At 43.8% G+C, this 56,872-nt stretch overlaps 2 protein-coding genes and 1 long non-coding RNA gene across 4 annotated transcripts in view; 1 reads left to right on the forward strand and 2 right to left on the reverse strand.

Annotated features, from left to right (window-relative positions):
* The window catches only part of LOC105840599, a 10,343-nt gene extending 7,341 nt beyond the window's left edge, over window positions 1-3,002 (reverse strand). Inside the window, exons 1-4 of the mRNA XM_036289632.1 lie at window positions 2,564-3,002; window positions 1,656-2,078; window positions 383-614; window positions 1-123 (exon numbers count right to left, since the gene is read on the reverse strand). The exon at window positions 1-123 is cut by the window's left edge and continues 103 nt beyond it. Coding sequence (XP_036145525.1) covers window positions 1-123; window positions 383-614; window positions 1,656-2,078; window positions 2,564-2,962 — 1,177 coding nt within the window. The 5' untranslated portion in view covers window positions 2,963-3,002. The remainder of the gene's footprint in view (window positions 124-382; window positions 615-1,655; window positions 2,079-2,563) is intronic.
* Window positions 3,003-9,386: 6,384 nt separating this feature from the next.
* Window positions 9,387-51,140, forward strand: LOC105830942 (eukaryotic translation initiation factor 5B). 2 transcript variants are annotated; one of them, XM_036289360.1, is made up of 16 exons: window positions 9,387-9,802; window positions 10,490-10,845; window positions 10,961-11,141; window positions 11,219-11,551; window positions 11,632-11,835; window positions 12,568-13,007; window positions 13,093-13,310; window positions 13,425-13,627; window positions 13,920-14,185; window positions 14,783-14,864; window positions 14,981-15,162; window positions 25,588-25,664; window positions 25,939-26,146; window positions 26,298-26,393; window positions 41,558-41,719; window positions 45,346-51,140. In XM_036289360.1, the coding sequence occupies exons 1-16, from the start codon at window positions 9,769-9,771 to the stop codon at window positions 45,451-45,453; spliced, it is 3,150 nt and encodes a 1,049-aa protein (XP_036145253.1). In that variant the 5' UTR covers window positions 9,387-9,768; the 3' UTR covers window positions 45,454-51,140. The 2 variants fall into 2 exon arrangements, with proteins under 2 accessions (XP_036145253.1, XP_036145254.1); XM_036289361.1 differs by lacking the exons at window positions 25,588-25,664; window positions 25,939-26,146; window positions 26,298-26,393; window positions 41,558-41,719; window positions 45,346-51,140 and adding an exon at window positions 15,279-15,709 and having other exon boundaries at window positions 9,393-9,802.
* Window positions 43,456-45,337, reverse strand: LOC118646444. The gene is made up of 2 exons (XR_004964023.1): window positions 45,185-45,337; window positions 43,456-45,106 (listed from the first exon to the last, which is right to left on the reverse strand). It is a non-coding gene; the product is annotated as an uncharacterized LOC118646444 (long non-coding RNA).
* Window positions 51,141-56,872: the final 5,732 nt, after the last annotated feature.

Below are 56,872 nucleotides of genomic sequence, written 5' to 3' on the forward strand. Positions count from 1 at the left end.
TATCAATGTTGATAAACTGATCGGCGAAGAGCGGTATACCGATCATGGGAACACCATACGTTATTGCTTCCTGCGCGCCCATGAGTCCACCATGTGTGATAAAGGCTTTTATATTAGGATGTTCTACACACAACATTCATATTAGATTTTATAATTTCTGTAAATTTATTTTAGATGATTTGCAATAATTCGCATATACATATAAAGAACATTTACAATATGTGTGTGTGTGTGTGTACATATATACATATATAACATAGAGCAATGTTCAGACATGCTTAGTAAAAAAAGCGTATTTTAATATTTCCGATATTTGCTGATAAAATCTCCATAAAGAGTAAATTGTAACGTACCAAAGTGAAACGAACAAAATGACACTCACTCAATATCTTTATCTGTGGCATCCAAGGAGACATATGAATATTTTCAGGCAAACCGGGTGGTAGATTCTCTGGTGTTGGTATCTTCATTAAAACTCGTACAGGTGCTATTTTGCCCAAGGAGGCGTAAAGAATCCTCAGAAACTCGCGTGGAAATGTCTCGATTATGACCATTGACCCAAAAGAGAAATATATAAAGCCGTTTTTGCTATCGTTCAACCACTTTTCTAATTCCTGTAGAGAGAAAGTTAAGAAGTTTCTTCAATTTAAAAAAGTAAAAGAAAATCACGTAAAAAAAAAAAATTTCACAATAAAGATGATTATTCACAATAAAGTTTATTAATTAAAAATACATTGTATAACATTGATAAAAAATATTAATGTAAAAACAAATAAAAAAATAAATTACTTATAATAATTAAATAATGTAACAATAAGTAACTTTGTCATATTTTTACAAGTGTAACATTATATTTAAAGAAAATTTTTGAATGTTTTATACAAAAAATAATATAATTATTTTTTTCTAAATATTATTAAAACTCCATTTTTTGTTATAAATCAATTTTTTTTCAATTCTTGTATTTTATTTAACAGACCTTAAATTATTTAAAAGCCTTTCTAAAAACTGTCTCTCTCTTCTTCTTCTCTCTCAATACTACTTAAATAGTTATTTAAAAAAAACTGTAAAAATGTGCAAATGTTTAAACATATATGGAAAAACTCAAGAATGTATATATATTATTATTTTCAAAATTAATTTAAGTTTTTATATTATATAGAAAGATTTAATTACTAAGAATTTCTTTAAGATAAATAAAATTGTAAAATGTTATTACACATCGTAACAAGTTCAAAAATTTCAAAATCTAATTGTCATGTTATGCCATAGCTAATCAACGTTACAAGCATAAGCGAATAATTTAATATTATAGAAGCAGCATCCTCTCTGCAGATGAGAAACGAGAGAATGATAGTGAAATTACACAGTGAAATCATGAATTTTTATGAATTTTTAATTATTGTTTTTTTCTAGTTCTTATACATCCAATGCACTACGATAATCGATTAAATTCCAGAGCAATTCTTGAAGATACACAAGTCGTACAAAAATACATTTACAACTCTGATATCAAATTATCTACCGTTTGATAGAAAAATGTTATCAACATTATTCTTAAAATACTGAATGTGATACATGCGAGCGCACACATCGCTTATTGTGCGCTACATCGAAAAAGTGAAAACAATCACGAAAACAGGTTGCCAACTTACAGGCTGTATCGTTTGGTCCTCATCTTGGATGTGAAGTCCCCCCACGTCCACCGCGGCAGGTGTCTTCGGCTGTATTCCATTTAACGCGATTTGAGAATTGATAAGGACCAGCGACAGCTTCTTCTCCAATTCTCGTACTCCCGGCATGTCTGAGCCAAAGTTCTCCCTTATCAACCTGTCTTGATCCTGTCTCGTGAGATAATCGAAATACCATTTGTCGTAGACCGTGTGCACAGTGTTATACAGACGTTGCCAGAAATTCATAGAGCCGGTGACACTTAAGAGATTGTTCGGCACGAAGGCCAGGTTCTCGGGTTGTGCGATCGCCGGAGGTATCCATGGGTATAGCGATGAGCTGCTGACCCCGATCAAAGGGACTTTTAATAAGTAGGCAATGATACCGAAACAGTGTGCCCCAAAAACCTAAGAAAACATATAAATAAAGTTATTATAGTTATATTTATAGGTCTATATCTATACAATAAGTTTGGTTTCGATTATATGAAGTAGATATTTAATAGGAAGAAATAGTGTTGATGTCATCTCAATGTGTTGTCAGTTTTTTAATTTTCTTTCTGATATCAGTTCATGTTATTGCGACATGTTGCAGAGAGAATAAAAAATTTATCTGTTATCGGCAGTGTAACCTTCTGGCGTGACTGTTTAACCTTATTCTCTTTACAATTTATAAGTAATTAGAAGCTAAACGCAAAATAAAATTACGAATAACGATTGATAAACATTCTTGATAAAATTGTTTAATTAAGTAAAGATAGATTTCATGTATTATTCGTAAAGATATTGATGATAAATATTGCACTATATTGTACCCGATATACATACATGCATTTCTTACAAAATTATTTATTTTTCTGATTAATTTAGACAAAATAAAAGGCTTTTTATACCTCCATAAGCACCGCGTCATAAGGTGGATTTTTTGGTCGTGATAACTCTTTTATTGCTGGATATCTTAAGAAATTGCAAATATCGTTTCCTCCAATTGTCGCAACAATGTGCGCTGGATTCACTCTGGTATATTCCAACATTAAGTCATACGTCATATTGTTCACCAATATTAAAGGTGTTGGCAATGTTACAATATCGGTATAGTTTGGATAAGGCTTCTTTAATGGAAATTGGCTGACCACGTCAATTTGATGACCCTTTCTAGCTAGACCCTTTATCAGCTGCTCGAACATAACAAAATGACTCTTGCCTTGAAAGGGAAATAGTGCGAGTAAACGATATCCATCACAAACTGACAAGCAAAACAACCAAGGGAAGATCACTGATAGTACTCGCATCTTTTATCTGTATTATTGTATAAATTTTGATTCAAAACACCTAAGAAAAATGAATTAACTGTGAGTTAATTTAGAATTATTAAAATATTACTACTTTCTCATTTTAGTAAATATTTCTCTTTATTCAGTCAGTCAGTAAATAAATTTTCATGGATTTTATTGTTAATTTCAATTTTCAAGGAGAACAAAGTTATCAATTTTTTTGTGGCTAATTGTTTACTAAAAATTATTAACAAAATAAGTTTAACAAATACACACACACACACACACACACACACAATAAAACCTTTTTCTGACATAAAATATGTATCTAAACTGTGTGTAGAGAGAAATATTTATCTAAGAGCATTTGCTAGTCAAACAGCTTACACACTTTCGATATTATATGCTCAGATGTACAACATGACAGACTGGTAGTTTTAGAAATGTATTATCAGTTTTTAACTCACATATATAACATAGAGGAGGAGGACGGGGGAAGAAACCGCCTACATACATGTATATCTAAAAACCAGAATCGAGAATCAACTTGTGACATCGTTATCACCATTACTTTTTTCAGTAATAAACTTTTTTCTACGTACGTTTTTGTGGCAACTGCTAGATCGTTTGTTTCAAATGATTACCAAACGCAAACAACGTGTTATTTTTGGCTGAAATTTGAGAGAGTTTGAAGAATGAAACTTTTAAGTAGTCAAATCAATAAATAATTGATCATTTATAAAAATTTACCAAATTTATCAAACGACACACGTATAATAACGATTACGAATTAATTTTATCGCTATTGTAGTTTGCCATTATTTTTATATCTATTCAATGGATTTGTGCATCTAAAAGTTTACTGTACTAGTGTGTGTTTAAAGTTTTAAGTTACAATATTAATTATTATTAAATGTAATGTATAATGCTTTACTTAACAATACAAAAAGTAACAAAAAAATAACGGATTGTTATTTTTTACGTTATTTTTAACGATAATCTAATAAGTTACTTTTTAAAAAAATGTTTTAATCCTGTTAAAGATGCATATTCCATAATAACACCAAAACCTAAACAAAATTTCTATATATGTGCCGTGTCATACAACGTGTCATTCAAAATAATCAGCCGTGTTGGGTAATCTGCTCGAGTAAGATAACAACATTTAATCGTCAATTGCAATTATAATTTCGTGGTCGAGTTACTCTCTAGCGAGAGACAAGCAAAAACATATAAAAAATATTTAAGTAATTTATACATAAATCCGAAACAAAAAAGCAATAATTCCGAAATATACGTTTGTAGAACCACACCTAAATATTAAATGTTACTTATAAGCTTTAATAGCTATTAATCATTTATTTAAATAATTTATACAAGAACTTAGGTAATATGTTAAAAATAAAAAACAAATTTTTTAGTGCTAAAAGAAATTAAAATGCATGAGTTTGATATACTTAATGCTTAATTTCCAAATAATTATCTCGCTTTTTTTGTTATATAAATATATAAATAATTATCTCGCTATCTTACATTGTATAAATTAACATCTTATCTAAATAGATTTGTTTAACAACTTAACAGTTTAATTAATACATTAATTATATTATACATACACATATATATGATTCTTTACAGAAATTTATTGCAGTACTGGCCAATTAGTGCTTTTTATAACAATATTTTTTAATATATAAAATAAATAATTGGCCAATAAACTAAATTTTAATGTTTTGATAATATAATTCGTGAGCAAGAAAACACCTGAAATAGATACCATATTAAACTTATCCTATCTAAAAAAAGGCATGTAAAGTCGATTGCTCGCATTTCTCGAAGTTTATTATTGTCGCTTTTCCGCAATGCCGATTGGATCTCTCGCTGCGCATACTTCGTGTTGCAAGAGTAGCTGTCATTGCAATTTTGACAGCTGTCAAATTTGTTAAATATTATTTATACATTTATTGTTGTAATTTATTTTTAAAAAGTAAAAAATAAAAAGTTAAGTAACGCGCGCGAAGCGAGAAGGGAGCACGGAGTGAGCGAGTGAGTGAACGAGGAGGGAGCGAGGAGTGAGCGAGTGAGTGAGCGAGGAGTGAGCCGGGAGTGAGCGAGAAGTGAGCAAGGAATGAGCGAGTAGATGAGCGAGGAGTGAGCGAGTGAGTGAGCGAGAAGGGAGCGAGGAGTGAGCCGGGAGTGAGCCGGGAGTGAGTTAGGAGTAAGCCAGGAGTGAGCCAGGAGTGAGCCAGGAGTGAGCCGGGAGTGAGCCGGGAGTGAGTCAGGAGTAAGCCAGGAGTGAGCCGGGAGTAAGCCGGGAGTGAGTCAGGAGTAAGCCAGGAGTGAGCCAGGAGTGAGCGAGGAGTGAGCCGGGAGTGAGCGAGGAGTGAGCCGGGAGTGAGCGAGGAGTGAGCCGGGAGTGAGCGAGGAGTGAGCCGGGAGTAAGCGAGGAGTGAGCCGGGAGTGAGCGAGGAGTGAGCAAGGAGTGAGCGAGTAGATGAGCAAGGAGTGAGCGAGGAGGGAGCGAGGAGTGAGCCGGGAGTGAGCCGGGAGTGAGTTAGGAGTAAGCCAGGAGTGAGCCAGGAGTGAGCCAGGAGTGAGCCGGGAGTGAGCCGGGAGTGAGTCAGGAGTAAGCCAGGAGTGAGCCGGGAGTAAGCCGGGAGTGAGTCAGGAGTAAGCCAGGAGTGAGCCAGGAGTGAGCGAGGAGTGAGCCGGGAGTGAGCGAGGAGTGAGCCGGGAGTGAGCGAGGAGTGAGCCGGGAGTGAGCGAGGAGTGAGCCGGGAGTAAGCGAGGAGTGAGCCGGGAGTGAGCGAGGAGTGAGCAAGGAGTGAGCGAGTAGATGAGCAAGGAGTGAGCGAGTGAGTGAGCGAGGAGGGAGCGAGGAGTGAGCCGGGAGTGAGCCGGGAGTGAGTCAGGAGTAAGCCAGGAGTGAGCCAGGAGTGAGCCAGGAGTGAGCCGGGAGTGAGCGAGGAGTGAGCCAGGAATAAGCCAGGAGTGAGCCGGGAGTGAGCCAGGAGTAAGTCAGGAGTAAGCCAGGAGTGAGCCAGGAGTGAGCGAGGAGTGAGCGAGTGAGTGAGCGAGGAGTGAGCCGGGAGTGAGCGAGAAGTGAGCAAGGAATGAGCGAGTAGATGAGCGAGGAGTGAGCGAGTGAGTGAGCGAGAAGGGAGCGAGGAGTGAGCCGGGAGTGAGCCGGGAGTGAGTTAGGAGTAAGCCAGGAGTGAGCCAGGAGTGAGCCGGGAGTGAGCCGGGAGTGAGTCAGGAGTAAGCCAGGAGTGAGCCGGGAGTAAGCCGGGAGTGAGTCGGGAGTAAGCCAGGAGTGAGCCAGGAGTGAGCGAGGAGTGAGCCGGGAGTGAGCGAGGAGTGAGCCGGGAGTGAGCGAGGAGTGAGCCGGGAGTGAGCGAGGAGTGAGCCGGGAGTAAGCGAGGAGTGAGCCGGGAGTGAGCGAGGAGTGAGCAAGGAGTGAGCGAGTAGATGAGCAAGGAGTGAGCGAGTGAGTGAGCGAGGAGGGAGCGAGGAGTGAGCCGGGAGTGAGCCGGGAGTGAGTCAGGAGTAAGCCAGGAGTGAGCCAGGAGTGAGCCAGGAGTGAGCCGGGAGTGAGCGAGGAGTGAGCCAGGAATAAGCCAGGAGTGAGCCGGGAGTGAGCCAGGAGTAAGTCAGAAGTAAGCCAGGAGTGAGCCAGGAGTGAGCGAGGAGTGAGCCGGGAGTGAGCGAGGAGTGAGCCGGGAGTGAGCGAGGAGTGAGCAAGGAGTGAGCGAGTAGATGAGCAAGGAGTGAGCGAGTGAGTAAGCGAGGAGGGAGCGAGGAGTGAGCCGGGAGTGAGCCGGGAGTGAGTCAGGAGTAAGCCAGGAGTGAGCCAGGAGTGAGCCAGGAGTGAGCCGGGAGTAAGCCGGGAGTGAGTCAGGAGTAAGCCAGGAGTGAGCCAGGAGTGAGCGAGGAGTGAGCCGGGAGTGAGCGAGGAGTGAGCCGGGAGTGAGCGAGGAGTGAGCCAGGAGTGAGCGAGGAGTGAGCGAGGAGTGAGCCGGGAGTGAGCCAGGAATAAGCCAGGAGTGAGCCGGGAGTGAGCCGGGAGTGAGTCAGGAGTAAGCCAGGAGTGAGCCAGGAGTGAGCGAGGAGTGAGCCGGGAGTGAGCGAGGAGTGAGCCGGGAGTGAGCGAGGAGTGAGCAAGGAGTGAGCGAGTAGATGAGCAAGGAGTGAGCGAGTGAGTGAGCGAGGAGGGAGCGAGGAGTGAGCCGGGAGTGAGCCGGGAGTGAGTCAGGAGTAAGCCAGGAGTGAGCCAGGAGTGAGCCAGGAGTGAGCTTATGTGTTGCTTATGTGTGATATATTTCATATTAAAAGCATTAAAAATATATTATCTAATAATAGAGTTTGAAATGAAACGTTAGATCATCCAGCGGCGTAAACGCTTAAACTAATATTGTAGTGTAGATTATTAAACTAATATTATGATTTTTAATATTCATATGTTTGTATTTATTATTTACCTTTTTCAAAAGTAAACTGACAAGCATCAGCGTTATACGAGGCAAAGCTAAGTACTAATTTCTTTTTTTTTAAGGTAAGAAATTTTTCCTGTTTCCTTTTCCCATTTGAATGATATTAATGTTCTGTCGGTTTTAAATGTATTTTCATGGCTGCGATAATTTCTAATAATTCGTTTAAACATGTTAATTTAAACAATACGATAACGTAAAATGTGGTGATAGAATTTCTAGATGTACTTTCTAAAAAAAAATTCAGGTATTTTTTATCTAGCGTTATTTTCACTCTATATATTATACACAATTAAATTAATTGTTTTAGAATTAATTTTTATTAATTTTATGAGTCTAAAAAAATTTTTATACTCATTATGCCAAGTTTTATTAAAATCAGAATTTACGGATTCTCGCGAGGTTCCCTTGTCAGAGTATTGTAAAAATTCATTATTTTCCGCAATCGTCAGCCTATTGCAGATATTAATTTTTACAACACTCTGTGTATTGTAAAAATTCGATATTTTCTGCAATTGTCAGCCTATTGCATTAATTATTTTTTACAATCCTCTGTGTATTGTAAAAATTCGATATTTTCTGCAATTGTCAGCCTATTGCATTAATTATTTTTTACAATCCTCTGTGTATTGTAAAAATTCGATATTTTCTGCAATTGTCAGCCTATTGCAGAAATTATTTTTTACAATCCTCTGTGTATTGTAAAAATTCGATATTTTCTGCAACACTCTGTGTATTGTAAAAATTCGATATTTTCTGCAATTGTCAGCCTATTGCATTAATTATTTTTTACAATCCTCTGTGTATTGTAAAAATTCGATATTTTCTGCAATTGTCAGCCTATTGCAGAAATTATTTTTTACAACACTCTGTGTATTGTAAAAATTCGATATTTTCTGCAATTGTCAGCCTATTGCAAAAATTATTTTTTACAATCCTCTGTGTATTGTAAAAATTCGATATTTTCTGCAACACTCTGTGTATTGTAAAAATTCGATATTTTCTGCAATTGTCAGCCTATTGCAGAAATTATTTTTTACAATCCTCTGTGTATTGTAAAAATTCGATATTTTCTGCAATTGTCAGCCTATTGCAGAAATTATTTTTTACAACACTCTGTGTATTGTAAAAATTCAATATTTTCTGCAATTGTCAGCCTATTGCATTAATTATTTTTTACAATCCTCTGTGTATTGTAAAAATTCGATATTTTCTGCAATTGTCAGCCTATTGCAGAAATCATTTTTTACAACACTCTGTGTATTGTAAAAATTCAATATTTTCTGCAATTGTCAGCCTATTGCATTAATTATTTTTTACAATCCTCTGTGTATTGTAAAAATTCGATATTTTCTGCAATTGTCAGCCTATTGCAAAAATTATTTTTTACAACACTCTGTGTATTGTAAAAATTCGATATTTTCTGCAACACTCTGTGTATTGTAAAAATTCATTATTTTCTGCAATTGTCAGCCTATTGCAGAAATTATTTTTTACAACACTCTGTGTATTGTAAAAATTCGATATTTTCTGCAACACTCTGTGTATTGTAAAAATTCATTATTTTCTGCAATTGTCAGCCTATTGCAGAAATTATTTTTTACAACACTCTGTGTATTGTAAAAATTCGATATTTTCTGCAATTGTCAGCCTATTGCAGAAATTATTTTTTACAACACTCTGTGTATTGTAAAACCTTTGTCTAGGTTAGCACGGAATAAAACCGCAAAATGGTTATTACCTATGGATTTTATAGACATCGGCTACGTAGTTTACTATTCACATTTTATGGATATAGAGGCGCTCTTTAAAATTAAATCACAGCTCTGATTCGCGGGTTGTGGCTTTTCTCTCTCTGCTCATGCGCATTGCATGTGCATGTGCAGCGATAGTGAGAAACGTGAGACGCCACTAGAGGCGCGGTGGCCAATCAGCAACGCGATGCTCCGAACCAATTGGCCGATCGCGTCACGTGATCCGTTGTCCGTCGTGTCCTCTGTGCGAAGCGGCCGTTACGTTACGTTCGCCACCTTCCACCAACACGTGTGCGATCGCAGGCTGTTTGCCACCAGCTGTGCACCTCCCTGTTTCCAAGACCGGGTCGCAAGCACGCCCCGTCGTGATTCCGCACGAGAAGATTTTTCGTTTCCCGCGCCTGCATGACTTTTCATCGGTGGCACGCATCGAGCATCACGCCGTTCCTCGTCCGAAGATCAACGCACGCACCACCGCCGGCCGATCCAATCATCGGGGCAGCCTGTCGGGGAAACGCGAGGCGGAGGAGTCGAGGAGAGAGCTGAACGGAGCAACGGTCGACTGTAGCAGCAGCGAGCCACGATGCAGGAGTCGCAGCCGAAGAAGGGCAAGAAAGGTGAATGTTGCGCGACGACGAGCACCGTCTCGCGTCGTCGAATTAACGTGTGTTTGTTTAACATATGCACACGCCTCTCGGAGTTCCGCACTGTCGTGGCAAATGTCGTCTGCTATGGCCTAACCTTAATCGGGCCGTCCGCACGCCTCTTGCACGTCGTCGTCGTTGTCCTTGCCTCCGTTGTCCTTTCGCCACCGCATATGGCGATTGTGATATGACTCTATACCTTCGCTCGTCTTCGCACCTACGCGATACCGCGGACGTCCCGATCTTTTTCGCGGAGCCCGTCGTAACGAATCTGGCAGTGGTGCTATATTTTGTCGTTCTAATAATGTCTGACGTTAGATAACGTTGCAGAGTCAGCCGTCGCGGAAAGGCCTTAGAAAAATTTGACGAGTTGGTTGCAATTTCTGTAGCGTTGTACGAATTGTTTTAATCAATAAATTAAGAATAGTGAAAATTGAGAATCCTTGGATTGTATTATGTTTATTGTCAGGATTTATGAAACTTGTTTCCAATTATTAGGATAGCTGTGGTAAATTTAATTATAATTTTTCCAACTAATTTATTTGTTTGTCATGATATCTGGAAGCTTTTGCAATCCATTGTTTTTATCAAAGCTTTTTATATGTTAAAGTTACATTAAATATAATTTAGTATTATTAAATTTGTAATTTGTATTAATAGGTAGGAGAAAGCGAAATGACAGTGATGAAGAAGACATTGAGCAAGTACTGGCGGAATTGGCGCTAGAATACTCTGGAGAAAAACCCACTACAGAAAACAATGTTAAAAGTACACAGGAATCCAATGAACAAAATGTTGACACTGAAGATAAAAAGAAAAAAGGGAAAAAGGAAAAGAAGAAGGAAAAGGCTGAGAAGAATGATATCAAAGATGAAACCATAGACAATAATGTAGTAGAAGCAGAAATAAATAATGCTGACATGGACACTGAAGTTAGTACTGTAAAAACGGCAGCACAAAAGAAAAAAGAGAAAAAAGAGAGGGAGAAACAAAAGAAATTAGCGCAGAAAAAAGTAGTAAGTGAGATAAACTGTATAATTTATTCACTACATAAATTAGTCTGTTATGCAAAATTGTAAAAAAAAATTGGGTCTTATTAATGAGATATATTTTTAATTCTTATTTTAATAGGAATTTGAAAAGGAAACTAATAAGAAAGAAGAGACAGAAAGTGTAGATTCTGAAGAAAAGAAAAATGATAAAGTATCGGTTAAGAAACAAGAGAACGTAGAAGCCGATGGCGATATTGTTGATCTGGAAGATGGAACAAAGAAGAAAAAGAAGAAAGGAAAAGAAGAGACTAAAGAGAAAAGTAATTTTAGTTATATATTCAGTAATTAATATTATTTAGGTGATTGTTTTTTTTTAACGTGATGAACTTTTTAATAGGTAAAGGGCCTGGAAAGAAAACTATTGCAGCTATGCAAGAAGCTCTAAAAAAGTTAAAAGAAGAAGAAGAAAGATTGAAACGTGAAGAAGAAGAAAGGATAAAGCAAGAAGAATTGCGAGAGCAAGCAAGATTGGAACAATTACGGCTTGAACAAGAACGCAAAGAGAAAAAAAAATTGAAAGAGAAACAACGAAAAGAACGATTGAAAGCAGAAGGGAAATTGCTAACAACGAAGCAAAAACAAGATAGAGCTAGGGCACAAGCAATGATAGAAGCGCTAAAAGCTCAAGGATTCGATTTGCCAGAAGTAGGAGAGAAGAAACCTAGACCAGGTATTAAATATATTTTTTGCAGAACATCTGTAGGCAAATTTATTAAAAAGTGATATTAATTATTATTGTAATTATTTTAGGAACACGAATTAGGCCAAATAAAATAAAGCAACAGCTTAGTGTTGAAAAGAAAGAGGACGAAAAGACAGAGGAGAACGAAACATCCGCGGCTCAAGTTCAAGTCGAAATTGTAGATGAACCAGTAAATGTAGTAGAGAAGAAAGAGGAGGACGATGTGAAGGATTCATGGGATGTCGATACTACTGATGACGAACAAGAAGAAGGTATTTGTTTTTCTCTTTTAAAAAAGGCTTAGTTTTCCACAATGCTGATTGATCTTCTTGCTACACTTTGTGTTGCGAGAGTAACTATCATTGAATTTTGACAGCTGTCAAATTTATAAGATGGTTATCTATACAATCATGGTTGCAATTTATTTTTAAAAAGTTAAAAACAAAAATTTAATTAGCGCACGTTTATGGTGTCTAATATGTATAAATTTTAGAATTATGTAGTTTATCTTTTATATAAAATCTTATTACATTGATATATAAAAATTATGAAGACTAGAACCAGGAGACCGATCTCTGTGGTTTTGAGTGAGGCGAAAATCTGTTAGAAATGTAGTACCAAATGATGGCGCTGACGATGCTGATACACCGGGATAAATCAGAATATATTCCAACTCTAGATACAATCGTCCAGTCTATGTTTATCGTAGTCAGCCGTGCTAGTGATGTTAGGCTGTACACAGTTGTTGTATTGATATAAGAAAACTGCAATAAGTACTCTAAATGTAAAATTGCTAAGATTTTTATTATAAATTTGCATTTATTGTCAAATGCTTGTCGTTATACTCCATATTGTTTCCGGTAAATCACTGTCGCCAGCGCCACCATTTTGTACTACATTTCTAACAGATTTTTTCGCCTCACTTTTGGAGGCGAAATCAGGCTTAGTTCGGTCTCCTGGTTCTAGTCTTCATAATAAAAATAATCAAATATTAATTGTTTCAGAAAAATCAGATGATATTCTGAAAACTCCTGAAAAAGTGGAAAAACCTGTTGAAAAAGTCTCAGTCTTGGTTGAAGAAAAGAAGGAATCGTCCGAGAGCGATACAGAAAGTGAAAGTGGAAGTGAATCTGAGTCTGAGGATGAGAGCGATGAAGATAGTGAAGTGGAGGATAAAGTGCCAGATGCCGCGCGTAAAAAGGAACGTGCACGGGAACGAATTCAGAATCGCCGTATAGAGGCAGAGAAGAAGAAATCTTTAGATAATCTGAGAGCCGCCGTTGTCTGTGTTTTGGGACACGTCGATACTGGCAAAACGAAGATCTTGGACAAATTGAGGAGAACGAATGTGCAAGATGGTGAAGCTGGTGGTATAACTCAACAAATTGGTGCTACTAATGTACCAATTGAAGCTATTCAAGACTCAACAAAGCATGTAAAGGGCGTAAGTGTTTATGTGAGATTTAAATTTTTGAACAAAAAATTGATTATATTAAAAATATATTACATTATTATCTGTTTGTTTTTAGTTTGCTGACAAGAAATTTAAAATTCCTGGTCTCTTGATCATAGATACACCTGGTCACGAATCGTTTAGTAATCTCAGGAGCAGGGGGTCTTCTCTTTGTGATATAGCAATTTTAGTTGTAGATATTATGCATGGGTTGGAACCACAAACTATAGAAAGTATCAATTTATTGAAAGCAAAAAAATGTCCATTTGTTGTCGCCCTCAATAAAATTGACAGGTAATTTTGTATTAAGTAATTGAAAGTTTCAAGATATTTGCAATTGAATAAATTGAATTCTATGTACATTAGATTATACAGTTGTATTATAAAGTCACTATTTTATTTTTTCAGATTGTATGATTGGCAGACCATGAATCGGAAAGATGTTCAAGATATAGTAAAAAATCAAGAATCTAATACTCAGCGAGAATTTGAAAGACGCTCGAAGGATATTATTGTACAGTTTGCAGAACAAGGTCTGAATGCGGCAATATATTACGAGAATCCAGATCCTAGGGAATACGTATCGTTAGTTCCTACCAGTGCTATAACAGGTAAAATGATATACAAATTTGTAGATAGGACATAACATTTGAGAATCCAGATTCTTTTTAAAAGAATATAATATAAGAAATCTTGATATTAAAGATATGTGTTAAAATTAAAATTTGACAAGTGACAGTATCAATGCAGTACTTTCTGCAAAATTGTTTGCATGTAAAATATTGAAACAAGATTTTTTAATGTTCTGATTATAATTTGAGCTATTATCGGCGAAAATGTTCTTAATTTCACACTCTTAGGTGAATTTTTTTTTACATACATTTTATTGTATTACATCTACAGGCGAAGGTATGGGCAACCTGTTGGCTTTAATAGTTGATGCCTGCCAAGGCCCTCTCGCTAAAAGATTAATGTATAGCGAAGAGCTTCAGGCCACCGTACTGGAAGTCAAAGCATTGCCTGGACTCGGTACTACGATAGACTGTATTCTAGTCAATGGGATGTTAAGAGAAGGTGATACAGTCATCATCGCTGGTACGGACGGGCCTATTGTAACACAAATTCGCTCGCTTCTTATGCCACAACCGTTAAAGGAATTACGAGTTAAGGTAAGTGTTCAATGTTGAATTTTTTGTACCCACTTAGAAAAATCAAAAGATAATAAAACGCCATTACAATTATTATTCTTTGCACATTCTTTACAATTAATCAATTAACATTAGTTTTACAATTCTGAGGGCCGGTTTCACAAACTCTGGTTAAATTAACCAACCGGTTATTCTATTGGAGTTGACCAATCGCAATTATTAATTTTGCTTAACAACAAATACGATTGGTCAATTCCATTAAATAATCGGTCGGTTAAGGTAACTGAAGATTGTGAAACCGACCTATGTCTTAGTTTTAGACCCATTTCTATCAATGTAGATTACTGTTGTTATCTCATTGTTTAAAAAATTAGAAAAAGATAAAGAGTAAGTTAAACCGAGATTACAGTTAATCTACGTTGGTAAAAATGGGTCTTAGTTTATTTAAAGATTTGGTTTTCTTTATGAACTTTGTAGTAATATTTTATTTTAATTTATGACATGGTTGTTAGCCACATAAAGAGGTCTTAATTAAAAGGATGAGGAAAATTTTTATTATACATATATATAAATAATTTTATACACATATATACATATACTTTTTCTTTTTTATTTTAGAATGCATACATCGAACATCGTGAAGTTAAAGCTGCTCAAGGAGTAAAAATTGCTGCTAAAGATCTAGAAAAGGCCATTGCTGGTACGTAATCTATTTTTATTAACAAGATTAATTCTTTTATTTTGTAATATATAAAATACATGTACTTTTTATAAACCTTTTTAAGAATAACACGATATTGTGATATTTGCATACAGGATTAAATCTGCAAGTCGCGCAGAAACCAGATGAGGTAGAAGTTATGAAGGAAGAAATAGCAAAGGAATTATCTAGTGCTCTAGGAAATATACGATTAGCTGAACGAGGGGTTTACGTCCAGGCGTCAACCTTGGGGGCCCTTGAAGCATTGTTAGATTTCCTGAAAAGCAGTAAGATACCGGTAAGTACTTATTTACAGATCAATCATTTTAATCTATATACATTATATATCACCATATACAATGCTATAACGTTTCTTTCTTTTATTCCTAATTGCTGCCAATCGAGTACACGTAGACAATCGAATACACGTATATCGCGATTATTATATATTAGATAGTTCAATCGTTTAATATTGACACTGTAATTTTGATATTTTTGAAAATATGAGCTAAAGAAATGAATGGTAATCGCTATCGCATCAAATAATCGTTTACGTTGAGTAATATAATTTTTGATCATTTTTAGTGATATTTCATATATATATCCGTATATATCCGTGTTACTCTAGGAAAACTTTTTAATCGTTTTTTTTTGTAGTTAAGAAACTTAATATTTTGATTAGTGCCACTTAAGAAAAAATTATCTTTGTGTAACTGGATATCGACAAAATTAATTGAGAGATTTGACTAATATAACTTAAGAATCTTTGAAATGGATAAAATAGCTAATTGTAATTTTTAGTTGCTAATTTGGAAAAATAAACGTAAAATAAGGATTACTAACAATCCAAATAATTTGATTACTTAATTGTAGGGTCCTAATGTCGGTTATAATCATGCTTTTTTCCTCAGAATATTATTATCTATTATTAATTAAAATAAACGTACTGATATTGAAGTTTACACTGATAAGAAGATAATAAGGTGGTATACTGATACTGCGGCTTTTGTTACTAAATATTTACTTTAATAATCTCAAAAATTGATATTGTTACTTGAGATATCTTGATTATCAGCAATTGAAATTGATACACATATATTAACTTTCTAACGTATCTATGTATATAATAATAAGTGCTACCGTTACAATTCTAAAAATGACTTAAAATTATTATTTTGTCTACATCGTCAAGAAAAATTTCATTCTTAGTTGGGCATATTCTTATTTTTCAATTTATATTCGTTACGAGAAGAGTGATAATACGCGCGGAAATGATGTTAATCCTCGAAAAGGATTGAGATTCGCGGATGTATAAATAAATAAAATGGACATATCGGCAAGCGTGCGTAGATGAGATTAGGAGCAGAGAGACAGACAGATAGATCGGTAGCTAGATGGATAGACAGATGGAGAGAGAACAGCGGCAACAGCAGCAGCAACGAACCACTTCCTTCTTAACAGTTTAGCAGGATACGGCTCATTGGTCGCACACGGTGCTTGTACCCCGTGATCCATCGTGCTATCAGCCGCGCTGTCCAACCGTGGGCACGCCTCACAGCGTTCTACAGGGTGTTCTGCACGCCGCGCATCGACGAAAGTCGTCCCACACACGCCGTTTTGAAGTTTGGAAATCTTTTGAAAATTTTCCAACCCATGATTGACTTGATTAATATTTAAACGAAGCAATAGAACACGCAGTCGTGCATATCATGCTGTAAGAGCGTTTTATTTACTGTGTGACTTTCACACACATAAATTATCTTCAATAACGATTTATAAACCGTCATCAATATACTAAAATCTAATTTGTACACAGAAAAAAGTAGCGTCAAATTAAAACCAATATATTCTATTTAATAATCAATGCTTTACGTATAAGTAAGAAATTATATTCTTGCTTATACACATATGAGATAATGATAATCTTGCTTAAATAATTTAATCTTCTTTAAAGAATTTGATAAATTTCAACAAAATATTATATTTTTTTTATATATTTCGAAAAGGGTAGTCTAAAAAGAAGAATGTAATTTTGTGTGTGTGTGTGTACCGAGCCGTTCCTGTAGAAGCATCTTTGGTACGCGAGTAGGACCAACCCAGACCGCGTGTATTATTTACGAGGAAGCCACGGTTGTCCGGCGCGCTGGTCTGCAGTAATCGCGCCTGCCCCGTATAATCGCGGAGTAGACTCGTATATTTACATAAGAGCAGATCTTGCCTGGCGAGAGAGAATGGCAAAAATGTCCCGTTATCTCGGGAGTCGAGATATCATTCACAACAAGCTCCAGCTACGCTACAATGACCGTAGTAGCACGGAGACGACTTTGTCGAAGTCCGCGAGCATACGTTTCCCCATTCCGGGTCTTCGAGGCCGGCGTCCGTTCAAAAGTATTTTTTTCCGATGGCCGTGCAAAGAGAGAGAGAGAGAGAGAAAGAGAGAGAGAGCGCACGAGTGAGCAAAAACTTCCTGTCATCTTCGGCTCGAGGTAACACACCGTCCGAAACGGCCTTAAGCCTGTCCTTGCTCGGGTTATGAATGGGCTTCCCCCCACCGCAATCGCCCGATCACGTGGCCCCGTGACGTCAGTTTTATCGCACGCACACGCGAGACACGCACGCACGATCCCCCTCACCCTCGTTCCCTCATATCCTCGCCACTTCCTCACGTGCACACAGAGACACAGCGTTTTCACGGCGTGAAAAGGGAAGGGGCGATGTTGCAGGCGGCGTGAGGGAGGAAGAGAGGTAGAATCGAAGTATCACGAAGTGAGGCCGGAGTCGCAAGGGGGAGAAGGACGAGAGGTAAAGGGGCGAGAAGGGTTGGCGGATTAAATTCACGCATACGCGCATATGCTCCCCTCTCTCTCTCTCTCTCTCTCTCTCTTTCTCTCTCTCTCTCTCTCTCTCTCTCTCTCTCTCTCTCTCTTGGTTTCTCTCTCCAAGTCTCTCGGAACGCCTCGCTTTTGCCAACATGGAGGCTCGCGCGAGCGCGCCCGCGGACGTGTGTAGGCTGAAAAAAAAGGAATACGTGATCAACGTACAGGAAACTGCCCACACTCGGCGCGCGGGCACCGTGGGTGGACGGATCGACGGACGGACGGACGGGCGGATTCAGGAATCGTAGCAGTTTCATCGACGGATGCCGCGCGAGAAATAGCGGAAATAAAGTAACGAGGATATACGCTCGCGAGAGAACGGAGCGGACTCGAATGAATGCCCGTGGGCGTCTTGAATTTTTCAGAGACTATCTCGAGTCTGCCCGAGTAACGCGCGCTCAGATAGACAACTGAGGTCCGTACATTCCTGTCGCTGCATTTTGCGACTCTCGAAACGCCGAGAAACGCGAGCGTTTCTGCCGCCTCTGAACTGTTATCTGAATAATTGAGTCATTATTTTCTAAATGTCACGCATCATCCGATCAAAAGGAGATGAGAGATTTGGATGGTCCAATTGGAGGTGAATTGTTACCAATTTATTACGGAGAAAGGAATAATTGTAGACATAATTCACTGTTATTTAACTGTTGTATTTGACATGAAAATTAATTTGCGTAATACAAAATTTTTATTAAAAACATATGAATTTTTTGTCATCGAAGGTAAGAAAGTCTCTCGAGTTTTTCCACGATTCCGTGATTTCTAAGAAAGCAATCCGCTATTTTCTGGTCTAGTTTCTCTCGGGATATTTTTTTTTTCTACAGATTGAATCTAAAATAGAGAAGAGACATTAGAGAAATGTTATTACAAAATAAGCAACATCAGTTTTTACCTAAAAAGATTTAGAGTTATATTTATGTTATTGTATCTGTATTATGGAGCAGTTTTCTCTCTTGTTTTTCTGAAATAAATTCGCCTTCAAATGCGACCATATAAACCTCTTGTTCCCCCTTAACTCTCACTTAAAAAATTCCTTAACGCATTAATCAAACAGCGAAGTTCCAAGGTCCGAGTTATTCGACAACTGCCTGTTATAATCCACTACGGCGCGATCTTTAAACTTGCTACAAATCTATATATAAACTTAGCGTACAGTCTTTTTATATACCTGCCGCAGCAACAGGAAGTCGTAACTTTTGACATGAAATGAGTAACATAAAGAGGAATCAATGTAAAGTGTCTTTAGGTCAAGAATGCTCGGCGCGGCCATGAAGATGTTTTTCAAGGCGTCGCGCGCCTTGATAAAACGTAAACCACTACGGGCAACGTTATTACGGGCACGTACCGTGTATCGGCGTGTCGTTAATTAAACGATACGACGCCTCACCGCGCCGCGATCGGCGCACAATGGCGGTCGTTGAATTAACGATTCTTATCGGGCGACGGTCTTTCCTGTCCTCGTCCCGTTTTAGCCGAACGGGATCGCGGAATACGCGGCTTGATCGCGCGGACCGCGGGGTTCTACGCGCGCCCTTCTTCTGAAACCTACTTGCAACCCGGCGCGCAGGTCTCGATTGACGATTACCTGCAGCCCGTGCAGGTGAGACAAGTGGCAATAGAGATCGCGGCAAGCGACAATTAATCGCCGAGAACAATCGCCGTGTTTGCTCGTGCCTCTCTCGGTTGACTCTCGCTGACTATGGCGGAGCTGCTGTAGCAGATACCATCGGCATTTTGTTATTACCGAAATCATTACGTGGCGGCCGTTATGTAACACGGCAGTCGGTGTCACTAACATAGTCGCAGCGAACGACGACGCGAATATGTTACGACTGATATCGAGTTTTGTTTTTCTTTTAGTCGAAACTGCGTAATACCACGGCTATCGTCGCGGTATAATATCGTCGATTAACGTGTTGATCTCGCGTGTCGATCGCGCGTTCCGCCGTTAATTGAACGGCAAGATTTCCAGATTTTCTGCGAAATCGGCGATCAGTAATACGAGGAAATTACCCGTTAAAATTAACAAAATATCTTATTGTAAATTAATAACTTAATCTGTTATTAAAGTTAAAAGTAATACAAATGTTATTAATAATGACATTATTATTAATAATAAGAAATTATATAACTTTATTATATTATTAAGCTGAGAAAAAGAAATTTTAATTTGATAAAATTTCTTCAATGTTGATACATACATATATAATAATACTTGAAAATCTAGTCACATTAATAACTTTTCTCTCAATATACTATTAATATAATAATGATATAATACACTGTAATACAATTACACAATTATTAATCAACGCGCGCAATGTTACAACTAGCCGAGGATTCTTATCAGTCTTAATCTTTAACGAAAGACTTTTTTGCCACCCTATATGTTCGTGGATGGCTTTATTCGGTGCGTTTTCCTGAATGCGCGTACACGTCGGAGCCGGAGCGGAGCCGAGCTGAGCGGAGCGGCGCAAGAGCGAGCCGTCACGAGCGGACGGAGCGTCCGCCTTCTCGGCTCCGTTTCAATGCGAACGCAACAGGAAAAGATGGTTCGCTTCCTCGCATTGTTTCCGAACGCTCGGCACGACAGCAGTTTCTTACACGCCAGTTATGCATTAAGGAGAGGCTCGGGGTTCCCTCGAAACGAGACTAATGCATTTTCATAACCGCCGCCACGATACCAATCGTTCTTGTCTAACAAATTACACAATCCGTAATTAGGATTTCCGCTCCGTTGGCGACGACACATTTCTCGCTCATACCTCTGGATTATCCCCTGCGAATCCGTTCTATCTGGATTCCACTGGATTACTTCGCGGTTACCCGACGATTGCTTATTTTCTCTGTTTTCTTATTGTCATCGACAATGTTCGAAAATCCATCACTCTCGACCGCAAGCCAGTTTCGTCCATTTAAGGGACGCTGCCCTTTTGTCGCGGTGTCGATGTGCCTTGAAATAAATAGTAACTTATTGTCCCCGAAAATTTGAAAGAATTTAAACGTGAGGAGAGTGAGAAGGGGAAGGGGGAAGCTTTTCAAGAACGTGCTGGGAAGGTTTTAGGACGCGCGCAAATTTTGGTACAATGAGAAAATTCCCAACTTTTGTTGCCCGGGGACTTCCGGCAGGGACAGAATTCCTTCGCTATTCTGAAGAATTTTTGCGGCATCTGGCCTGGGTACAGAGGCGAGCCGATCGGCTACCTGGCTCGTTCTCGGCCGTTCGTGTAACAGGCGGGCGGAAGCGCAGCGCTCGCTCCTCTTCCGCGCCGGTGCCGGTGCCGGTGCAGCAGGAAAAGATGGCTCGTTTCCTCGCATTGTTTCTAACCGCGGCATATGAGTGCGCGGCCTGCATATGCTGGGGACATGGGAGCGGATGCGTGCGAGCGAGCGAGCGAGCGAGCGCCCGTGCACGCTTCGCCGCGTCGCGAGCGCATTTTCACGAAGCGATCAACGAAAGCTGCAGATTGACGATGCGTTCAACTTCAATTAACCTCGCGGAAGATAAATGAGGATTACCACGGGTAATCCTGTCCCGCCGGATTCCCTTAATCTCAGCTCCTCCTCACTTAACTGGCTTTTCTCGGCCGGGTTTTCTTTGATAAAGCTGTTCTGAAAAGAAATCAATCTTCATCTTTTATGTCATATATCTTCCTGTAATTGCACTTTAAATAGTAATTCTATCGAGGTAAGAACCATTTGATTTTTTAAAATATAGTACAATTGATAGTACAGTTGTATTTTATTTATAACAAAAATTTTAAAAAGACTAGTTTTTCCGTATTTTTCTAAAAAAAAAAGAATAAAAAAAAAATTTTTATTTTTCCGGATAGTTAGAAACGTTAAGTAACCATTTTGAAATTCTCGTTCTAAATTAATACAAATTTGTAATTCTTTTTTTGCATGCACTCTTTATCAATACATTGCGTCTTTTTATTCGTTTTAAGTGAAAAAAGAATTAAAAGAATGATAATAGGTCATATTTTTTGTACATTTTACACATTTTAAAGATTGTTGCTTTGAGTATACGGATTGCATTTCTCTCTCTCCCTCTCCTCTTTCTCGTCGACTGTGGCGGCTTCGCAAAGGTGCGAAAAACCAAAATTTGCCAAGAGGCTACAGCACGCTCGTCCTTCGGTGACGCTAATCGCGCGCGCTTGCGCGGGCAGGATATGCAGGAGGAGCGGAACGGGAGGCGAGTTTAATAAATTAGCGTTTCCTTCTTCGGCGCAGCGTGCCGCAGTTACGACGAGAGGCTAAAGAGGATCCGTACCCCCGACGGCTGGTTTTAAATGCCGGAAGCACCTCCCTCCCTCTCTGTCCCCCCGTCCCGATTCCCCGAGTCCTCCTTTAACCCCCCCGTGCTGTGCGCCGGAGCCCCTTTCGCTCCGCTTCCTCGCCGTCTTACTCTTCCTCCCAACTTCCTCCCGCTTATACCAGCGGTGTTTCTTTCGCCGGCAACATCTGCCGTGTCCGCCTTTTCTCGTCGTCGTACTAGATCTCTCTCTCTCTCTCTCTCTCTCTCTCTCTCTCTCTCTCTCTCTCTCTCTCTCTCTCTCTCTCTCTCTCTCTCTCTCTCTCTCTCTCTCTCTCTCTCTCTCTCTCTTTTCTCTCCTTCTCCCGTCTCGTCTTTCCTCTCCTTTTCCTCTCTACCCCTTCTTCCTTTCCCCCCTCGTACTCGACTTCTTTTTTTTCCATCGCGGCACCTCTCTCGCCTCCTGTTCGCCTCCCCTTCCTCCCGCTTCCTCTTCTTCGAGAGCATCCGTTCCTCCAAAGCGAAGTATCGTCAATTCGCGACTCGTTACGAATTTTGATCGTGTACAGAGAAGAGACTCGCGACGACTATCATTTAAATCCCGTCTGTTTATGTTGGGTGGACTTTAATTTGCAGTTTTTAAATAATTAATGATCGTATAAAATTTAACTGCCATCAAAAGCAGCACGCATAATTTTTAATTGAAATGATCATTTAAATATAAATCAAACTCGATTAAAAGTATTACGAATATTACTAATCTAACTTTATTTATTAATAATTACTAATTTTATGATATATTATTAATTAAATATTGCACGAGCTACGGTATTATAGAATTGCTACAAAAATTTTTGTTCGCGCTTTATTCTTCATCTCGGTCTCTCCACGAAGTTGCATATGCTCGTTTCTCGCCACATGTAGTAAATAGAACCGTGAGGAAAAATATATTGACGGCATATCTGATATAAGGATCGGAATGCGACACGCGCCGGAAGTTCTAAAACACGCTTATCTTGGAAAGTCCTCGGGAACGTATCATCTTCCGCTCGTTCGCCCGTCCGTTCGTACGTTCGTTCGTTCCTTCGTTCGTTCGTTCGTTCGTTCGTTCGTTCGTTCGTTCGTCTCTACCTCGTTTCCCCCTCGATCGTCCGCCTCCGTCGGCCGCTCGGTACCGGCTTGAGAATTGGCCCGTAAATAGGAACTACCATTTGTGCACGGTCTGTATACCTGCGGGAATAATTATCGCGGTTTGTGAGGGTGCGCTCGAAATAAAATGAGAGAGGGTGGTGATTATTTGAAATACAGAATTATTATAAAGTTGATGATGCACAAGTTGAAATATTAATAAGCTCTGAATTTATTATTCGTTTGGTATGAAAGCCGGAAAGATAAAAAAAATTAGTGTTCCATGGAAAGAAAGGAACGCCAAGATTCTGGGATGATAATTTGCATAAATTTTAATATATTTAATTCTACGATTGTTAAATCTCGATATGCTTATTAACATGCCAGTGCAGAAGCTTTAATATTTTAGTAGACGAGTTTGCGTGTGTGTGTATGTGTGTAAAGTGATCTTGTTTATGTTCTCGAGCAGCAGAGAGTAATGAATAATAAGGAGTAAAAGAGGAATGCGCGATAAAATCTGAAAGTTACACTATACTTATAGTGTGTTTAACTCTATCGAAGTTCTCTTAACGCGGCAATTAATCCCGTATATCGAGTATCGAGTTATAGACATTGACCACTTCGACAGAGCGGGTAACCGATATCCGTTTCGAAACCGGAAAGCAGACGTTCAAGTGTAATCATAGTGAGGATCAGGAGGCCAATGATTGAGACGGAGTATAATATGCGGCAATATAATCTGACAGTTATCGGAAATAAACTCGTACATTCACTCTTAATCAATGGCTTCTTTAGATTCATTCTAAAAGATATCAAGAGACATTTAATTGCTATACTGGATTTAGTATTTGCAGTATTTATTTCTAACGTAAAAAGTAACGTGAAATCTCGTACTACCGGATCATGAAATTACGCCGTAATATACATAGGGCAAGGGCGCTAGTTACCGATCATATGCTTCAAATCAAATTTATATGAATAACTAAATTTAAAATTGTGTCGTGATAATAATAATTATATATAATAATTACAATCATTCCGTATTTATATTGTCTCAAGGTAATTCTAATTTATGAAATTAACAATTTTAATTCATTAATAAGAATTGTAATTCTTTTTAAACAATCATTTCTTAAGAACTTTACATTTTTTACGCTAGAAAGTGGAATGGCTTGCCATAGAAGATTACTAGTAGAGTTACTCATTAATTTGCCCGTTGCGGTTTAAGGGATTTGCGTAAAACGTCTGCCGGATCTATCGAGCGATCTTTACGGATCTTCGATGGATATTTATTTCTGAAAATATCTCTCAGTTAGACGTTCTCTCTCTCTCTCTCTTGTATACCGTGACGTTACGACGAGGCGACACGCTCGTTCTGCTTCGGTCAGCTTTAATCCCGACTACTCGGCGGTGGCTCGCGGCGCTCCTCTTCGACCGCGGAGGAGCGGCTTTTCTCGGTAAAGCCGCGAAACGGCTTGTTTGCGACTGCATCTCGCCGCGTCGCGTTTATTTCAACGTGTTGCGTCGCCGCGCGTCTCGTGTCGCCGCATCGTCCCGTCTCGTTGCACCGTCCGGCCGAATCCGGGCGGCATGCATGCGTCACGGGTTATTTTTGCCTAGTCGTGTATACACGTACACAAACACACACGCACACGGCGAGGAGGACCCGCGGGAGATCCGTGGCGTTTCGGTGGCAATGATTCCAGAGATTCGTGCGAGAGCCGCGGTAGCCGAGCGTAGGCGATCTCCCAACGGATTGCGAAACGCGCGGTCGCCCGTCGCTTTACCGTCGACGACGGACGCGCGTTACCATTTATACCGCAAAAAGCAATTGTTCATATTTATATTCTCATTACGGCCAATTAACATTTTAATTATTTTTTGATCGAGAAATTATCAATTTAGTGTTAATTGTACTTTGGAGATTTCTTTTCGTTTATTTATAATCATTTTGAAATTCAATGTGTCATTTGCTCTCGACGGCTACTTATGACGGCACCCCTCGAGACGGTTACCTCTCTCGTCCGGGCAAATGGATTGCAAGGCACTTTTTGCGCATCCACGCGGTCACGGGATATCAGCGTCGATGAAAAGTTACGCCGCCCGTATATGAAACTGGTTCGCGTTGAAGGGACGACGATTCGCGTCTCCGGTTGCTTTAGATTGTTACAGCAGTCGCTACTCGATCTCCTCCTCTCTCCTCCCCGTTTCCCCCCGCTAACGTATTACGTAACAATGTGCGAAATAACGTAACGCAAGAAACTATGTAATAATGTTGCCAAGATGAGAGAGAAAGAGAGAGAGAGAGAAACAGCCATTGCACGCCGTCGAGCGAAATCGGAGCGACTTGCGTAATGACGAACCTCCGCACTCGCTCCGCTCGCGATGATCGTCCTGGTATATCTCTCTTGCGTTTGACAATCTCTTTAAAGCTAAATGATATTTTTCTTCTTTTTGTTCGCAGTACTCCGGAATTCGTATCGGACCGGTCGTCAAGAAGGACGTCATGAAAGCTTCTATCATGTTGGAGCACGATAGCCAGTGAGTACAGTAGAATCGTCACTCCCGTATCTCCCGGATTCCATTAGGCTCCTCCACGAATTGAGAGAGTTGAGACAAATATTAGTTTTGATATTTTTTTTTTATAGCTTTAATAAACAAAATGGAAAAGCAAAGTTTTAATTATTAATTGTTTTCGACAGGTAAAAGTTTTCCAACAACTTTTAACGAAAGAGAAAAGAACGACATTTCCAATTCTTCCGAACCGAGCGGAATCTATAATTAATCAATCGCCTAATTAATTAACTTGTTGCAGGTACGCGACGATTCTCGCGTTCGACGTGAAAATCGAGAGGGACGCGCAAGAGCTCGCCGACTCGCTGGGCGTCAAGGTCTTCCAGGCCGACATTATTTACCACCTGTTCGACAAATTCACCAATTACCGGGAGGAACTGAAGCAACGCAAGCGGGACGAGAACAAGCACATCGCCGTGTTTCCGTGCAAGCTGAGGATTCTGCCGCAGGTGAGTTGCGTTTTGCCCACGAGGGGTTTTGAAGCGGATACGCGATAAACAAGCGGGATTTACGCCGGCGCGACGTCGCCGGCGAGATCCTCCGAGCAGCTCCAGTGAGAGAGAGAGGCTTTTTAAACCCGTGGGCCCGTTTGGATTTCAGTACGTATTCAACTCGAGGGACCCGATCGTGATCGGCGTGATGGTCGAGGCTGGAATCGTCAAGGAAGGAACGCCGCTCTGCGTCCCGAGCAAGGACGTGAGTTGACTTTACATTTCTTTCTTCTTCCTTTCCGTTCCTGAAACTCTATCGCAAATCGCAATGTACATACGCCTCCTCGTGCTTCTTCGCGTCATTAGAATATGAATGTATCGCCGGGTAAAATCGATAGTCTCCAACGTTGGGCGCGCGAGCGTCAATGACATCTTTCGACACGAAGAATCCCACGGGATACTAATTACCAGTCGCAAGAAAGAACGAAATAAAAATTATTAGTTCAACAAAGCCGTTCTTTCCATGCAATGGTAATCTATCAGGGAACTTCATTTTCTGTAGCCATTTCTTCTGTCTACGAACGAGAGATGAAAGCTTTGCTCAAAAGAACAAAGCGAATATTTTCATAATATTTCTCTCATCCTTCACAAGAACAAAGTACGAAGAACGTCAGCACGAAGTCCTTGCGTGCAGAACCGGCGCGACTTGTCAGCGGCGTGTTGCACCAAAAATAATCCCGCCGGGACGCTATAATCGCTGTGGCCGGAGAGATTAATGAAATTTACGCTGAAGGCTCGCGGCGAAAATTGAATCCGCGCGCGCGTACGGAACGAAGGGATGAATGGAGAAGAGAAAGAGAAAGAGAGACCGGCTTGGACCTGGGACCTGTGCGCGTTACGACCGACGAGAGGGGACGGGGAGGAGGGGAGTCGCGACTGGACCCGAGCAGTCTTGCTGACCGGAGCGGAGAGCGGTAACCAAGAACTATCGGCGCGCGCGCGTAGGTGAACTCGTTCGGTGGAAATACGGCGATTCAGTTGGCCGATCGATCGCGACGATCGAGCGGGCGGACGTATTAAACCGCTTCGGGCCGGCCGGCATTCTCGCTCCCGCTCTCCCTCGCTGCCGTAGGTGGATCCGACCGACCGAAGAGAATCTGTCTCTCTCTCTCTATCTCTTTCTGTCTTTTCCTTTCTCTCCTCTCCTCCCGTCCCGTTCTTTCCCGTAGGAGGAACCGGGTGGGTAGCCGACCTCACCGGCCTCGCCTTACGCGGTAGCGCGCGCGAAACGTTGCAGGTTGCCTAGGCCTCGGATCCCGTAGGCGTCGCCGATGCCATTAGTGGCACGCAAATTCCCGACGGACAAAAATCCGAAATGTATTCTCCCACCGGCGGCGGCGTCGCGGTGGCGCACCCACGCGATCGATGATTTAACGTCGTTCCGGCCGCGCGACTCTGTCACCGCGCGGGGCTCAGTTCACCTCGGCTCGGCCCGGCTTGGCTCGCCGCGACATTCTCTCAGCTCTTTCTCCACGGACGCCTTTCTCGCGGTACACGGGCACGTCCGTAACTTCACGGAAGATCTCTCCAAAACGGAAAATCAGAATTAAATCTCAAGAGCGTCCTCTTCTCATGTAAGAATTAAATCTTGATGGGACGAGAAGTTCAAGAATGAGGAGAAATGCGCTTGAATATCCCCACGTTTATATAGCACAATTATTTATTCGATTCATTAATTGTTGGAATTATTATTGTATATTGGACTTATTATGCCACCGGTCTTCTTTTCTCGACAATTTTTTCGCTACTTAGAAACGTGTCTCCTCTCCCTCGTCGGCACGTAAGCTCCTAAGAGAAGTCGCTTTCGCGCGGCGAAGGGAAGCGACTACTAGCATTCCGGAGCCCTTCGCTACATCCTCCGACCACGTATCCGGGCCCACGCGATATTCTCCGGGGCATCGAGCTCGAGTGACATCGCACGGCTCGGGTCTGCTCGAAACTTTCGCGCGTTCTTGGTCTCCCGGCGATATTTGTCGACGCGTTCTCTTCGCCTCGCGCCAGCGAAATGAATGCATCCGATTTTTTTCGCAGGGCGTTCCTCTTCGAAGAAACGACGCGCGGATTCTGAAAGAAAATCGTTCTTCCACGAGGAACTCGGTAGGGGAAAAAGGTCGTTTCCGGTGTCGAAAGAAACGTGCACGGCATGGCAACTTTCATATTTTCTTAGGTCCGACCGGAACTCGAGAGCGATTTGTTTTAGTTTGTTTCGATTCCTCATACATCAGCGTAAGAAACGCAAAGTTGTTCGTTCTCTCGGAACGTGTTGGCGTTAAATGGAAGCATTACTCGCATTGTAATTTATTGTATAAGTTTCCGTTTAGGCACATCCCTTTTTTCCCTTCTTCTAGATTTCCTTCCTTAGAACTTTGGAACTTAGGGCTTTGGAACAAGGCTTTAGAATAACCTTTTCTTGAAACCTCACTCACCAAGGCTTAAGAAACAGAATCGGCTGATGTTACTGATTATTCGATTACAATGCCCCTGTGATCGCACGTGTTCGGTCCTGCCGGGATAAAGCAGCTTGCCACCGGCAGCACGATCCGCAAACAAAGCGACCGGCGGAAAACTCGGGATTTACCGTGAAAAAGTTACTTCCGTCCGTGCCGTCCAATCGTGGAGGTGCGCGCACCGACCGGTGTATATACTCGTAGGACCGTGCTCTCCCCCGGACGCGGATCTAACGATTATCCCGTGCGCTCGTCGAGTCTCACGAAACTCCAGTTAGCGCAGGTCAGTTTACGCCCGGGCTTCTTCCCTTTTGTCGAACGGTCGGCCGACGTTGGCGACCGGATGCGCACGGCGAGGACCGGAGGAACACGCGCCGATATCGCGCCGCGAAAGGAAACGGCGCGGCTTAAGCGCGGGACGGAAGAGCGAGAGAACCGGCGGAACGTGAGCTCGCAATCGTCGAGCGGATTTTCAGCGCGCGATTTAGACGTTTGGCCAGAGAGACCGGTGACCGTACGCACTGTCGGGGGGCTCGAGACGCACGAACATTCGCACTGCAAATTTTGCGAGTCGTCTATCGTTGCGATAAAGTCCCTCATTCCTTCTTCTCGTTTTATCATCATGGACACATCGCTCATTTGCTGCGATCAATGATTCAAGAAAAATTGCTAATCTTTGCAAAAGAGAAAATTCTGATAAGAATTAAATCCACTGTATAAAAGCCAATAATATTTTCATTCCTCTATTAGCTGCAATACATTATAATTATATTGAAAATGATATTTTAAAATTTTGATGATTTATTAACAAATTTGATTAATCTTCGACCTTTTTAGACTAATTTGTTTTGTATTTTGTGTATGAAAAATCTTCTAGCTGGATGGATAAATCCAATTCCTTTACAATTACAAAGTAGTTTATTACTGTACTACTTCAACATTTCTATGTAGTAACTACAATCACAATTATATGGAATATAATGACCCTTTTAACATTTGTTCATTTACTCTGTATTAATATTAATAGCTGTAATTTGCATAGTTCGAACAACTATAAGTATAATTAATATCAGAAATAAATTACAGTTAAATTATAGCATTGATTGCAATTATTTCTCTCTCGCGGTGCAGCAAGGCGATGTCTTTTTGAGAACAAAGTTACGCATCGCGTTTTACAATTTACGAACATTCTAATGCAGATTTAATGAGCAGTATCGATAGCTGCGCTAATGACTGTCATACGTCGTTACGTAATCGTCTCGATTACTCTTCCCTTAGAATTTATTCCTCCGTCCCGTGGCGCCGCGAGGGAGCCTGCCGGAAAGAGACCGCCTCGGAGAACTCGCATGGAGTGCCGCCTATCTATTCATCTATCCGCTTCTCCTCTCGCGACTTCCATCATGCGTTATCGGGCGTGCGCGAGCCACACACACACACACACACACACACACACAGACAGAAACACACAGAGGGATACATAGTACTGGGCGTTGCGCAACGTGGCGGTCTCGATAGGCGGCTGTAACGGCGAGCGGAAATCCGGCGGATTCTTTCGGCCTGCCGTTTTCTTGCAGCGTTTTCTTTTTTTCTCCCCTCCGTTATCCATTTTCCGCCAGCCAACCAACCGACCGACCGACCGATCATTCGTTCATCCGTTCCTATGTTCGTTCATTCGTTTGTTCGGTGGTGGATTCTGCTCCGGCCCGATGACCCGAGAATTGCGATAGCGCCGCGCTTTTGATGCTTTCTCTCTCTCACTCTTTCTATCTTTTTTCCTCTTCGCTCACTCCGAGAGTAAATCTCAGCGTGTTTCACGATTGGATGGTCTTGGCGGAAATAGCCTCCGCTGCGTAAAGCATCTTCTTCATCATCATCATCTTCTTCTTCCTCCGCGGTCTTCGCTCCAGCTGTGTACGTATCGCGCGACACTCTTCTCCGTTTTCTTCTGCTTCCTCTTTATCAGTTATAAGCGTCTGCTAGCGAAATAATGTAGTTTATCGTCAGTCAATTACATACGAGCCACAGTTAGAATTCATTCATTTATTAAAATACAGTTTTTCGTGTAAAGTGCATCTAAAAAAATTGATATTGATCATCAAATATTGATCACCAAATATTGATCATCTTCCAATTTGTTATCTTACTCGATTACATTTTTATTGGTTTACATTTACGTGTAAGCATTTTACCCGTGAGTAGAGGCATATGGGAGTCAACTGATCCAGACGCAAACTATTAATTTCCTAATCACATGTATTACGTAATAATATATTTTTGAATGTCAGGATTTTTTTCAATTGCTAATGTTTGAAATTATTATTTTATGCCTAAAACATGTGACAGTTTACATAATTATGTATAAATAAAAATGAAAGCACTTACATAAAAAAAGTCAGACGCCTACTTATGAGATCATGTATTGTTAAATATTATTATTGACAATTCAAACAAAATTTAATAAGAATTTGATTATTTTAGGCAATATTAATTCATTAAAAAAATAGTAACATAAAAACAGATTCTTGGAGTCTTAAACTTTTTAATAGCAATATATAAATACGTATGTCTATATATATTTTTTTAAATTTAAAATTAGTAATGAAAAGCACACATTATGATTTTGTAAAACATGAAATCTCAAGATGTTACTTAAAATTTTAATTTGTAAAGTGAAAAATTTTAAATGAAATTGGAGCTTAATCGGTTGTGAAGCGTTTTCGCTTGTCCTCATAAAGCGAAAGTTGGAAGCTCGAGGAGGAGCGAGCGGAGTAGTAAGCGAATGATTGCGGCGAAGAGGAAAAAGACGAGAACGAGCATGAGGCAGGGCGAAAGATAAGTAGCGAGAAAGAGAGGCCCTTTATCGTAATAAGTTTAACAGCACGCTATCATGGCACGAGAAACATGATCGACGTATATTGCATCGAGTTCACCCGATTTCACAACGTGACGCTGTTTTATAAAGAAGAGATATAAATATAATAGATAAAGAGAGATAAATATAATAGATAAATTATGAAATAAAAGCATAGGATTTTGTCGAAATAATTTATTATTTCATCATCTAGGAATCGTTTAATTACACGTTTTAAATATTATCTCTTAAGAATATTAATAAGGACAACCAATAACATAAGAATTCCAATATTGTCCTACTATGGATTTTTGTATCTAATAATAATTTTTATGGGAATTAAAAAATCTTCAGCTCATGTGAATTGCACGCCGCATATTCCTTGGTGTTGAAACACAATTCCTAACCCGAAGGTGGAATACGTTAATTATCATTTCTGAGTCAGCCTAGAGAAGGAATGAATTATTGCAATAATTCTAATGTAGCCGAGATAATTCAGATTTTACTGTGATAATTCTAAACACGATTCTTTCAATATAACTTATCTTAATCTTCCGGACGTTGTTTACTTTAGATATTACTTCTGAATCAAAAGATATTGACATATACCTCCGAAAGATATCACGTGCATCACGACATTTCTCGTTGGTATTAATCGGAAATGTCAAGAAGAGACCTCGATCAGTTTAGAACGGTTTCACTTGGAATTATATTCACAATCAGGTCTCGTGAGTGAGCGACAGGAACTAGAAACGCTCCGGTGCGCGAGTCCTCTTCCGGCGGAAAGGCACTCGGCAGATTCTTCCTTTCTCTGCCTCTCTCTCTGTCTCTCTCTCTCTCTCTCTCTTCCCCTTCCCGCTACTTCCTCTTCCTTTTCCTTGACGCACACGCCGTGGCGTGCGCGCGTGTGCGCAAATTCGCGACGGATAGGAGTTTCAAACCGGGGAGGATATCTCTCTATTGAGAGGTATTCAGACCGCGACGTTTCGCAATTGCCCGCAATGCACGCGGCTGCTATTCTCGTCAAGTACGGGGGAGGCCGTCTCCTACGCGAAAATTATTCTTCCCGACTTCACGAATTGTCCGAGGAATACAGAGAGGCACGCGAGACGCGGCTTCGCGAAAATCACAAACGGATCGTCCGCCTCGACTTTTATGAATAACCGAACAAGAACGTTTAATGAAATCTTTCTCAGACAACGTCGTTTCATTATCTAAAATTTTTCTATTACTTAAAAGTATATAATGATGAATTTGAAAAGTTTGTCGTATATAAAAGGTCAGATCGGATAAACGATACGTCTGGATATTTTTTTTTTTTTTTTGAAAATACGGAATCTATACGGAGAGAACTGTTTTGCTAAAGTTTCTAAAAATTTAGCTAGATTCAAATCTAAAAATGATTTCTCTCTATACTAGAAATAATTATAAAGGACGTTCAAGAAAAATTTTACAAAAACAATTGACATTCTATCAATTAGCTTGAGCGTAATATATGATTTAGCAGTAAAATTTCGTGATCGTTAACAAAAAAGAATATTAAAAAAAGAGATGTTAATGAAATTGATACGTGAAACTTTTTTTTTTACGCAAAGGAAAGTGTCGTAAAATCGAAATCTCTTTCATCGTGAGTATTTCCTCCCATATAATTTCGACGACGTCGATCGTAACCGGATGTGCCGAGTTAACCCCAGAAGGACTGTCCCGAGCTTCAAAAGAGCCGGTCGCATACCAAAGGATAGTGTGTCGCTTATTATTAGCATTTGTACACCCAGTGCTGCGTGCGCTACCGCTATTATACGAGGGATCGAGCGCATCCTTGTGAAAGGACGAACACCTCATGTCCGCGTACGGCATGTCGAAGGGGGGGGGGGGTTTCGGCCTCCGTCCACCGAGCGTCCACCCTTCCGTCTCTAACGAGTGATAAACGACCGGAAGGAAGCCAGAGGCGTTTCCACGAAAGCCACTGACAGGGCCGGAAGACCGAAAGACGGGATGTGGTCGGCAAGTGAGCGCGTTTGTGCTTTGTCGCGGCTGCATCAGGCAGCAGCCTGTGCGGCGTCCCTCGTTTTTTTCAACGTCGCTCTTCCTCCCTGTTTACCCCGTTTCTAAATATCGCCTCTGTCCGTCGTTCTCTACCTCGCACGTTCCGAGCTTCGTCCTGCGTGAAAACGTGTTCTGTTCCCCGAAATGAATTATCGGTTTTACTTTTACCGCGTTATTTTTTTTAGTGACAAATTTTTTAATGGATTTTCTTTCGGTAAAAAAATCAATTTTTTTAAATTACAGTAATTGAGGACTGAGAGGTTTCGTGGAAAATGAATTTTATGTGAAAAATGGAGGGATTATTTTTCTAAATTGTCTAATTGATGTAAAGAACCGCGGGGGGAGGGAGGGGGAGGAATGAAGAAATTAATAATGATTCTTCTTTATATTTTTTTGCGAAAGGGAATCGTTTCTAAATGGCGTTTCGTCAACACAAAGAATTGTCACTTGGTATTGTGTTCGTCATTACAAGGGGGAGAATTAGAGGAAAGAGCAGCTAGTAGAACGGAAGCGAGAACGGGAAGGAAGAGGAAGAGGGAAACGTCCGGCCGGATACGAGGTTTCCAATGTCGGTGGGATCGTTTTACTCGAGCTTGCGATTAATTCTGCCAACGGCGATAAAAAAAACGTCGCGGCGGAAAAGGAGTAAACAGCTCGGGCGCACGTGGGGGGACACGCTTACGTTCGTAGAAACGTTAAATAGCACACGCGAGCGGGCTTTCAACCCCGGCGAGCGAGAGACGCGCTCGTCTAGTTTCTCTCAAGTCCGCCCGTTATATTCCGAGAAAGTTCGCGGAACATTTTCAACAACAAAATTACTCGCGGAAACAGTGTGCAATATTATTTCCGGGAAATGACGTGCGATCTTTGAATATCTCGAAGGCTCTTCTTACGTCTACGGAGCTTCGTCTCTCATTGATATTTCCAAAACTCGAATTCGAGGTGTCTCGCGCGATTCCGCTGTTTCTTTATATTGTGCCTTAAGAATTCGGTTTAAATTAGAATTTTTTATAAAAATGTATTTTGTATATAATACATTAACAGCTAGTATATTGGCTCATTTGCCCGTTTCTTTTATTGTAATTTTTATTTTATCATTACAGCCTTACAAAATATATTTAATTTTGTATAAAAAGTTCTATTAACAGAATTAAAAAATAAAGTTCTAAAATTTCTATTTTTAAATAATTTTTAAAATAATCATGACGGCTATTCAATCCAGGTACTTAATATTATTTGTTTTCAAGGGGTTTGTCTTTAGTTAGGACTATATACATAAAGTAAAAGTGTCTCTTTCGTTAATTACCGACGTGACTTGGTTTTCCGCGGCACCAGGGGAATTTCGAGCCGCGAGCGCGAATTCGCGAACTGAAAATTCGCGAGTGCTCGCCGAAGACGAGGACGCGGCGCGAAATTTCGATTAACGGCGTCCAAAGGCGCCCGACGACGCACGCAGTGAGGGGCCGTTAGAGCGGCTAACTCTCGTCGCACGGACTATAAAGCCTTCTAAATTGGTGCGGGCCACGAAAATAGACTTCCGGTTCCCGTCTCGCGCGCGCGTGAGCCGCGCTCGCTCGCTCCCGCCGAGACGCGCGTCGCGCCACGTCTACTATCTAGTATGCCAAGAACGGCACCTCCCCCTCGTCTTCCGTCTATCCTTGCACGCACCCGCGATAAATGCGGCCGCGTATAGTCAGCCCGCGAGAACCTCATGTAAATATTCGCAACTCGCGAAAATAATTCCGATATGCAGAGGCAGCGCCTCGTGGAAACATGGAAGGACGCGCTCTGTAGCATCAATGTATAAAATGAATGGTATGAAATGTATGCAATGTATAAAATAACGGTACCTGCATACCCTAGAAAAAATGTCTACAAGCCAAAATTTTATTGGAATGACAAAACATTTTGATGAAAAAATGCCCAATGAAATTATTCAATGTATATATGTTATTTGCTTTTATACTTTCTTGTTACGATATGCTGTAGTAAAAATAATCAAAGGTTTTGTTATATGAATACCTGATCGTTGTTAAGAAACGCCTCGACTAAACAGTTTGGTTTGGGGATACTCAATTTTTTTTTTCCCAGTGTATACCGAGCTGGCAATGGAGTACATTCTTATAGTCAAATTGCAAAAGGTGACATGTAAATGTTGAGCCTGCAGCTGTAATTTCGCAACATGCGGAAGCATCTTGAAAAGATTTAAGCGCTGCGTCATTCTTTTTACACCTTTTGGTTTCCTGGTAACGATAGAATCTGACAATGAATAATCTGACAATGCCTACGTGATAGTCGACAAAAAGATATTACAGTCAGACAGGAAAAGTTAATATTTCACGTGATAACAATTCCGATATGCAAAAACAGACCAAAAAGGTTAGAAATAATATAGGCGATACAAAATTCCTTTATACACATGATAAATGACAAAGGAATACACGCTATGAAACATATACACGGAGAGCATTGTCTCTTTCTTGGAGTTCACCCTCAGAATGGTAAACGTGAATTTCGAGAAATTTTAATTGAAGTAAAATTTAATAAAAAATACTTTACTAAAAATTAAAGCTAAATTTTATTAAAATTACAAGTTACAAAATTCCTGAAAATTTATTCGTCCCACAGTTACCACGATTTAGAATAAATTCCAAGAGAAAACTCTATCTAATAGTATTATAGGTATGTAGCAATAATTCTAACATATTTTTCTCGAAAAATGTTCGTTTTCCAAATGTCTTCGATGATCTTACAACATTGTACAACGTTGGCATACTCGTTTTAACAGCGTCTCTCAAAAGCGTGGAACGTTGCACTTGCGGAGGCAAATTCCGATATGCAGAAGTATCTCGAGGGTGCTCCACCTTCCATATGTGTGTCAATATTCCTTCGCCGTGTCTCGCGCATCTTGTAACGCTTGCGTACCGTTACACACCCGCCGTAGCCGGAACCGCGAAAGCCGCGCGTGTAAATCTCTAGTATACGCACTCGCGGAATAAATAATCGCGTCGTGTATCAGTTTCAGTTGTGCCGGGATCTCGTAGCACATCTCGCGGATAATATCTCGCGGTACCGCGAGAGGAGTCCTCCCTCTTTCTCCCTCTCTTTTTCTCTCTTTCTCTCACGGTGGCACTTACGGTACATGGCGAGGCATGACGTGATGCTGCACGCAGGTGCAGCTTACGTAGTCTAGCGTGGATTTCGTGGAACGAAGCGAGCCCTCGGGTAGGCATCTCGTGCAGTTGCACCTATCCGCGGATTCCCCATTTCGCGCCGAGAAAGGATCGGCCTTCAAATGGCGCGCGAGCGAACGCTCGCGCGCTTAGTGCCAAGGTCGAGGCTCTCTCTCTCTCTCTCTCTCTCTTTCGCTATACTTCTTTCTAAGAACTCCTTTCTTCCCTTTTCGCTTCATGTGATCTCTAGGCTGCTCGCGAGCAGCAGCTGTTCCCCCACCGTGCACGATTCAAATTTATGGGGAGTCCTTTTTCCTCTTTGTTTTACTTTTCGCGAGCCGTCCTTAAGGCGGGGCCGCGCATTTTACGCTCGAGGTCCTTGACCCCGGGCACTGTGGCTGTACATTGTATTACGACTGTTGCGGCGAATCAGGACATTGTCCCGCGTGAATAATGAAAAATGTCTGCATAATTGCGCGGTGAAACTGTCTTTCGAGATTTTTTATCTCGATGAGAATTTTATCTTTTATTTTTATAACAGCTGTAAATGCACTTCTCTCTGCGAAATCATTAAACACACATTATATTACTACCAATAACAAAAGTAATAATATTGTTTCATTATGTATATTGTTAAATGTTGCACAAATTATAGAGATTTTAAGCGCCACGTACGAGATGTATTAAGATGCATCTTCGTCAGAGTTGATGGACAGATTGCGAGTAAATCACGAATTGTTTTATTTCTGTTGGCGAACATATTCGTATTGCACAATTCAAAAAGGGAACGTTTAATTTTAATATTAAAATGTTTTGTTTCTCTCTTCGTTTTTCACACTTAATTTTTTTAGTTTGAAATGGGATTTAGATTTCAAAACACTAAAACGTTTAGAGCCAGCGAAGATTTCAGCTTTCAGCTTTCAGCTGAGTTCTAATTCCGATCTGTAATCCTAATCTTTGCTTTCTTTGCTCTGTTTGGCCCAGCTCCAATCTCCAATATACAATCTCAATTGAATCTCAATCTTTCATGCGTGATCTGCTTTACGCAACGGCGCGACTGGACACGCTTCAATGATCGCGGCGCCTCACGATCGATATCGCGGTGGTGCTCCGCAATTGTACATACATTATAATACGATAAGACACTCTTTGTTTATATATTGTGTGTATTGTTAAATTAAAAAAAAATTCGATTATTGGCATCGAGTACATGACCAACGTGTCAATAAACGTCCGCATGGCGTCGCGAGAGCTTATCGGAGAAATTGCAGGCGTCCGAGTGGGTGTCCGGCGCGAATGGTTAGATAGCTTAGCATCGGAAGACGAGCGGATAAGGCGTGTACATGTGTATGCATGTGCACGCTTTTCCGTTTGGTCCTTCTCGCCGATCAACCCGGCCGACCACGCGAGTCTCTTCTCCGCCCACGTGGCGCAACCCGAGAGATCATCGTGTCTCTCGGACACTTAGAACGAGATAAATCTAAAGTGGACAGTATATACGCCCGGGCCCACGCGAAACCAGGCCCGATCGCATTCGAAAGAGATAGATAGAAAGGAAGAGAGAGAGAGAGAGAGAGAGAGAGAGAGAGAGAGAGAGAGAAAATGAGATGACTATGTCGCTCTTGCCTCTACTCTTGCGTTCTATTGACATGTTAGTCGTAAAAGGTAAAGCGCGCCGATAACGCTCGTAATGGCTTCCGTAATTTCAGAAGATGAGGGTCGGGTGGTATGCCCGGCGTGGTGACCAGATTTTTAAGCCGCAAGGCTGTTAGGGCCCCTTTTACCCGCGCCGCACTGCTCGAGAGATAATCCCCTTCTTCTCGAAGGGAAAAGACGATAGCGTCTAATGCGTCAGTTGAAAATTACTTAAATACCGCGACTAAAATCGCATCGCTTTCGAATCGGAGAATGTCATTTCTCTCTCTCCAATGCGTCGTGTCTCTTCGTAAACAAAAAAATATAGTAATCCTTTGTTTGAGCTACGGGGCTACCTGTCGTAGACGAAACTCAAGCGGATGCCCAGCCTCGAGACTTCCGAAATTCCTAGTACGTGACAAAAACGATAGAGACGACGTCAAGTCGTAAAACACGTCGCGTAATGTTATACATTTGCAAGAGAGACGAGAGAGAGAACGGCTGAGAGGCGGGGGAGAAAGGGTGGGAGGAACGAGGGAGACAAAATTAGCGGTTGGTCCTTCGAGAGTCCCGAACTTTATCTCAAAACCTCGAGCGGTCGAGAGAGAGAGAGAGAGAGAGAGAGAGAGAAAAGCAAAGTCGAGAGAGGATTGAAGGCGCGCGGGCGCGCGATAGGTTGGAAGAAAGGGCGGAGAAGGTCGAGGCGGAGGACGAACAAGGTTCGTTTGCCCGCCTGCACACGTGCACCTATATGGTAATTCCTTTCGGTCGCGGCGGAGTGTCGAGAATTTGACGACGGGGGTACGCCATAAAAGTACGCCGGCCGCAGAGAGGAGCGTATCCGTGAAACATGTACGGCACGAAGGGGGAAACCTGGACGTAACACTCCTTTTTTTCCGCGTCTGAGCTGATTAACTCCGACACGCGCAATAATACTTCGCGCGCGCGACGCGTAGGTACGCATTTCCCTTTGGCGCCCTATATGTAATTAGCGCGCTAAAATATAATTTGAGAATCGGTAAAAGGAAGAGGAAAGTAAATAACGGAAGATTCTACGTTTAAACCTGACAGATTCGAGGAAACGAGACTTGGATCTGTATACAGACATGGAGTGAATTCTGAAAATCATGGGACAACATGGACTTCGATAATCTTAGTAAAATTCAGTAAAATTTTATTCTAAAATTATAGTAGAATTTTTAATATATTTTACCAAACTATTTTATATTGGACACATTGTAAAGTAGTTTGGCTAAACTTTTACGGCCGTAGCTCAAGAAAGGATTGAGAAGCAATTCCTCGGTTGTTGGTCATCGGCTAGGCCGGGGATACCGGATGGCTGCTTGAACGTCCAGCCAGGTATTGCTCTCTCGGCGTGGGTTTCGGGATACACGGGCGGGCATATTCGACCGGTCATTGTCCACCTAGCGATAACGTGGTTCGCCGTATACGTCTGCGTTGCGGCCGGCTTGCAGATCCGTATCAGCTTTCAGTACGCTTCATTCGAACTCGATGTCTCCGTTTTTGCTCTTAATCGAGGAGAAGGAAAAAGGAATAAATTTTCGTTTAATCTCAATATTTTAACTTTGAACGTAATTCGGGAATAAAAAAAAAAGTTTTTGAGAGGTAAGAGAACTCTCTTGTTATTATATACTTCTTGCTTTGCGAGATTGGCTTGAATAGCTTCCTCCCACTGCCACGATGACGTCTCGAGTAATTAACACAGTTTGGAATAAATGTTAAAGTGGCACGTAGAGAGAGAGAGAGAGAGATAGATAATGAAGCCAAGGTCTTATCTCTGTATTATTATTATTCGAAACTACCATATCGCGAATCTTGCGTTTCCCGCGATTTATCAGGCGTTTAGAGACTCGTACGGTTTCGTCTTCCCGCGATAATAGATATCGCCCGTAGGTTTTCGACGGTGCAGTTTTTGGCGCGCTCGGGTTCTCGGAACGTTGCGGCCGAGAAGCCACGGTCGGTCGCGGGCGTTCCTGCAAATCCTGGACGCGACCGCGTCCGGGTTTGTCGCCCACTTTTGCGCTCCCGCGGCCGCAGGTGTGTCGTCACTGCAGCGGGGCAACGCGGCTTTTTCGTCTGTATACACCGTTATACAGCGTGTCCCGAGATTCAATAAACTCTCACTGAGTCAACCTGTCTAACGGCGTTCGCTGAAAAGCTCGCACCCGGAGGCAGTCTCCGAGGAAGAAAATGGTCTATTCTCTTCTTCTTTTTCTCATAAAACGTAGTAACTTACTACGCGACGGATCGCGATATTCTAACTTACAGTACCCCTGGCACATCTCTCTCGCACACTTGGCGCATTCCTCGGTGACGGTGTAGAATGATCGAGGTCGATATCTCGACCGGAAGTCCGTCGGCGGCACGCAACCCAATTTTTCGTCGTTCGCGACACGGATATTCGCGAACACCCGGTGGATCCGTCTACGACCAGCCGGCCTACTGCGCGCCGGCCTACGTGTATGCGGGTATCTGCCTGCCTGCCTGCCTGCCTGCCTGCCTGCCTGCTTGCCTGCCTACTTGGCTCACCGATTCTCGCCGGTATTCACGTCGAAAATGCGTACCCACGTCTCGCGCGTGGAGACTCGGTTGCAAGGCACAGGCTCGGCTCAGCGCGGCCCGGCTGTGCGCCGTTTCAGGTATAACCCGGCTGTCTCTCGACTTCCGGTCGCGGTAAAGGTGTGCCTAGGCGCAGTTATACCCACGCGACCAGACGCCGACGATCGATGTCGAGAAACAAGGAAAAACGAAGAAAGTCGCGCGCCACCACCACACGCTTCGCCCGCGGGAGATAGATCTGTCCGTTCGCTCTACGCGAACGCTAAATCAAGCGCACACGCGAACGAACGCGGTGTCGCGTTACTACAGGAACGGGGGTAGGGGCGCAGGCAGATCCCCCAATCTTCTCGACTGCATTTCGCCGAGATCGTAAATCTGTAAATAAGCATTTATGTATCAACGAAATCGACGTTGTCGGCGAAGCGGACCTCTTCGGAGTCTGAAATTGTTGCTCGGAGTTTGTCCCCTCCAGGCGTATCATATGTATTCTTATGAATCAATTAGATCAATTATATGTTGTGGGATAAGTGTCGAATGCTGTAACACGTGGATGACTATCGCTCGGTCACATTTCCCTTCGTTGTAAAATATATCGCATGCTGTTTCTCTGATCGATTATGTTAATGTGTCGTTTCAGTTCGTTGACTTGGGCATGGTAACCAGTATAGAGTACAACCATAAGCCCGTGGAATCGGCTAGGAAAGGCCAAGAGGTCTGCATCAAAATCGAGTCTGTACCGGGAGAAGCGCCCAAGATGTTCGGCCGTCATTTCGAGGCGAAAGACTTTCTCGTCAGCAAGGTAAGTACACTTACTGTTCATTTATCAGTCTATTTCAATTTGAGCGTAGAAAGAAATTATGGTACGAATTATGTAAGTCGAGAATAGAATTTTTCAGCTTTCGTAAGTCGCAAAAAGTATACCGACAGATTTTTGTTTTAGCAACAGTTGATTATAGATTGTTGTACAGTTGTACATCAAGCAATTTAAATTCTATCTTTTTTACTTTTTTTTTTACTAGATAATATGATAAAAAACCCAATTATAATTCTGTTAAATTTAATGTAATTGAATGCTGTGCGATGGTAAACTTAATTTATAACTTTTATGTTAAATTTGGTGTTTTTATAATTAGTCTTTTTGAATTGCATATTACATTACTCATATTTTTTAACACATTTATGTATAGTTATGTAAAATTTATGTATAATTGCATATTAAATTTGTTACAATCGAATGTTAGATAACCGTATAATTGAATGCTAGATATCGCGGTAAGTCTAATCGATTAGTTTTAATTTATGCTCGGCAAACTTATAATTAGCCCTCCCCTCCCTCTGTTAAATTGTATATTATTTTACTTGCGCGAAACTGAGAAGCGCGTTTTCGCCTTGACGTAAATTCGACTTAGTATGCGAGACCTAGATCGAAAAAGGAAGATGAACATCCGGCGGCGATCGCTCGTCCGCCGTCGGCTTCCGGCCTTCGTAGAAGCTCGCTACCTTTTCCCCTCCGCGTCTCCCTTTCCCTTCTCCCTCCACTTTCCACTCTTCTTCCTTTTTCGTCTTCCTCCTTCAGGCGAGGATATCGACTACGGGACGAGTTTGGCTCCGCATTCGTTCAGATACTCGATTCTAACGCTCTCACGTCCAAATGATTCTTTACTTGGATTATTATTAATTACAGGCACGTTTTCGTGTTTGTGAGCTCCAAAAGGGTCGACGATGGAATTAACGCGAGTACAGGACGCGTCTCTTAGAATATTTAAACCAAGCGGAATGTTCAAACGTATAATGACAGCAGGCAACGTTGCAGCAGAAATGGAAATAGAAATTTGAAAATTTGTTGCATGAATATTTATTTACGAGAAAATACAAATTAGATAAATAAATTACAGACAAAATTTCCATATATGACGCGCGTGTCGGGTACATAGAAAGGATTAATGAGAGGCCGAAGCGGGACTGAGCGGATTAAGAGTTTCAATTACTACGTCACCGTTACATTATTCCCGTGGAAATTGTATGTAAAGACTGTTGTGATCGTTAATTAAGACGGATGTTTCGTAGACTTCTTCTTCTCCGTCTTCCTTCTCTGTGAGAAACGGTATCGGTGCCTTTTCTTCGTCTCAAACCGTCGTCTCATCTTCATTCTTTTCCCCTTCTACTCCCTTTTCGTTCTCCTTCTACGGTCGCTTCTCCTTCTCGTTTCCGCGGGCCTCTTCTATCGTCGCCGTCGTGCTTCAAGTACCTTCCTGTGCTTTGGTAGGCAAGCGGAAGTCGTCGTTACCGTTTGGTTCGTGGAATCAGTTCCGGAAGTATCTCGTTCCCACGACGATTCTCCCGAAGCCGCTGATCCGCCGACACGTCGGCTCATACGGGCGAAATAGAGCGAGGGCTTTTGCTTTTCAACGCCTCGGAGGAAACCTCTCCGGGAAGACACGAGGGGTCGCAGACACGGGAATGAAATCCCGAATGAAATGGGGCGAAAGCAAACATTTACTTTTTTACTTTAAACATATTTTTTTTATCGAAGCCTTTTTTTTCTGTTTGACGATCGGCTTTCGCTCCTATGTAAGCAAGGAGCTGTATAGAATCCGTGAAAAAGTATAAGCAGTACGGGGTACAAATTACATCGCGTTGTGCTAACGCGCTAGCTTCGGTTATTTATTCAATAAATATTGCGAAATGTAAGAAAAAAGAAGTGAAATAAAATGCGCAAAATATCGACAAAAAATTTACTTTTAAACCCAAATAAGTTGGTTTTCCTTATAACGACGAAAGACGGGAAACTTGGAATCCGTCGTTACTTCATGCCTTTCGTTTCAAACAAGTATTTTCGCCTGTACTTTTAGATAGAAAGGCGGGAGATACTATAACTCACCTCGCTCACATCGCAATATTTCTCGCCGCACTTTCCGAAGGTGCGCTGCGTTTATTTGTCTGACCGCGCGCGAGACTATAACCGTCCGCTCCTAATCTCGGCACGGCGGGAGGAGAAAAGTGGATCACGGAAAAATCGCACGACCGTAGACCGCGCGTATGGCGGGCGTAAAGATCGGCCGGGATTCCGTCCGAAGGAGGAGGGATCTCGACAATCTCGGGGGAACGATCGATCGATACGGCACGTCCGCGCGATCTTTATCGCGCGTACGTCACGCAGACCGAAATTGCATAATAGCATCCGAGACGCGGCGCGTAATCGCGATCGCGCGGATTTCGCGCGAAAAACTTAAACTTTCAAATTAGTTTCTGCGCGCATTGAAATTTTCTTTTTTTTTTTATGATTACCGCGAACTGTTGTATATTCAACGTTCCGCGTACTTTACGAGCGGTAATGCGGACGTAGGCGGAAGAGAGGGAAACACGTGGGGGGCGAGAGAGACAGAGATAGCATAGGACGAAAGAAGTACGGGGAACGAAAGGCAAAGAGAGAGAGAGAGAGAGAGAGAGAGAGAGAGAGAGAAAGAGATGGAGAGGACGAGAGGAGCTGCGGGGCGCAAGGGGAAGCTAGAAGGGGCGTGGCGGGAGGCAGGCGTCCTCAATAGCCGCGTAAAACCACCATTGTGACCGATCCATGAATGAAACGGGACTTCCGGCCGGGAGTGGGGGCGGAAACAGTTGTGAAGCGTTACGTTTCCGAATGGTTCGACGTGCGCGCGCGCGCGCGCGCACGCTCGTACGCACACGACTGCACCGGCTCTACTCCTCTATTCATGAAAAAGTGCCACGTGAAAAGTCCGGAGGCCACGGAGCTCGTCGAAAACGCGGCAAAGTTCGCCCGCCATTGCTTCACTAGAGATTTCGCTTTTAACAGAATTCGTGCCCGAATGCCTGGCCACGTCACACGAATGACGACGCCTGTGCTTCCGTTACAAGTTGCGTCATTCGAACGTGTAACATATGACGCTACGTTTTTTTTTCATCTCTCTCCCTCGTTTTTTCTTCTCGAACCTCGACGTTCGCGGATGAATGGTGTTACATGGTCCTCCTCACGCTGGATTATTATCCGGATCTCTGATCTCGTTCGATTCGTCGATTATTCCGTGCTATCGGAGTTCTCGATCAATTCCCGTCGGGGCTCGATTTAACTTTAAGATGTCACAAACGTGACGTTCCTCTTTCTTCATCCTTCTTCTCGCATCGTATAACATTTATTATACAGCTCCTTCATCCCGCCACTTGGAATCTGTAGAGTTCAAGGAATGAAATTGTAACGTAAAATTGAAGTGGGTAATTTTTTTTTTATTAATTGATAAATGCGTACGCGAGTGAAAATATACGCTGATCTCGTTTTATCTTATGCTTTGCGCGGTTAGAGCGGAAGAGGAGGATTGTTTTTTTGTTGTTCTATTTGCGAATGGTAGAGTTAAATAGAACGTTTTATCATCCGATAATGAAAACGCTGTTTCTCTCGGACTGTTACAGATAAGCCGGCAGAGCATAGACGCCTGCAAGGATTACTTCAGGGACGATCTACTGAAGACCGATTGGCAACTCATGGTGGAACTGAAGAAGCTCTTCCAGATACTCTAGGATACGATGAGGATCGCGGCGGCGACATTGTCCAAGGGCCTCTCGCTGCACCGGTGGCCGCCTCTCGGCGAGAAAATCGGGTCCGTCGAACCCGAGCGAGCGTCTCCTCGACGTCCTCGAGCATCGATGACGCGGCGTCCACGAATCTGTCCCCCTAAATTTCTCTTCGTTCGGCTCCGAGGGATCGGAGCCGAGAATTCCAGGTCGACGACGAGCATGCCGTCGCCGGAGGGGACGCGAAGGCGATGATCCTGCCGGTGTCCTTGGAGGACACTCAACGGGGAGGAGACGCGATCGCGTCGGATTCCGCGATTGCGTTCGGAGTATTTGCGGAGTACCGCGAAAGCGGTGCTACCGTGTATCTTGCCGACGAGCAGGAAGCGTACGTAACGTAGCCGGTCGCTTCGGGGAGCAAGCTTCTTGGAAGTGCATGATCGCGAGGAGAGGATCGCTCCGGATGGGCTACACGACGTTGTAGATACGCGGAAAGGAGGAGACTGAGAGTCGGGAGTGAAAAAAAGGAAGAGAGACGAGTGAAGGGGTTGAGGAAACGGGGGGGGAGGGAGGGAGAAAAGGTAAATTAACGTGACGATGAACGAAATAATTGCTCGAGAACCTCGTTTTGTATATGTAATAACCTCTTTGTATAAGATGAGCGCAAGCATTGCGGCGCCGGAAAATAAAGACTACCCGTTTTCGCAAAAAAGAGAGAAAATAAAGGAGAGAGGGAAAAATGTCGCTCTGTCTTCCTTTCTTGGTACCCGTCTCCACATCTCGGACGCAAGCCATTTTATGTGTCCGACGTGCTCGCAGTTATCAGTAAGTATTCATCTTTTGGGGGGTCGTTCACCTGCTAAACTTTCTGCATTTTTGCGAGGAGACCTTTTACCATGACGCGTCTTGCAGGTGTTACGGTCATTTGTCATTTTTAAACCCGCAGATTTAAGGACCGTTCGGGCGAGTGAAAATTTTCAATTTTCAATCTTTGCGTGCGTGTATGTGTGCGTTAACATCTCTATGGAATGTGAAAAAAATAACTACTTTTGTCCCATTCTGTCATTGCCTGGCATAAATTACCGTCATTTAAGCGACTGCCGTCTATTGAGAAACGTCAAAACCAAGCTGTAAGCCTAGGCGTAAACACATTGAAAAATTGAACAAAACGTCCTCCGGGAAAAGGGCCCACGATCCTCCTCTATTTGGACCCTTCTTCTGACTATCACCTCCATTACACGTCCCTTTATTAAGACTTTCGACGATACGTACACCCCGACCGTGGGAACGCGCGTTTTTAATTGGCCGAGAGTGGCAATAACGCCGGAAAGAAACTCGAGAAATAAATCGACTACGACGGAGGAGGAGGAGGAGGAGGAGGAGAAGGAGAGCGACAATGACGACGAACGACAACGACAACGACGATGACGTGTAACGTTACGCAGTAGATCGCATATCGTTCTCGAATCCTCTCGTGAGCCGCCCCCCTCCTCTCTAGCGCAACCGGAAGTGACAATAATAGATCGCGCGGGGCGTGTAAGATCGATCGATCGTGTCGAGAAGAAATCCGACGTCGGAGATTATTCTAAATCATTCAAGTCGCTGTATAATATCCGCAGCGAAACGCAGACTCGCTTACGTAAGTCGTAAGTTTTAATCGGTTTATATCCGACCTCCTCCCTTCTCTCTCGTCTTCCCCGGCCTTCTCGTCCCCGATGCGGATTCCGCGCGTCTCGTGTGCGCGCTACTCTTACGCGTATTATCTTACACACATCGATACGTACCGATACGTGCGTGCGTGCGTGCGTACACCCGCGCGCGCGCGCGCGTTTCCTCCGTTTCTTCTCTCCCCTTCCGTGCCATGTCGACGGCGACGACGTTGTCCTAAGTCGATGCCGTCCGCACGAATAACCGACGACCAGCGTGAACAAACGGTAACGAATGATAACGCGAGTAAATAAATTTTAACGCCTGTCTTTACCTAGACTTGAAAAAAAAAAAAAAACTTGCGCGCATTATCTACTTCCGCTTCTGAGCGAAGGGGAGGGAGAAAAATTAGCCTATCAGTGGAAATAACGTTGGATTCCTTCTCGCGGAAGTTTCCTATCGGAAAGTTTGATAGTTGCCAGGCAAAAATCGAGCCAGCTGCCAACGAAACATCCTCTCTTTTACATACGTATTACGTTCTGCGCGCATAAATTACGTTACAAAATTGTGTAAATATCGTATATTAAATATTAGAGTTGTGATAAATTATTGAATTATAAATTACATCGTTGTCATCTACACCATACGAAATTGTTAATACGTTCGTCAATAAAAATTTCCGTGTGACCGATTACCAATAGCTAATAGTTCTCTCGCGGTTCCCCGATCGATTTCCGGCGATCGAGGAACCGACTCATCCGAACCATCGCTGATCGGAAAAGATGTCGTGTCCTTGCTGGGAGCAACCGAAAGCGCGAGTCGGTAGGCCTCGCTCAATAAACGCGCACGTCATTTCGAGTCATTCATACATCTGCAGGTTGTCTCTTTCTCTCTCTCTTTCTATCGCTATCTCTCTCTACGTGATCGCCGTGCGTGTGCAACTGCGTTGCGCACGTGCGTGCTCGCGCATTGACCATGCGGCTCGACGGCCGCGTGATCGAAGATCGCTCGTTGTTTGTGGCGATTTGCACGAGATCGAACGACCGTGGACGACGGCGTCGCGATGCCGTCCCGTTCACCCGTGGAGAAACACTTATCCGACGCGACGTCCGAGCTAGTCAGCTCTCGGAAACGCGGCGATACTAGGCGGCCTTTTTGCTCTTATCGCGCTTGAAGAGCGGATACGATGTCCGACAGGTCCAAATTCCGTCGTGGCAAACATGTGCGAAAGCAGTCTGTAATGCACGATAATCTACAGGGTGTCTGCGAAGTGAGTCGCCGGCTCTCGGAACGTATTCGTCTGGAGAACGAAGAGAGGCTGCCTCTGAAGTACCCCGCGTAGTCATTTTTAAGAATAGAAGCTTGTGTCAGCGCGCCGAGAGAGGAGTATTTGGTATTTGTTTGACCGTGAATGCTAAAATAATTATGATTAGAATTAATCTATTTTTTCAACTATTATTTCTATAATAGTACTAACGGCACGACTGTGATATGTTACACCGGCAAAAAGAAATGATTACAATGATTATCACAGTTTAAACGTGGTTGAAAAAAAAATGTGCTTATGAATTGCGGTAACAAATATAATTATGTTCGGTGCCAACTGTATTCAAATTATGGTAATTGCAACATGTCCCTGTCAATGTGACAAGACTTGTATGTCATGATTAACAGTACAGCAGCAGCAGCAACTAGAAAAATGGAACTCTCCTAATCCTAACCATTTTAACATTCAATTCTAATCATAGATAATCAAATACTTTTTTTTTCAGTGCAGTAATATATCCAAAAATTATATAGTATGCAGAGAAACGTTAAACAATGCCGCAACGGTAGCCGCCACGTGTTTCAATGGGAACGTAGTATCAAGCAAGTTTCGCGCGAGAGAGATACGTAAGAAAAACGTGGGGGAGGGGCGAGCGGGAGAGGGGGGAGAATGTAATTGTGAAAATGAGGGTAACATTTCGCCACTGCTATTCCAAGTACACTAACTTCTTTATACCGCCCGAATGACTTACTTAATTAGAGGCAATTAACCTCCGCAATTGCTGAAAGCGATGGCGCAGGAAAATACGGGAAGAAGGGACGGAAGGGGAGGGGTGTAGTCGGGAGAATGTTTCTTTTTCCGATCTTTACGGTTACGTGGAATTCACTTTTGTGACGAGCGCCGTAGATTGAAAGAGAAGAAACGTTGCCGACACGAGCGTTACATCCTTTTAAGCGAGACTTTGCATTTTTACTATTAAACACGCTTCGAGTTACGCGCTGAGAGAGGCATTAGAAATCTTAAGTTGAGTTGTGCGTGAAATTTATTTTAGGCGAAAAATTGCATCAGTATAGATTACGGAAAGGCAATTAAAGTTCTGATCTCCGAAAACTCGCCGTTCATAAATCCGTAACTGACTTGTGACTCGGGGGAACCTTTCCGACCGAGAGAATACGGGAACCCGAAGGAGGGACCCGTGTACGGTTAGGGCCCTCACCTCGATCGAAAGGGATTTTTTACGGATGAGCAGGCATGAATTGCGATCCAGCGCGTCGACGCATCATCCCTCCTCACGAAAAGTTCCGTCGTTGTATTTCACGCAGCGTAAAACTTCCGACGTGAATGCGACTGTTCGTCGACTCATTGAGGACGTGCTGTTGCGGCGGTATGAAAGAAGGGCGATGTTGGAGGGGACCGATGGAGACAGAGGAAGTGTGTATGGTTCTAGGGAGAAAGACAGAGAAAAAGCACGAAAGTGAAGAGAGAGAGAGAGCTCGGCAAGAGGGCTGAATGGGAGGAGGGGAGGGAGGGGGAGCGTTTCCACACCGGATATCCTCTCGAGGGAAGCGGTGCACGCGATTCGCATCGCCGCCACGCCCGTGTGGCGTGTTGTAGATATAAACGTCGCCGCTCGTATTACTAACAGTATAAATGGCCGACGAAAGGCGGCCGGGGCACCCAGCGACGATTGGATTGAAATTGTTCAGCCAGCGAGCGCGAGACACTTCTCTCGCCGAGCGAGAACAACAACAATGTATTATCGCGTGTCGTTTGAGAACGAAATGCCCTCTCCTTTTCACATTGACACATCGATCGCACGAATCGCGAATTCAATGATTGACGGAGACAATTTTCGTATATTGAGTATGATACATGTTATTTTGTTAGGAAGTAATTCGTAACCGATCAGTCATGTAACAGGGCGATTAACGCGTGGAAAATGGAATAGATGACGTCGATTTAATTTCACCAACTTCCATTTTTTTAATTCCATGTACAATCGAAAGATTCGTTCTCTTTAGCGTAACGATAAGACAATCGCTTCACTGCGATGATTTTGTATTATACTTTTCGAGGAAGAAGCGAGTAATTGACTCGGGCGAGACCCGCGTGTTTCCCGTACTGTCGCGTGAATCACGAATCGGTCGATATGAGCATCGCTACTGTGAACCGACGAGGATGCGTGTTTCGTCGCATTCTCGGAATGAGGTATGTCATATTCCGCCTCCGGTGTATCGCGTCCGGAACGACGTCCGGAACGTTGTTTCCACGAAGATCCGCCGAAGTGCACTGTCCCGGCGACGATAACGGCGACGATGAAGCGAATCCTAAAAGCCTTTGTGCGGCACCAGATTTCCGATGCCGATAATCGCCGAAGTCGCGCGTAGAATTAATTATCCACTAACTGAGTGTCCGTCTAAGAGAAATACAATAAGTCAGCACATTACCGAAGGAAGTACTTTTTTTTTTACATGCGGGATATCCTGTAACTCGATCGTTTAGAGATTGTCTCAGAGCATATTCTTTTCAATGGGACGGCATATTTCCATTAATGTAAGTAATGTAGTTTATAAAAACGAGAAAAAAAAACAAATTCGAGCATATTGGATGTGTTGACTTTAAGATGACAAAAACGTGATGAAAAAGTTAAATCACGTTAATGAAAATATACCAACTCATTTTTTTTTTTATGTTCGTCATCTCCGAATGATTGAATTACAGGAAATGCCCTGTATATTTGCTGTATCAAAAAAAAATATATTAGAAAGTATGTTTTTGACATGTTGTACACACGCGTTTTACTTCCTTTCCCTCTGAAAATTCTTCCTCGAGCGAACGTGACGCCGCGTGTAAATATTATACACGTGAGTACCGAGACATTAGCATTTATCGCGTTCCAAGTGTGGCGTCGCGAAAGCCACCTCCTAATGGCTGGCATATAGCGGCAATGTTCAAGTGAGAGACCTCCGCTGCGCCCCCCGATCGCGGCCACTTTCGGACAGGTGCGCGCCTCGGTGTCAAATTCGCAAAGAGACCACAAGGGTAACCCAACACCCGTCGGAGACCTTGGGTCTACCTGCCCGACACGTATACACCACACGCACGTAGATACGTTTGCGTTCTCGCGCGTATTGCCTTATTAGATAAGCCGGAGGGGCTCATCGGGCACGCGTTTTACGTGTTCCCCGCGGAGAGGAGAAGGCTCGTTCGACCTTTCCCCGTATCAGAGAGGAACGCGTCTCGTTTTCGATTGCGAAACTACGATACCGCAATATCTGGCGGTACCATGACGTAGAGAGACGCGTACTTTTTTTTTTTTAAGGCGCCTTTGTAAATACGAGTCGGAAGCGGAGTTGCCGATCTCGCTGAACGCGTCACGCGGAGCGGCTCCAATACCAGTGCGGCGAGATACTTGTCCCATTTACGCGAAAATTCAAATCCAAATGCGCGTACGGCCGTCGAAGTGTTAATTCATCGGGCACAAGTCACGGTTCGCTGCGATACGCTAATACCCGTCCGCGGGTATGTTAATTTAACGTTAATCTTTCGCGGAATCGACTTCCCGCTATGTGTTTTCGAGCGTATGTAATTTTGCGAGCCGAACACGTATACACATGCATGCACGTGAGTGTTTTCCTCTCGACACGAAGAATCGAGACACGTGTTCCGCTCGCAAGTCGACATTTCCATAAATCACGATGTACGAACGAAGCTCAATCGCCCCACGTTGAACGCGCGTTATCTTCAACGTGTTTGTCATCGAAAACGCGGGCGTCGGGCGGACCCGTTTCCCGTCGACTTATCCCAACATCTTTTTTCGGTAAATCCGTCGTGGCGAGATCGCCGCCTGCCCCGAGTGAAACCAATCGGCCGTGTCAGGTCGTTGATTCCTGAGTTTAGTTCGGAAAGCGGTTTCTTATAATAATCTCCCGTGACGCGACTCCCCAATTGTCGTCCCGTGGACGAGTTGGACCCGCGGTCTTGCGATGCGGTCTAACTTTGAATGAACTCGATTTAAAGTACCATCCTATCTTTTTCTAGTTCCAAGAACGAAAGAGACACGTCTACGAGTATTGATTTTTTAAATACGTTCCTGATAAACAAGCAGACTCGCGGGAACGCATCGGTATTTACTCCGGACGAACAGAAGCGCATGTGAAAGAAGGAAAATAATAACGCTTGTTTTCCTCCGGCAAATAAAATCGCGTACGAAAACAAAGTACGCCATTCCGACGATTCCGGGCCGAAATCGCGTCCGGTCGTCCGTCCGGGAGGAACGAGGAGGCATAATATCGCTTTTTACGCTCTCATCCCGTGCGTCCGCCTTAGAACCAGGCGGGTATATAGGAGGAGCAACGCGCCTACAAACGTATATTTAATACACACACGGCACCTCCGTACGACATACCCGCGAGCAAATGGAGTGAACGAGTCGCGGCGACGGCGACGTTGGCGGACGGAGGGGGAGGGCAGGAAGAGGGAACGAGGAGGTCGAGGGAGCCGGGAGCGAGCGACGAGGACGAAAGAGGATGTAGTCGGCGGACGTTTACGAAGAGAACCGAGTCTCGCCTCGACACATGTGGGAGAGGAGCCCGATGCTACACGCGCCGCAGGCAGGATCGGTGTGTTACGACGTTGGTGTTCGGTCACCTGAACTCCAGGCACTCGGCAACCCGAACGGATTCGGAGTTGCCGCTGACGAGGAGGCTTTCCCTCCTCGAGAAAAGGGAGAAAAAGAATCCCCCTCGGCGGAAAAACGCGCGTCTCCAGCGCGGCTCGGGGGCACAAATTTTGCGAACGCGAAGATTATTCCGCGTCTTTTAGGTCTTTCGTTAATTTTAATTTCGGTTAAGCTTTCGCCCGTTACTTTTTTTTTCCGATTCAGAGAAGATTAGAGTTAATCGGAGTAGAATTGAACTTGTCGCAGATGCGACGTGCCGTGTATCGACGAGAGGGAGGAGAATTACGTAAGCAGGAGGTACGGCAAAAGGTACAAGGCGCGATGAGCACGAGGCGAGTTTTTACCTCGGGCGGATAAACAGGAAGAGACGTAAGACACGGCGCGAAACGCGACGTCACGAATATATGCAACGTGCACCACGTAACTCTCCGCGTGTACGTAAATAAGGCGTGTAAGCGTGAGCGTGCGCGGCACGCCGAGATGTCAAAGCCTGTAGAACCCTGGCTGGTAGAGCGGAGGGGAAGGGGACGAGTTCGATTCGAAATCGGGTCGGTCGCGTTTCCGTGAGGTAAAGAGACAGACAGACGGATAGATAGAGAGAGATTCGTTCTCTCGCTTCCGTTTCGGAGCGGAGGAGGAGAAGGAGGAGGAGGCACCGCGGCGCCGCGATTCAGCCCTGGCCTGGCCGCACAACACGAGCATGAATGAAGTATCGCGTCTGGCTCACTGTTTGTACGGTATACTCGAGCGCGGGGGGGAAAGGGGGGACAGAGGCAGGGCGGTGAAGGTGGAAGAGGAGTCGAGAGAGGAAAAGGATCGTCACGGTGCCTCGGTGGCTGCGCGAGACGCGCCCGTGTGCGTGCGGGTGCGCGAGCCTTTCAGCGTCGGCTCGCGCATGCGCGTACCTACGAGAGGTTGACGAAGAGAAAGAGAGAGAGAGAGAGAGAAAGAGAGCGATGGAGAAGGAGACGGAACGTCGCTCGTGCTGTTTGTACGCGAACGGAGAGTGTACCAACGACGGCGGCAGCGCCGATCGTCAGCCGGTCGTTCCAGAGAGAAGCCAGGGGCACCCGCGCCCGGAGAAAAAGAGAAAAATAGTGGCGAGAGACAAGCAGCGCTGTGGAAGCGAAGGTGGCGGCCCGATCGTTCCGTCGTGTGTTCGACGCGCGGGCGTCAATCACAACGTCACGTCGACGGCATCGGTGTGTTGTTGGAACGTGCACGCATACGACGTACGACGACACGGCTGCCGCGCGCGAGTGCGCGAACTGCACTTTTTTTTCTCTCTATTTTCTCCTCCCGACGCCCGAGAGACGGCGCGATGCACCGTCGAGGGAGGAGGTTAGGAAAATTCGCCGCGGCGATCGGAGAGTAAGGAGGAAGGAGGATCGAGGGAAAACGAAAGAGAGGTCAAAAAAGGAAGACGTCGTCGATCGGAAGCCCGGTGGCCCCGGCGCGATGGTACGTGCCTGGCTCGCGATCCACACCGGCATGGCCGCCGAGGCCAGCTGAACCTCCGCTGCGGCCGTCTCGCTTTCGCGCGTTGTAGCATCGAACGTTTTTCGCGATCTCGCGCTCGCTCCCACTCGCACGATCGGTCGAACGAGCGAGCAACGAACGAGCGAGCAGACGCACACTCTCGCGCGCAATCATTCGCTCTTCGCCCCCCCCCCCTCTACCTCCCTCCTCTCCGTCTCTTTTTACTTCCTTCCACCCGGCCCGCTCGTAATCCCGCCGTTCGTTCTCGTCTCGGCGACGCGGGAGAGAAGGAGAGAGAGGAAAGGCGACACGAACGAGCGCGCGTACACCGCGGGAGCGTATACCCGGTTATCCCAGGGAGAAGGAGAGAGATAGAGAATCTCCCGCCTCGCGTGTGTGCATGTGCATTAGTCCGACCGGAGGCTCGCCATTCGAGAGAACCAGCGGCGGAGGCGCAAATCCCTACGCCGTTCGCGAGCCTGGATATATCGCGACTCCCCCCCCCCCGTGCCTCTCCCTCTCCTCTCGTATCTCGTCCTTAGTCGAAAAATCGTGCCTGTCGTCATTGGCGCGTGTCGTCATCGAAGGAGCGACGTACGGCATTCGAAGGGCACTCGTCGGTACCCGCGACCGAGAGTTTGCGCCGCGGGACAGCGAGACGTATTAGAGATTGTTGGTTTTCCCGTCTGACGACAATGGAGGCGCGCGAGTGAGGAGATTCGTCGGCGAATCGTCCCCGAGATTTCCATTGCGAGGGAGCGACGTCATTCGTCGTCGTCGTCGTCGTCGTCGCGCACCTGTCGCCGAGCTATCCGCCCGCGCAGTCAACACCCCGGGAGTCAACATTCCCCGCGTGGGTGCGCGTGTCTCGTAGGAGAGAAGACACGAAACTGTGACCGCGCGAGGGAGGGGGGGGGAGGTAGGAAAGGACACCGACGCGCGCGCGCGGCCCTTTTTCACGGAGCTACGGCGATCAACGCGGCTGGCCAGTCGAGATGCGAGCCGCGTGACACGAATGCTGCGGGAGCACGAGAGAAAGGAGAGGAAGGAGAGCCAGAAACGCGGGCGGGAGGAAGAGAGAAGGAGAAAACGCGCCGCGTATCCGGCCAACGTACGTACGAGCGTACGTGCGTACGTACTGCATACGTGCGTGCATGCATGCGTGCGACGAGGACGGGACGAGGGTGGCTATTTCTGTGGAGCGCATAGGGGGCCGCCCGTATAAAATAAGCAGTGAATGAAGGAGCCTGTTTACTGGCAGACGGCCTACGCGAGAGATTCAGAGAGTCGCCTCTCTTTCTGCATCTCCCTCTCCCCTGTTTCTCTCTCTCTCTCTCTCTCTCTCTCTCTCTCTCTCTCTCTCTCTCTCTCTCTCGCGTCCGTCTCTTTCGTCGTGTCGGTAATCGCGCGGTCGGTCTCTCCAGGCAAGGCTCCGTCTGTCTCCTTCTCGCTCGCTCCGGCGAGAGAGAAAGATAGAGAAGAGCGAGTGGGAGAAAGAGAGAGAGAGAGAATGTGAGAGGGAGGGAGGGAACGAGTGGCGAAGAGAGACGAAGGAGGCAAGGAGGTAGGCAGTCAGGCAGGCAGGCGAAGCGAGCGAGCGAGCAAGCAAGCAAGCAAGCAGGCAGGCAGGCAGGCGAGAGCAGCGCGTCGCGTCGTGTCGGGGCACCGAAAGAGGGCCGTGCCTCGTGTGTGTGTGTCGGTCGGCCGGCCAGTGCGCGAGAGGACCCCGCGGTGTGCCGATCTCTCCTCTTCGCTGTCCGTCGTGTCCGCACCGCACGCGCGTGACTCTTTCCATCTCTCCCTCTCTCTCTCTCTCTCTTTCTCTCTCTCTTTCTCTCGCTCTTTAGATTTTCCCGAGCTTTCCTTTGCCCTATCGTTTCGTCCCGCTTTTTCTCCCTCTCTCTTTCTCTCTCCGTCTTCTGCCTTTCGCCCTTGCTACGTCCGTCGCGTCGCGGTCGCCGGTCTACGGTTAATCGCCGAGGAGAGCGAAGAGCGGCGAGAAAAGTCGAGTTGTTGGTTCGTGTTCGCTGGCGGCTCGCCGCCGTCCGCGCTGGCTCACGCTCGCACCCGCGCGCGCGCGCGCGCGTGCGCTCCGGCGACTCGCGGCTCTAATGTCGCGCTTCCGCACGTTCCCGGATCCGCGGTTGGTGTCCGCCTTGGGAGATACGTATGTGCTTGCGTGCTGTGACGTTGTGACCTGTGCCGGAAGTGCGAGCGGCGAGAAGGAGTAGGAGAGCCGCGCGGAGGAGGAAGAAACGGCGACGACAGTACAACAGCAGCAGCAGCACCAGCAGCATCACCAGCACCACCAGCACCACCAGCAGCACCAGTAGTAGTAGTAGTAATAGTAG

Source organism: Monomorium pharaonis, chromosome 7 (genome assembly GCF_013373865.1).
Source record: "Monomorium pharaonis isolate MP-MQ-018 chromosome 7, ASM1337386v2, whole genome shotgun sequence".
In the NCBI taxonomy this organism is placed as follows: domain Eukaryota; kingdom Metazoa; phylum Arthropoda; class Insecta; order Hymenoptera; family Formicidae; genus Monomorium; species Monomorium pharaonis.

Coding starts and splice junctions, on each gene's coding strand:
- LOC105830942 (XM_036289360.1), top strand. CDS start 9,769: ATGCAGGAGTCGCAGCCGAAGAAGGGCAAGAAAG. Junction 15,163..25,587: donor TGAAAAGCAGTAAGATACCG/GTAAGTACTTAT, acceptor TTTTGTTCGCAG/TACTCCGGAATTCGTATCGG. Junction 41,720..45,345: donor AAGACTTTCTCGTCAGCAAG/GTAAGTACACTT, acceptor GGACTGTTACAG/ATAAGCCGGCAGAGCATAGA.